We start from the raw sequence: 60,948 nt of genomic DNA on the forward strand, positions 1-60,948 counted from the left end.
GTTTCCTCATGGAATTAAACATGAAAAGTGTAAGTACAAATAGAAGCAGTCTATTCTAAATTTTGTTTCTTTTGTGGGGGAAAGGGGTACCAGGGATTGAACTGAGGGACACTCTAACACTGAGCCACATCCCCAGCCCTATTTTGTATTTTATTTAGAGACAGGGTCTCACTGAGTTGCTTAGCACCTCACTTTTGCTGAGGCTGGCTTTGAACTTGCAATCCTCCTGCCTCAGCCTCCCGAGCTGCTGGGATCACAGCCACTGTGCCTGGCTTGTTTATTTTTTTTTTTTTTATTTTCCTACAATTGATTTTTATTAATTATATAGAATTGTAGGCTTCACTGTGGTATATACATGCTTTTTAGCATGTTTTGGTCAAAGCCTTTGATTACCTCCTCTTACCCTCTCTCCCTCCTTCTCCTAATCCCCTTTCTCTACACTAATAGTCTCCCTTTTACATTTAATGCAGAAAATACAACACTGTCTTCCAAGTCTGGTTTTATTTTGCTTAACATGATGCTCACCAGTTCCGTCCATCTTTGCAAATGCCATAATTTAATATTCCCTTATGGCTGAATGGCTGAATAAAACTCCATTGTGTGTGTGTGTGTGTGTGTGTGTGTGTGTGTGTCACATTTTCTTTCTCCATTCATCTTTTGATGATTGATTCCATAACTTTGTTTTTCTGATTGCACTGCAATAAACATGGGTATGCATGTATCTCCAAAGTATGCTTTCTAATTCTTTGGGGGAAATACCAAAGAGTGGTATAGCTAGATCATATGATAGTTTTATCTCTAGTGTTCTGAGGAAACTCCATGCTGATTTCCATGGTGGTTGTACTAGTTTTCATTCCCACCCATGTGTTCAAGTTCTGTGTGCCTTGCATCCTTACCAGCATGTATTGTTATTTGTATTCTTGGCGACTGTCATTCTGATTAGAGTGAGAGAGAATCTCAGTGCAGTTTGATTTGTATTTATTTCCCTGATGGTTAAAGATGTTGAACATTTTTTTCATATAATTGTTGGTCATTTGTACTTCTTGAGAAGTGCGTTTGGCTCATTTGCCCATTTATTGATTGGGTTGTTTGTTTGCTTGTTTGTTTTTGATGTTGAGTTTTGGGAGTTCTTTATATATTCTGGATATTTATCATCTGTTGGAAGAGTAGCTGGCAAAGATTTTTCTCATTCTGTAGATTCTCGCTTTGTACCATTGTTTCTTTTGTTGTGAAGAGCTTTTCAATTGGATGCCATCCCATTTATTGGGTCACATTATTATTTTCTGAGCAACAGAAGTCCTATTTAGAGAGTCACTGCGTGTGCCTATAGGTTGAAGTGTTTCCTCTGGTTTTCATCTAGCAATTGCAGTTTCTGGTTTAAGAGCCCTTTTTAAATATCAGGCACATTAAACTTCCACCTATGTGTTACAATTGTTGTCTCTCAAATTCTTTGTTTTTTTAAATAGATCTTTATTTTTTTATTTATGTGGTGCTGACATTGAACCCAGTGCCTCACACATGCAAGGCAAGCGCTCTACCGCTGAGCCACAACCCCAGCCTCTTGTCTCTCAATTTTTTACTTAAACTTTTACTTCATTTACGGTGGGGTTTTTTTGACCATGTAAAAATTTTTGATTAACATTTACATTCCTATTTATTTATTTATTTATTTATTTATTTTGGTGTAGATGAACACTACACAATGCCTTTATTTTTATGTGGTGCTGAGGATCGAACCCGGGTCTGGCCCGTGCTAGCAAAGCACCCTACTGCTGAGCCACAATCCCATCCCATAACATTTACATTTAAATTGTCTGCTTGATCTTTAAATGCATCCAATATTTGAATCATAATTAGAAAAACCTTCTCTATACCCAGATTTTCACAGAATTACATACATTTGCTTTTAGTTCTTACATGGTTTCCATTTCCACCTCTAAATCTCAGACCTATTTTTGCATAGAATGTGATCTCTGGACCCATGTCATCCAGGATGGTCTTCTAGTTTTCCTAGCACCAGACACTTCAAAGGTCGTCTTTCCCCCCAGTGATTTGAGACAATACCTTGACCATATACTAAACTTGCAGACCTAGTCAGGAATATTGGCTGACGTTTTGTTCTTCTGCATGGATCTGTTGGCCTAATGCTGCGTCTGTATAGCATGTCTTTATTAGAAATAGTTCGTGGCACGTTTTACAGATGGCATAAAAAATATCAGTTTGGGGGCTCTTGTCCCCCATTGCTCTTGTTTTTCAGAGTTTTCCTAGTTGCAGTAAAAGGAACCAACTTAATTTTTCATATTTGCTTTGGGGCCCCTCATGTCCCCGTGGCTCTCTGCCTGCCATGCAAGGTTTTATTGGCACTGCCTGGAATCTTATGTATGCCTTGGACTTCTCATTGGATAATGGCAAAAGAATGTTCCCATGTGCTTTGTAATCAATGTGATATTTAAAGGGTTTATGTGCTGTCCATCTGAAAACCTCTTAGAGCACAGTGTTTGAAGACTGTACTTAATTTGTATTCACCCTTCTTCTTATTTCTTTGTATCTATAATATCAAAGTCTGTAAGTGGACCATTGTATGCAGTGGCTACCTACCTAGGGGATTGTGCCTGAAGAAAACGTTTGCTCACGAACTAGAATTCTATTGTCCTGAATGTTCTAACTACATGCTAAATGGACTGCAGGAACCACACAGGAAGTATAGCTGCCTCCTGGGGCAACAGGGTCTCTGCCTGAAAACCCAGAGATAGGACCTTAGGGCAGAGCGACAGATCCACCCGTGATCATCATAACACCAACTCACTGGGTGGTGAGCAGCCAGGCACATGCTGGGATTCCTGCATCTCTCATTCAATGGAGAAAAGAAGACAACACTCAGGAATGGTCTGTAGAGAGTGTATGTGGATACAGGACAGCTGGGGTTTGAATGACTGTCTAGTCCATTCAAACTACTATGACAGAATCCCAAGGATTGGGGGCTTATACGTAATAGATATTTATTTCTTGTAATTATGGAGGCTTGATGTCCATAATCAAGGTGCCAGCAGACCTGGTATCTGGTGAGGGACCATTACCTAGATCACTGATGGAAGGAGCTAGCTAACCTTCTGGGGTGTCTTTTAGAAGAGCACTAATCTCTCACCATGCACAAAAGTTAACTCAAAATGGATCAAGAATCTAGGGATTAAACCAGAGACTCTGTGTCTAATAGAAGAAAGAGTAGGCCCTAACCTCCATCACGTGGGGCTAGGCCCCAACTTCCTTAATAAGACGCCTATAGCAAAAGAATTAAAACCAAGAATCAACAAATGGAATGAATTCAAACTAAAAAATTTTTTTCCTCAGCAAAAAAAATAATTTGTGAGATGAATAGGGAGCCTACATCCTGAGAGCAAATTTTTACCCCTCAAACATCAGACAGAGCTCTAATCTCTAGGGTATATAAAGAGCTCAACAAGACAAGCACCAAAAAATCAAATAATCCAATCAATAAATGGGGCCAAGGACCTGAACAGACACTTCTCAGAAGAGGATATACAATCAATAAACAAATATATGAAAAATGCTCATCATCTCTAGCAATCAGAGAAATGCAAATTAAAACTTCTTTAAGATACCATCTCACTCCAGTAAGAGTGTAGCCATTATGAAGACAAACAACAACAAGTTCTGGCAAGGATGCGAGGGGAAAAGGTACACTCATACACTGCTGGTGGGACTGCAAATTGGTGCAGCCAATATGGAAAGCAGTATGGAGATTCCTTGGAAAGCTGGGAATGGAACCACCATTTGACCCAGCTATCCCTCTCCTCGGGCTATACCCAAAATACCTAAAAACAGCCTACTACAGGGGCACAGCCACATCAATGTTTATAGCAGCACAATCCACAATAGCTAGACTGTGGAGCCAACCTAGATGTCCTTCAGTGGATGAATGGATTAAAAAAGTGTGGCGACTTAGAAGAGCACTAATCTCATTTGTGAGCGCATTCCCCTCAAGACCTAATCACTTTCCAAAGACCTTACCTGCTACTGTCATCGTGTGGGAGGTTAGGACTTCAACATGAATCTTGTTGGGTGGGGAAACACAAACACGCAGAATACAACCAGCAAGAAGCCCAGTGCTCTGTAAAGGAGTGTCAGGGGAGTCAACAACTTGAGCCTCCCCAAACCCCACTAGTTCTTCTGCTATATTGCACATTATCATTCAGTGGGTGAGGCCCAAGCCCAGCCCCCTCAGTGTTCAATTCCATGAGGGGGCTAAAAAGGAAGGAGGGATCAGAGCTCAGGGTCCAGCTCCTTGTCTCTCTTCTGAGGACTGTTTTCTGAGATCTGTTCTGAACTGATGTCACTGGGTCCCAGAATAGGGACTTCTTGAAGGGGGTTGGGACTAACGTGAAGGTGGAACAGCAGGGTCTTATCTACCAAGCTCCTATTTTGTGGTTCTCTTTCCTGGCTCTGTGTTGCTAATGAGAGACAAGAAAAATTAGGGAGCGTGGGACCTGAGTCTTGCTTTCTTCATTCAAGCATTTGCCGCCTTAACTCATTGCTAGATTCGTGATTAACAGTTATACTCGGTGCTCTGAATACTTGTGTTCCACATCAAAGAATTCAACCAGCTACAGATCAAAAAAAAATATTCTGGGGGGAAAAAATTGCATCAGTGCTTAACATGTACTTTTAGGGTACGGATCTGGAATGTCCTCCCAAAAGTGCATGTTCTGAAGGCATGATCCTCAATGCAGCAAGGTTCAGAGGTAGAGAGCTTTTAGGCAATAATGAGGGCTCTGACTTCATCAGTGGATTAATCCATTTGCTGGATTCATTCATTAATAGTTAGACTTCTGGGTGATAACTGTAGGCAGGTGGGACATGGCTGGAGGAAGTAGATCTTTGAGGACGTACCCTTGGACTATATCTGTCCTGGGACCCTCCTTTCACCCTCTCTGCTTCCCATCTGGCATGAGCTGAGCAGTTCCCCACCCCGATCATGCCCTTCCTCCATGCCTTATCTCATGCCCAGAGTAATGGAGTCAGCCTACCACGGACTGAACCTCTGAAATTGTGAGCCAAATAAACTTTTCCTTCTCTGAGTTGTTCTTTTCAGGTATTTTGAGCATAGCCCTGAAAAACTGGCTAACACATGTACAGACTTTTTTCCTTGTCATTATTCTCTAAACAATACAGTGTAACAACTCTTTTACCTTGTATTAAATATTATAAGTAATCTAAAGAAGATTTAAATATACAGCGGGGTTTGTGTGGGTTCTGTGCAAATACTATGCCATTTTTATACAAAGGATTTAAGCGTCTGCAGATTTTTGGTTCCTGGTGGGGAACCAACTCTTCAACTCTTCACAGATACCAAGGGACAACTATAGATGTGATTAATACTCCTACATTGATTTATTGAGATCTGTATTATTTACATGTTATTCATTCTGAAGTAAATTTTAAAAATACCTTCTACTGATCATTCCCCATTATCCTCCAATAAAGAATTCTTTTATGTGTGCTTCTAAATTGTGGGTCACAATGAACAAGCTGTCACATGCATTTAGGATTATGTCAAAATGAACCCCACTATTATGTATCACTATAATGCACTAATAAAAACATTTTAAAAAATAAAATATAAAAAATTGTGGGGCACAGAATTTCAGCTCTAGACATACACAGGCTGCATGTCTAGGGCCCTGCTCCTGAGGACAAATCCTATAGTCTATGCTCTGTCTTCAGGGACAGCACTGCTCATGCCCAGAGTAATGGAATCAACCTTCCACGGACTGAACCTCTAAAACTGTGAGCCAAATAAACTTTTCCTTCTCTAAGTTGTTCTTCAACAAAGGGGGCAGGTTAGCCCAGTGAGACCTGTGAAGGGAAAGTGGTTGGGGTCTTCCCCCTCCCTCAGATGTCCTGAGCTCTCTTAAGAGGTCGACCCACAGGCCTGACCCAGGGTGTTTAGGATCCTGCCCTGAAACTTTTCACCTCACATGGGTAAAAGGGCTGTGATTCTTGAATAAAAAAAAAACCCTCATCCTTCCTGCCTCTTTTTTGTTCTACCAAACCTGTTCTAAATCGATGATGTCCAAGTCCCCAGAGAATTCCCATCCCTGAGGTTTCTCCATTCCAATAGGTTTAAAAGGAGGGGAAATTGGAAAAGGAAGTCTGCCGCAGTCTGGCTGGGCACAAAATCACGAGCCACTCAAGCAGGAACAAACTTTATTATTTTTTGAAACTGCCACCAATGTCCAGTAGGCACCCGGGGAGATTTTTTCCACCCACGCGGCCTCCTCCCGGACCCGCAGAGAGAGCTCCTCCCCCGGAACTCCCTCCTACTGTACTTCCCCAACCAATGGGAACTCTCCAGGAGTCCCGTAGCCGGCCTAGGTGAACAGCAGGAGTCCAATATCCATATGAATGCAAATCTTAACATAATCATATCATCTCAATGGCTAGCTGGCGTCACCTTTCGACCAAAAATGCCATGCATCATATACTTGGCTCTTAGCAGAAGTCAAGAGTCTTCTTCTTTATTAGACTTCTTCAGGTGGGCCACTTCTATTATTCTATCCTGGGTTCTATTACCTGATTTGTGTCCACATTTTTCCAAAAAAAAATTGGGAAATATGAACACCACTGAGTGCTGTGACATGTCAGAAAGATGCTTCCTAGGTCCACACAACTAAAACGAGATGGGACTACAAGCTCAGGGCTCACGTGCAGACAAATCCAACCTAAATTTTCCATCACCTGAAATTCACACCTGTCTCACGCAATGAAGCAAAGAATGTGCTCTTCCAGACTAGAGTTCCAGGCCCGCATCATAGATTATGGGACAATCACAAAGGGGTCTTGGGCATCCAGGCAGGGATAAAGGAGACAGATAAACCCAAGGTCCCTTCCCAGCCACCTGAGCCCAGCAGGCCCCACCCCCACCCTGCCCCTCAGGTCACCAGATGCTCAAAATTATTAGTCATTGGAGAAATGCAAATCAAAAGCACAGTGAGTCAGCACTTTGCACCTACTGGGATAGCTACTGTTTTCTTTTCTTTTTGGAATGGGGATTGAACCCAGGGGCACTTTACCGCCACACTACAACCCCAGCCCTTTTTATTTTGCTATTTAGGCCATCCAATTCACTGCCTATTTGGTTAACCCAAAGTCAGCAGATTAATAACATTAACTGCATCTGCAGAGATTGCTCTTGCCATGTCCTATAGCATAATCTTGGGAGTGACGTTGCGTCTGCTTAATTTTTTTTTAATATTTATTTTTTAGTTGTAGTTGGACACAATATCTTTATTTTATTTATTTATTTTTATGTGGTGCTGAGGATCGAACCCAGGGCCTCACATGTGCTAGGCAAGCGCTCCACCATTGAGCCACAACCCCAGCCCCTGGTATTGCTTTTTATCCGAGGCTCCACCACAGTGAGGAGAGGAGATTGAAGTAGGGCGAGGACTGTTGAATGTCCTCGTAGAATTCTGCCTATCACACTGTGGCTTCTATTTGTCCTCCTCCAAATCTACCTTAATGTACTCTTTGGATGTTCATTTTTTTTGTGCCTAAATTTTGGCAATGAAGGGAGGAATAAAAACATATTTGTATTCTTTTTTGAATTCTCATTTCTTCCATACCCCAAAAAGTGTATCATTTGAAGAAAATGTATTTAAAAATACTAGTTTTCCCATTTCCCACTTGGTGCAAGTTATTTCTCCAAGTTATATCTTGCATGTCAGACAAGAGCTCTACCATTGAGCTACTTATTATCCCTTTTAGCAGTTACTGAACACATGAAGAAAAGAAGCACTTAGTTTTATTTTAATATTGGAAAAGAATATAGAAAATAATTCATGAATTTTGACATGTGCATATTAGTTTCCTGTAATTGCTATAGAAAATTACCTCAAATGTGGTGGCTGAAAACAATACAAATTTATTCTCTCGTGGTTCTGGAAGCCAAAAGTCCTAAATAAGTTCCCCTGGCTGCAATCAAGGCATTGGGCAGGGCTGTATTTCCCTGGGGAGGCTCTGGTCAAGGGTTCAATTCTTGCCCCTTCCAACTTCTGGTGGTTGCTGGTTTTACTTGGCTTGTGGCCACATCAGCTCAACTGCCTCCCTCCCTAGTCACTTCGCCTTCTCTTTCTCTGTCCACAGTAAAATCTCCCTCTAACTCCCTCTTAGAAAGACAGCGGTGATCACACTGAGGTCCATTTGCATAACTTTTCTTTCCCAAGAAAGAGGACCTGGCTATTTCTGGAGCTGACCACAATGTGCCTTCCTCTGATCTTACTTGGCAGTGTTGGCAAGGACAGTTGGTTTATCGTACGTCTGTATCAGTGACTGAAGTAGTCGCCACGACAATGTGTCTACTGAGAAAAACTCACAGTCCAGTAAAGGTAGCATTTTTTTTCCCTTGGCCTCAGAAAGCAAACTCTCCCTTCCAACATTTTGGAAGACAGAGAACCTGGGGACACCCGTGAACTTCATGAGCTTTAGCCACTGCCACGCTTCCTTTCACACAAGGTGGCTCCCTTGATCAGAGCAGTGTTGGGTGGACTGCCAAAAGGACGAACAAGTCATCTATGAGTCAGAGGTGGTAACTCATTGGAAGCAGTATGAGCAAGGGAAATAAATCTGTATCCAGATGTCTCTCTCCAGTGAGAACATCTTGCCCGTCCACCCTGGAAGTGATATAATGCAATCCATCTGCCACTGACCTACTGCCATATCAGGCATTTCCTTGACCTACAAATAGTATTTTTCTCCATCCATCTATCCATGCATGCAACCATCCACTCATCCAACCACCCCCACCCATTCATCGATTTGCTCATCCATACATACACCCAACTCACTCATCCATCCCTACATCCATCCACCCATCCATCCGTAAATCCATCCCTCCGTCCATTCATTACGTATAAATTCAGCAAGTGCCTTCCTTGTGAGTTAGAACGCATCCGTGTACAAAATAGACAAAGCTGGCTGCTTTTCAGAGCTTACATCAGAGTTACTAAAACTTTTGCTATAAATGGTAAGATATTAAATATTTTAAGCTGTGCAGGTCATGTGGTTTCTATCACAAATACTAAATCCTGCCATAATTGTACAAAAGCAGCCACTGAAAATCCATAAAAGGATAACTGTGGTTGTGTTCCAAGGGACACTGACATTTGGGATTTGTATCATTTTCATGCATCATGAATATTATGCTTCATTAAGAATACAAAAGGGAAGCTTCCTTTTACCCCCCAAAGAACTGTGTTATCTGCTCATCACAAATGCTTTGATTCCTTCTGTTTGTGCCTTAAGCTTTTATTTTCATTAGTGCTCCAGCACCTTATGAATTCAGGCCTTGCCTCCTCACTCATTTCAGTGGTAATGCTTCTGATAATTTAAGTTCCTTTGTTCCAAAACAATGGTTCTTTATGTGATTCATACATATTGGTATATTCCTACTTAATTTGGAGTCTTAAAAATTAAGGATGCATCTTGAAATATTTACCTATATATAAGTATATCATCTGAGGTGACAGTTTTATTCTTGCATACTGATGAACAGAGATTTGATTTTTGCCAGCAGCTGAAGGAAAGAGCCACATCACTGCTAACATTATCACGACGGAAAATAATGGAGACCCAGTTTTGATCACTTATTTTCCAAATGCCATTCTCTTTGATCAGCAAAATATTCCCGTGACTGTAGAATTAGTAAAGAATACAATACAAAGGCAAAAAAAAAGACAAGCTTAAAATTGCTAAACCCAGAAACATATTCATTCTTCATTGATATTGACAATCTCATCTGATCCCTTGGTACCTTCCACGGAAATAATTTCAAGGGGATTTTTGTTATTTTTCTACCCTGTGTCCTCTGCCGTCTTATTGGTGAAAAAGAGATATTCGGATGTCTAGTGCTGATGAAAATCAAAAGAGTTAGCTGTGCTGGTTAAGAATGTATGGACCTGCTACAGGTCCCAGAGTTACGTTAATAAGCAAACGTAGCAGAATCAAGGACATCAGAATGCCCAGAGTTTATTACTGTCCACAGGCTGAGCAACATTTTCCAGTGACTGATGTTTTTCTGCCCCCTACTGGCTCCAACTAGAATCCCTTGTTTAGGACAAGCCAGGACAATGGCTTCAGGGTAGAATTTTGATGAGAGTTTTCCCCTTAAATACAAAACCAATAAAAATAAAATAAATGAAAGAATGAAAAGCTTGATGTGTACTCTTAGTAAAACAGTCAAGGAGCAGAAAGTATTCTGGCCCTTTAGATCATTTGAAAGTCATCAAAAACTGCAATGTTTTGCCCAGAACCTTAAATTCATGGTTAAAAGTAGAGTTGGATAATGACTACTCTGAGGAATGACGTCCTCCGTGCCAGTTTCTGAACAGAGCCACATCTGCAAGCCCTCACAGAGAAACCCTTTGCTAAGGCGGAAAAAAAAAATGCGCCCTTTGCTAACACGGAAAAAATGTAAATATGCCACACATCCAAACATAAGCCTGACGATGTCTTCATCTTTCAAACGCTTTTTATTTGATTTTTGTACGTGTAAGCACCAGGATTTTCCCTGCTGACATCAGGGAGCTTTTGTTAGTTCATAAACTGGTAAAACAAACACAAACACACACACACACATGACACAGAACAGCTTCAGGACCACCTACCCCAGACTCACTCAGTACTGACTCAGGGCTCAGAGTTATCTGTGGCCTGGGACTTCGAGTTCCTTTATCCAGACCCTTCTCTCTGTGGTTGATCTGCTACCCCGAGTGCATTCCTTCTTAGGGTATCTGCAGCTGTGGACAGATGTGCTGATGACCACGCCTGCTAATCAGGCTCCACACAGCATGCCTCCCTCTGCACGGTCCAGCCTCCCCAAAGGAGGGATGAGGATGGTAACTTGCAGAATGAGTTGGACAAACAGCTGATGAAACTGACCAGGTCTGGGACTCGGGCTCTGAGGTTTTCTATTTTATGTGCACATTTCTACTTCTTGTCCCTAAGAAGATACTCGGCCCTTTCCAGATGAGGTGGCGCACACCTGTAATCCCAGCTTCCCAGGAGGCTGAGGCAGAAGGATGGCCAATCTGAGGCCAGCCTGGGCAACTGAATGCGACTCTCTGTCTCAAAAGAGTAAATTTTTTTAAAGGGATGGCAAGGTAGCTCAGTGGTAGTTGACTGAGTTCAGTGGTAGAGTGTTCCTGAGTTCAGTCCCTAGTACTGAAAAAATAAAATAAAAATACCCAGACCTTCACTGTTCAATCTCCTCACGCTATTAGTAAAAGATAGGAGGGTTCATTATCTGGGTCTTTTTCAACCAAGGGCCAGTCAGTGGCTTTTAGGGACTGGAGGGGGCTGGGGGCGGACAGCTACTTCTTTCTGCTTTACCTAAATCAAGGTAGTTTTAAAAGTCAGCAGAGTCTTTAAATTTAACATCAGTTAAAATTTTTTTCTACTATTCGTTTTGTGCATTTTAATGAAAATACAGTGAACACGAACCCTTAATCCATAACCCATGAAGGTTTTTCCTTCATCACGTAAGGTTTAAAGAGCGGCTTGCTGTCAGCCCTGCTCCACACGCCTGTTCACGTTCCCCACACCACACGACAGCTGGACTTCAGAACCCCTCTACTGATTTTATATGTACACACGCCCACCTGGAGAGGGCCCTGTGTCCAGCTCAGGGAGGGTACACAGGTGATGCCAGCCCACCCTGCTCTCCCGGGTCCCACCCCCCCCCCCCAGGACAGGTTTGGCTGTAACTTAATCAGGCAGAGTCTAGGTTCAGTCAACGCCAGGCAACATAGATCCAAAAGCACTGGAGGGGAAAAAAAAAAATCAGGATGTGCCTTTTAAGCAGACACCTGTCCATCTATCTGTCTGCCTGCCAGTCTGTCTTCTGTCTGTGTCTGTGCACCTGTCTCACAAGCTGTTGGTCTTGCCGTCCATCTGTCCACTTCTCTGCACTCATTTCTGTCTTTATATCTGCCTGTCTGTCCACCTTTCCATCTGTTTGTCTATCTCTCCGTCGTTCCGCTGTCTGTTTTCATATAATCCATTTGTTAGTCTTCTGTCAAGATATGTGTCCAACTGTCTCTCTCTCTCTCTGTTCTATGTTTGTAGGGCTCTGTTTAGCGATGTTGGAGTGTGTTTTAGTTAGCTTTTTCGTTGTTATGACCAACAAGAACAACTTTACGAGGAAAAGTTTATTTGAAGCTCACCATTTCAGAAGCCTCAGTCCTTAGACAGCCAATTCCATTATTCTGGGTCCAAGATGAGGCAGGACTATCACGGCCTAAAGGCCCAGAAGAAGAAAGCAGCTCATCTCATGGTGGACAGGAAAGCAGCAAGGGTTGGGGGGAGCTGAAGGGAAGATACACTCTTCCAGGCACACTCCCAGTGATCCACCTCCTCCAGACACACCCCACCTTCCTAGAGATACCAGGCAGCCAGTCCATTCAAACTAGGATGGACCAACTAGGTTACAGCTCTCAGAATCTAATCATTTTATCTCTGAATATTTCTGTATGAACAGGAGCTTTGTGGGGGGGGGGGACACCTCATATCCAAATCCTAACCTATGGGACACTACTCAGTGGCTTGTGTGCTGTCTGCAGAGATGGGGTGTAGCAGGAGAAGGAGCCAGGTTGGGAAGGCCCCCACACTGCCTGAGCAGCCTGGGTGATACCCAGTTGGTCTGCCTGGGTAGTCCCATGTCAACATTATCAGTCATGCATTCTTTCATGTGCAAAGGGCCCTGGCTGGAACCGTGACTGATTTGACCACCCTCATCTTTCAGTCTCCTTCCAAGTGTCTCCAAGGGATGCTAGGGGAGGTGGCCAGAGCCTAGTCTCTGATCTTTGGACTTTTTCCAGGAGCTCTGGATGATTCTGACCCTGACTGAGGTCCCTGGGCCCCATCCCCTCCACTCTGCAGTCCCTCCAACAGAATTGACCCCCTTTGCCCTGAAGCAGCATCTTGGGGCTGGGAGATATAGCCCCTGTGGCACCAGCTTTCCCGACCTTGGGGTGACCCAGAGATGCTGTTCCCCCAGGCACCTCACATGTTCAGCAGGAGTCCCTAGAATTTGCTCCCCAGGGTCTAAAAGCCTCACATATCAGAGGCCTAGCTTCTCTGGAGTCGTGACCTTTCTCTTTCACTCTCCCAGGGCACCAGGCTGCACCTCCACCGCAGCCACAACTTCACTCCACCCCCTGAAACATCCCACTCCACTCACCCCCAGCCAGACCCAGCTGGAAGGCAGATGGGGTTGGGGGGGCAGGATATGGTCTCAAGGTGGTGGTGACAGAAACCCAGGGGCAGGGCTTAGGGCTTGGCTCAACAATTACAGAACTTGACTCTGCCAAAAGCCATTGGAAGGACCAAGATTACAAGGGCTGTGGTTTTCATGGTCTGGGTGTGTGTGTGTCTAGGTGTAGGCAAGAAGCGTAGTTGGGAGAGGGGGAGCCACAGTTGTGAGTGAGGAATCCAGAGGCAGATGCATTGACCCTGAACTCAGCTCCGCCCCCAGATACCTCATCTGGACCACCCCCAACTCCAGCTGCTGTGCTGCTGGTCCCCAATGCCTACCCTCCCACTCCTTGTTGCTTGTCCGGCTGGACATCTTAATGAGGTCTTTAACATCTCCTGATCAATCAGTCCCATCCACACCTTTGACTTCCCAGCCCCCAGCCTCAGACCTGATCTCTTCTCTGAAATCCATACACACCACTGTCTTGGCATGTGAACTGTATCAGCAACTTCTTTTTCTTTCCCCATTTCATAAAATAAGGTATAATTTACTTATATTCATCCCTTATTGTACGCAGTCCTGCGAGTTCTAACCCAACGCACATACATCCACGTAACTAACCATCCTTCCAATCAAGATGCAGTAACTGTTATCCACTCCTGAATTCCCTCTTGCCTCCTGTGGTCCACCAGTCCTCTACCCCATACCCTTGGATGAGTTCTCCTTTGCCTACGGCACTGCCGTTTCCAGAATGTTCTATGAAGGTCACATTATTGGATTCCCCCAGCAGGAAGCCCATTGGGTCTGGCTTCTCCCATTCAGCTTGATGCCTTTGAGAGCTTTCTTATTGTACCCATTCCTTCTCATCGCTCAGTGGGATTCCATCATGGGACCACCATTTGGTTACCCATGAAGGTGTTAAGGACCTGCTAGTGTAAACTATCCTGACTTGGTATACTGATTCTTTTGAGCTGAAAACATTGGAGACACTATAGTTGCAGAGAGAGTCATCCTTTCCCTACATGCACGGGCTGTAAGGATCCCTTTATTAAAGAGGGCTGCTTACCTCACACTAGAATGAGAGAAGAATCATTTTCACTAGAGACTGGGAATTGGGGCTGCAGTGGATCTTAATACATAAATTTGCTGCTATAACCCTTATCCTCCATAGCTTCATACCTCCATATATCTTAGTCACTCCCCTGAAATCTGCTTCCTCTAGATCTGAAATCTCTTTGTTCTGTCATTGTTCATTGTCTACAAAGTGTGAAAGTATCTTGTTCCAACAGTGTCTTTCCCTCTCTTGTGAGGGTCTCTGTACATGTAAAATTAATAAAATTGGATGCTTGGGCTGGAGATGTGGCTCAGTGGTAGAGCCCCTGCCTAGCATGTGCAGGATTATGGGTTCCATCCCCAGCACCACAAAAAAAAAATGAAACAAAAATAAAATAACTCGGATGCTTTTCTCTGTGTTCAACAGTCGTGTGCTCATTTGATTCTTAGACTCATCCAGTAACCCCACTTTAGACCAGTGATGGCTCACTATGAGCATCCCCTGCGACGTCCATTCACCAGGTGAGAGGCATTGGCATTGCTTCTTGGTCTTGGTGATTACAGATAAAGCTGCTCTAAACACCCACTTACAAGTTTTTGTGCGAACATAAAAGTTGTCATTTCGCATAAGTTTTGCACCTGGTTACGGAATGGCTGGATCGCCTGCAAAGTGTGTGTGATTTTACTAATAAACTGCAGACTGAGGGTGTAGCTCAGTGGTAGAGCATGTGCTTAGCATGAGCAAGTCCCTGGGTTCAATATCCAGTATCAAAAAAAAATAAAAAATAATAAAAACACTGCCAACCTGGTTTTCAAGGTAGCTGGGTCATTTTTTTTTTTTTTTTTTTTTTTTTTTTTTGGCATCTTAAGTTACCCAGAGGCACACTGCCTGGGGTGCTTGCCTCCAGATCATCTAATCTATAGGGTTAGAGTTTATACTTAGGTGGCCTCTCTGTGTGCCAGGCTCTGTTACTAAAAGTTTCTCTGATTCTTTCTCATTTAATCCTCACATGCTGCTATGTGATTTCCTCCCCTCCCATTTCACAGAGGAGAAAACTGAGGCTCATAGAAATGAGCTCACCGGGCAAGGGCACAAAGTTGGGGAGAGGAGGAGCCAGAGTCACTCCTGGATCCAGAGACCTCAGGCACCGTCTCTGGGTGGCTTCCAGGCTGGCATGAAGACTCCCTCTCCTGAGCCCTCTCTCCCCACCCCACCCCATCTACACTGCCCTTGTTCTCCACCATCTTCTGGGCAGCACATGGAAGAGGAGTCCTCTGAATACCATTGAACAAAACCCTGGCAGCACTTTCCCTGCCTCGGAACAAGTGCTGGAGTGAGTTTGGGGGGTGGGGGGGCCACTTGGACTTTCTCACAGCTACATGAAGCCATCTCTACCTGGTGGGACAGAGACAAAGGGGCCACTCTGCCTCTGAAGTTCAATGGAGGGTTCCAGAAATGACCTCAGCCTAGTCCAGTCCCTGTACTCTGAAATGGCCTCAGAGTCCAGGGATAAAACTCAGGGAAGTTTCTTTCCTGCCCTCATGGATGAAAGCAATCCGTGGCAGCCATGGTGACTACAGTTCTGTCCCTCTCTGAGCAGGAGGTATATCTGCACCTTGTCAGGACACAATTGAACCGAGGGATGCTTTATCAATGGTCTACCTACCCAGTCCTTTTTTATTTTTTTTTTATATTTTGAGACAGGGTCTTACTTAAGTTTCCCAAATGGCCTCAGTCTTGCTGTCCTCTTGACTCAACCTTTAGCGTTGCTGGGATTACAGGTGTGCCCCACTGTACCCTGTAGGGACCCCTTGGAAGAGCAGCAAGGGTCAGGGTAGATGGGCCCTGCCGGCCAGTGAAGAAACACAGCTATTCATATATCACAAATGTGTTTATTCATATTGGAATAACTGCATTTCAATAGAATGCATTTCCTTTGAAGCCCTATGTATTTTCTTCTATGTTCTATCTTTTCAAAATGTTATCCTGAAAGAAGATCACACACGGCACAGGGCATTTAAAAAAAAAAAAAAAAAAACCCGGTAGTGGATTCCCTGATCATCCAAGGCAGCTAGGGGCTGCTGGCTTCACAAAAGAGGCTTGTTGGACCTCTGTGGGTTTTACCTGTTTTTGTTCCAAGTCACCAGTGGACACTGCCCTCCCCAACCCTGCAGCAGAGCCCAGGTTCCTCCCAAGGACAAGAAACAGCGCAGACCTTTTACCTCCTCTGGTTCTTTTCTATCTGGTTGGAGCAGACAAGGATTTATTGAGCACCTACTGGGCACCAGGTGTTTGCTCTTCTGAGTATTGGGACACAGCCATGAAAAAAAAAAAAATGTCATCTTGAGGATGACATTCAGGAGAGGACGATGCTGCAAGCAGAGGCCTAGGAAATGAAGGCTGGGCCCTGCCTGGTGTCCATGACCTCTGTGCACAGTCCATCGGGCTCTTTGTGATCTGCCCCACCTGGGCCCAGTCAAGCCACCTCCTTTTACTCTCTCCCACCTCAGGGCCTTTGCTTGTGCTGATCCCTCTTCCTGGGCAGCATCTCCCCCTGCACCTGGCATATACCCAGCTTAGCACTCAGACCTCCGAGGAAGCATGCTTCCCAGAAAAGCCCACCGGTCCCTCCAGCCATCCAGGCCTCCCTCTGCCTGCCCCCACAGCACCCTGGATGTGTCCCATTCTAACCTGGGGATCTCACTGTTACTTACTGTTATAGCTCTGTGGTGCCAAGCCGGGACCCTGTCACTGGGAGAAGCACCCATCCCCGGTTAGTTTTCTTGGAAGAATCTCCTGGGTGGACAGGAGCCATCTTGTTCAGAAATGGCATAGCACCTCCCCCCATTCTCAGGGTGGCCTCCGCCAAGAACTGACTGGTGAAGGGTACAAATCCAAGCCCCCTTGCCTTAATGCGGGATAGCCCCTCCGTGCTCGTCTCACTGGATTCCAGGTAGACACACATCACTCTCCACCCTTCCTACCCATGCTGTCTCCCTCCCTGCTTCCCTGGAATATGCTCCCTTGGCCAGTCCTGTGCACCAGAATCCCCACTTGTAGGGGACTCAGAGCAAGTCCCTGTCATCTGGCCTCTGGCCTGCCGACTGAAAGCCCCTGAGAGCAGAAGCCAAGCTGGTCTGGCTTCTCACTATGCCCCCAACGCCCAGCCACCTTCCACACAAAGTGGCAGCTCATCACATATCAAGGGATGGATGGAGCTCTCATTTCCCCAAACAGGCCCAGATGGGAGCACTTATAACATGACTTCAGGAGGGGAAGGAATCCAGGATTCAGGCCTTCCAGGTCTCAGCCCAACCTTGGGTGAAGAGGGCCCCCTTCTGTACTTTCTTGGCAGCGCAGAGAAAGAAAGTAGGTGGGGGACCCAGAGCCTTCCTAGGAACCAAGTCCCCTCCAGCCTAGGGCCCTCCACCCTCCTCTGCTCCGAGTTCCCAGTTTCTGTAGCCTTTGACCTCAGGCGGGGCTGGTATCTCCTTCGTGTGGCTGATGACCAGATGCTGTCCAGACTGGGTCAGGGAAAGGGGATCTGCAGGTTGATGAGGATTGCAGGACCCTGGAACCCTGTTGGGAGGTGGAAACCCACAGGCACTGCACTCCATCCCCCAAGTACACCAGGAGCACATAATGTCCCCCATTTAGCCCGGAGACCCCAGGGCCAAGGCAGGGTTGGGATCTTATTTTCAGTGTGACAGGAAGCGAGAGAAGGTTTCAGGCAGGGGTGTTACAAGGCTTAATTTGGATTTTGAGACTTCTCTGGTGCTGGAGTGGCGGTGGACTAGAGGAAGATGGGGGGGAGTGTCCTTGGAGGTCCCCACATGGCCAGGAAGCAAATAGGCAGATCTGGTCCCTTGGTGGCAAGGCGACACCCATGAGTGCTTCCCCCCCCCGCCCAACTAAGTTGTAGGGGCCTCCGCTGCAGACAAACAGGGTGGGTCCAGTCCAGAGTCGGGACCTGGCCCCTCCCTCTGCTGGCTTAGACTCTAGCTCTAGCCCTGTCCCTGGTAGGCAGAGGCCCCTCTGCCTACCATATTTATATGAGTAAATATGCCACTGGGACAGCTGGGTCACTTGACCCAACAAGAGAGCCACAGGACAGGTGGGGCTTGAGGTCTGGCTCAGAGCCCAGCACAGACAACGACCCTCTTGGTAACCTTGGGCCAGGTTCTAATGCCCCACAACCAATTGCCTCCAAAACGCAGTAACAGTATCTCCGGGACCTGCCTGGCAGGAGTAAGTCCAGGATCAACAGAAGTGCTTTTAGGATTCAGGGCTCGAGCCAGCAGGTGCTCAATTAACCTCATCCCCTCACCCCCCAACCGCAGCCCGGTTCTGCCTGTCGGAAAGCAGGGTGTGAGGTAGGTTCATTTCATCTCTAGGGAGGCAGGACAGCGAGGGAAGAGGGCTGGCTCCGGCCCCATGCAGGGCTGGGATAGGCCTGGGCACTATCTTCCTGGCTGTGACCTTGAGCTGGCCCTACCCACTGTCACCAAATCTGTGAGCAATTGTTACAAATAGGCTTTTTATTGATAGGGACATTGACAGGGCTATGGGGAAAGGAATCCCTCTGGGTATCCCAGCAAGCCAGTGGCTTGGAATCTGACCCAGGGGTCCCCTGGGGTTTCAGCACAGCCAGGAGACAGGGGACAAGAGGCTGTGAGTTCAGATGGCACAAATTTAAATAATATGTGGTACTAACAGGGGCCAGATTTTTATGCTCCTGGGGACCCGTGCCTAACGGTCAGTACTGTGGGAATACCTTTGGGATGAGAGGACAGAACAAGGCCACAATGCTCTGACTCCGATCAGCTTAGATTGTGCAATTTGGGGTCCCAGAGGAGCTTCAGAGCCAAGGGAAGGGATCCCTCACCAGACCAAGCCACAAGCTCTAAGGTCTCATCTGAGGGAAGTTCCTCCAAGAAGCCTCTATGACCAGAACTGCCCCAGCCCCACAAAAACCCCACCCCGTGGACCCTAGAACATGTCCTCATGACCTAGGAATGACCAGGGGCCTTTTATTGGGTCACCTGGGATCAATATCTAAATCTTACAGAATGAGGATCCCCTGAGGTCCCTCACTGAGGCAGAGGAGTAGAGAACTGACAGGTGGAAATAGATTGGACAAAGGAAAGGATTCTCCTATAGAATACGGAGATTCTAGAGTTCCAGCCCCTTGGCGCACAGGAGTCTGGTTTCCCGAAAATGTGCCATGCATGTCCCCTGCTGGCAACACTTGTCTGCAAGGGTCAGTCCTCCACCCCCAGCCCCACCCCCTCCTCTTTGCATCATCTGAGCAGGTGTACCATGGCACCCCCAGTCCCACTTGAGACCCCAAGACCCTCCTCTCCTTTCTTTCCGTGGGAACAGTGTTGCCCATATCAGGGGCAGCTGCCCCCTTCTGAGGGAGCCCTGGGAGGGTCTGCTGGGCACAGCACATGTCTGCAGAAGGAAGGAAGATGGGCAGGGAGGTGTGATGTCCGTGGGAGAGAGTTCAGGGAGGCCGCGTTCTGTCCCTTCACCCTGGTGCTGCTATGTCCCAAATCCAGCCCTGAAAATAGGCTCTGGGAGCCCCCGTGGCCCCTCCTCGGGCATTGAGGAGGCAGCAAACGCCCAGCACTCAGCGCAGCCAGGCAGGGGACAGTCAGACACACATCTCGACACAGTGGCACTCAAAGAGATCAAAATGCATTTAATGTGATCTAGTCTCGTTGCCTACATCTTTAGATACCGCTATGTATTGAAAATAACATGAAAATTCTCCGGTTTCACCATTTAAAATAGATTTGACATTCTATTGACCTCACGCAGGGCAGACACCCCGTACAGGGGCCTCCTGACGGTGGCTCCTTCCCGCCCGCCGCCCCAGAACCCTTGGTTGGGCGGGGACCGGGGCGGCACAGCACCAGCAGGGTTTCGGGGGGTGGCTGCCTGTGTTCTGAGCAGCAACCACACAGGCTGCACAAGGATTCACCACCCCACTGACACAAACACACACCTCCAGGACCCGCACACACTCACACGCCTCCAGGACCCACACACTCACACACACATGTATGGACATGTGTTCGCATGGACACACACACCCACAGCCTCCAACACATAATCCAGACACAGATGCTCTCCTGCAATGCCCCACGGTGGCACACACGCCCGTCCACAGACTGTATCAGAGAATCGGGAACCATCATGTTGGATTGTACCAACAATCTGAGGTCAGGGTCCAATCTGACCAGTGGGCTCCCAGCCTCAACATGATACCAGCATGCACACCAACCGGTGGGTAGACACACGCACACACTAACAGATCCATGTTGTCACTCCAGAGACACATGTGGAGACAGTCATGCACATGCGCACACATGCCCACATGTGCACTGCACACACACACACACACACACACCTCCTTTCCCCACACACTCCCCGGGAGGCCAGTCTCCCGGACCCCACACACGTACAAGGCTCCCCACATCCTGCCTCCCGCATCCAGTGCACTAAAGAGGGGACTATTTTGGTCTTTAGCACAAGCAATAAATAAATAAATAAATAAATAAATAAATACAGGGACCGGGAAGAGGGCAGAAGCATTTGAAAAACATGGATCTGCCTTGCCTTTGGTGAGAGATGAAAGACAGCACTGGGCTGCTCTCCCGCAGGGGCTGGAGGCTGACCATTCAGGCCCAGTGTGGTGGACCTGGGAGGACGGGCCTAAGAGGCAGATGACCACACCTCAGGGATGGCTGGAGAACAGACCCTGGGGGGACGCAGAGACCTTGGGTTCCGGTCTGGAGGCGGGGAGTAGGAGCCCCCGTTCCTGGCCCAGAAGGACAAAGCAGGGCACAGACTCTAGGCAGGCACCCAGTGCCCAGGGGCCACCCTTGTCCCTCTCATCTCTCAGCCTGGCAATCTGAGCAGGAGTGGTGAGAACCAAGCACTCTCATGCCAACTCCACCCTCAAGACCCCCCCAAAGCCAAGGCTTAGAAAAGCCAGGCTTTGGAGACAGGGGCCAAGCCCAGGAGTCCAGAAAGAGCTGAGGTTGCTCCAGCAGATCCTGAGAGGGAAAAAAATATATTAAAAAAACAGTCTGGGGCTGAAGCTTCCAGGCCAGAAGTTAGGGTAAGGTCAGAGGCTCGGGGGGAGTGCCTGGAGTCAGGCTTACCTCCAGGTGGTGGAGGGGTGGGGCGCTGGGTGTCTCTGCCTCCTGCCCCAGGCACCTTGCAGAGAAGTGGTAGCCAGTGTTCCAACCCTCGGTGGCTCGAAAGTGGAGAGAAGAGGCAGGAGCCCCTACCACAGGGCCTTGGCCTTCCCCCGGCCTCCTACCCCCCCACCCACTGCACACCACCCTTGCCACTCTCTGCCTCAGTTTCCCCACTTGGGCCAGAGAGTTCCCGGTGCTTTCTGGCTCCCAGCTGGTCTTGTGGGGCACAGGGGGTTGGAGCAATCTGGGCAGTCAGGGCAGGGGAGACACCCGCTTTCTAATGATCGCCTCCCTGAGGGGCGAGGCCCGGGGAGGACAGCCTTCCTCCGCCGTCCTGGGGAAGCTCAAGAAGGAGGACGCTTCTTCCTGCCAGCGGTAGGAACCAGACAGGGCTGGCAGCACCAATGCCAGTGACCAGGGGCCTCAAGCCTCTTCCTGATGAAGGATAAGGACGCATGGTGGCAGGCCTATGTCAGGGCACGGGAGCTGGGGTGTCCCTGAGCACCCCCGACCCCAGGCACCAAGCCAGTTAGACCCCCTTCATTGCTCTGTCCTCGGGGAGGATGAAGAGGGTGGAGGCTCTGAAGCCAGAGAAGGATTTCTTTGTTTCACGGCCAATGTCTCAACCTGGCTTTAGCCATCTCAGCGGATAAGAGGAGGATGACCACTCCTATCCTTTCCTAAACTCGCATGAAGCAGCCTACCACAGCCTGGTGGTGGGGTGGGGGGACCCTTCCTGGGTTCCCCTGTCCAGCCCCAGGTCGAGGGGAGGAAAGGGCAGGCAGGATTGTAGCCATGGGCCTGGTGGGCACAGCCTCTGCCACCACCTTCCCAGGGCGGACAAGAGGGGCTGGCGGGGGACTTCAGAAGGGGAGACAGGGACCGCAGAGGAGGACAGGCAAGTCCAATAAAAACAGAAACAACTCGAGTGGGACAACCCGAAGTCTCTAAGGCACGACTCACACTGTGGGCCCCGGGGGGGGGGGGGGGGGGGATGGGGACAGATCTGCTTCCTTCTCAGGGTGGGGAATGTGGCTTCCCAACAAGAAGCCCGTCCACTCTGGCGTTTCCCAATTGCCCCTCCCCTGTGCCAGGGGTGGACGCTCCCCCCCCCAACCGCCAGCAGAAATGAATAGGTGGGGGCTGTGAACCCTCAAGGGCCCGTCCTGTACCCAGCCCTGAAACGCACCTCCGAGGTACAAAGTCAAGCTCAGAAAGATCAAACCGGCTTCCTGCCAGCCTCCCCCCCCACCCCACACCAGTGACATTTGAAAGCTTTTATTGTGATGATTAACATGGTTCTTCTATCACAAACATGACCTGAATTCACCCCTAAGCACTATAGACTGAGCCTGGAGTACTGTGCTTGCTTGGGCCTCCCCCCACCACCACCACCAAACACAGGGAGAGGCCAGTCCAACCTTGGGGAACCTTCTAGAGCTTCCATCCAACCACCTGCATCCTGGCAGGCCAATGGGATTCCAATTGTCCTCTTCCCCTCCCCACAAATTTAAAAAAAAAAAAAAAAAAGAATTTTGTTTCAATTGCATGTTGATGGTTTTTGTTTTTGTTTTGTAAACAGTCTTACTCAAGCTAAGATCGAGAAAGCCAAAATCCGGTGTTTCTCCCCAAGTTAAAAACCAGCAAGGTGCACTGCAGCCTGCCGGCCTTTGACCACAGAGGCGGGGCCCACTGCTGAGCCACTTCTAGGCAGGCTACCCAGCTCCATCTTCAGGCAGAGGACCTGGCTCTTATGGCTGGGCCCTCCCCACCCCCCACCACAGGAGACCACCTCCCTGCCCTGTCTGTGCCTGGTCAGCCTCTGAGGCTGGGGGCTGCCCAATCTGGCCGCCCACTCTCCCGCCAACCTTCCAAGACTATTGCGAAGAAACATAAAACAACTAAAACACTACTGAGTCTGCAACCCCGGGGCACCTGGCCCATTCTGCTCAAAACCCAGAGCCCTCCAAGGACGCCAGGCCTCTCCCTGGCGGGGTGGGTGCTGCACCTAGGCCCAAAGTGGCTCAGATCTCTGACTCCCTTCTGTACGGCCGCTGTTCAAGGGCACCACCACCACCAGGCTGGAGCCTGTCAAAGTCATGCCGGGGCTGGGGGCTGAGGCCATCTCGACTGCGGCCATCCTGGTCTCCGTCCGCCTCGTCCTCCTCGTCCCGGCTCAGGAAGGCCAGCTCATTCTCATAGCAGAAGGAGTTGGCGCTGGGCAAGAGGAACTTGTTCTCCACCAGCTCCTTGGCACTACAGCGGGGTGTGGAGGGCACCTCGTAGGTCTTGTGGAAGTGGGAGTAGTCAATCTTATACTGATTCTTCTCCTCAAAGAGCACTGGCTCAAAGCGGTGGCCCCACAGGATCTCGTTGGCCAGGTAGGAGCTGCGGGCCTGCGTGGTCATGGCCGTGGCCTCCACCATGCCCTCCAGAATGACCACGATCTCAAAGTCGTCGGTCTCCAAGTCCTGCCGGCTGATGCCGAACAGCGGGCTGGCCTCGTCGATCTCGTGCAGGATGGTGATGGGTGACACCAGGAAGATACGGTCCAGGCCCTTGTCGAAGCCCACATCGATGTCAATCTGATCCAGCGGGATGTACTCACCCTCCTCTGTGACCCTGGGCTTAATGAGCTGCGCGCGCACGTGGGCCTCCACGATGTGACTCTTGCGCAGGTTGCCCACCCGCCACATGAGGCAGAGCTTGCCGTCGCGCAGGGCCACCACGGCATTGTGGCTGAACAGCAGCGTCTGCGCCCGCTTCTTGGGACGCGCCATCTTGGCCATGATGGCGCCGATCATGAAGGAGTCGATGATGCAGCCCACGATGGACTGGGCCACCACCATGAAGACGGCCACGGGGCACTCCTCAGTCACACAGCGCAGCCCATAGCCGATGGTGGTCTGCGTCTCGATGGAGAAGAGGAAGGCCGCCATGAAGCCGTGCACCTGCAGCACGCACGGGGTGCGCCCACGGCCCTCGGCCGGCTCCAGGTCGCCGTGGGCCACGGCGATGACCCAGAAGATGACGCCAAAGAGCAGCCAGGAAGCCAGGAAGGCCAGCGAGAAGATGAGCAGCATGTAGCGCCAGCGGATGTCCACGCAGGTGGTGAACATGTCCGCCAGGTAGCGCTGCGACTTCTCGTCCATGTTGGCGAACTCAATGTTGCACTGGCCGTTCTTCTTGACAAAGCGGTTGCGGCACCGGCGCCGCGTGTGGACCTTGCCGTTGCCGAAGCCGTTGGCGCCCGACATGGTGACCAGGTGCAGACCGTCCTCCTCCGACGACACGATGCTGTAGGGGTTGGCCCGGCTGGCCGCGGTCATCCCGGGGTTGGGGGGGCCCTGACCCGCCCCGCGGCTGCCTCCAGGTGGGAGGGCTCCTGCAACGAAAAGGACAGTTGGGTGTGTGGCTGGCCCTGTCCCCTCCACTGTCCCCACCAGGGCTTCCCCACTTCCCCTCCAACTGAGCCCCCTCTGCCCTCCTATCCTAAGCCCACTCCCTTGGCCTCCCTTGACCTCCCCCCAAACTCTTGGACTCATCTCAACTCCTCTGACCCCGACACTGAGAGACCTGCTTTCAAAATATGTTTAAGATCCAAAGCTTCCTCCCACCTTCACGGCCTCAGTCCCCATCATCACCCTCCTGGACCGTGCAGGGGCTGCCTCCTGGTCGCTGCCCAAATCCCTCAAACCCTGTGGTGGCCGTGGGGAGTCTGAGGATGCTGTTGAACGCTCTGCATCCCTTGACCCCGCCGACCTCACTCGGAACCCGCCTCTTCACCTGCCTGGCTGGGTGCCCACCCACCAGACGTCCCCCTGCTACACGCCCCCCTCATCTCCAGAGGCCTCCGCACACCCCAGGAGGACTGGATGCCCCCATCCCAGCTGTCACTCCACAGAATGGACCCTCTGATGGGACAACAAAGGCAATAATAGCAAAATGTTGCAGATGGGGTTGTGCTGACCCAGTGTCCCCACCAAAGACCGCCTGCTCCCTGACAGCAAGGCCCCTTTCTACTTTGTTTACTGCTCTCTCACCCCAGGGCCTAGCAGTAAACTTCAGACACCTTAAGCACTCCTCTGACACCTGTGTACCTTGCCTATGGTGCCCACTCAGGCCCCCACAGGCCACACCTGGGATCTCCTCATGGGCAGCACTGAGGGGTAGCCATCCAGACAGGGATAACTTAGGGTTATCCGGGACCTCAGCCCAGGAGCCTCTCCATGCCCTGCTTTCCGAAATGAGGACCACGGGGCCCTTACCCTGCGCTGTGGGAGTGCTTACAAGTGTCACCTGCTCCTTTCACCACCCTTGGCCCACTCGGAAGGGGACCCTAGCTCTGAGCCACCTGCCACACGCCATCATGCATACAATAGAGGCCCTCCCAGAGCGGGCCCTGCGGCACCTCATGGTACCTGGACAGCAGAACAACCTGCTCTCAGGCCCGGGATGCACAGGCTGGGCCACCCTTGCCCCTCGCCCCACAGTGCCACACAGGCCAATTGGTGTCATTCTAGGAGTCAAAGCATTGCCTAGTCCTATGGCCGCTGATGTCATCTGGAGTACAGTCGTCTGTCTTGCTAGGCTGAGCTGGACAAAGGAGCCTGCTGGGACCTGCTGGGCCTACTATGGAGGCCCTGTGTACCCCAATCCTCACCTGGTCATGCCACAAGGTCAGAGCCAGACAGAGCCTCTAATACCTGCCTCCACAGAACCAGAAAGGCACTGAGGTGTCCAGAAGGCCCCAGATGGCTGAGCACCCACTATGGACACCAGGCCCAAGGTGGTAATGCCAGGATTCAGCCCATCTGTGCCACGCAGCTCCCGACCAAGACCACAGGAGCCAGGTACAGCCTCCAACCTCAGGTAAGGAGGAAGGCCACACTACTAGCTACATCAGAAAGCACCCTCAGGGTCTGTGCTGGACCGGAGCTGCTGAGCCCTGTGACCTGTTGGGTATAAGATGCTCAGAGCTATAGAGGCTTGAAAAACCTCAGCAAGAGCTGAACAGCTTGGTACCTTGAGACCAGACACAGCTAATGCCCTCAGATCATCTTCTGACAACCTACGGAGGTAACTACCATTGTCACATCTACTCCCTGAATGGAGGTTCAGAGAGGTTAAGTGATTGCCCTCAAGCCACCAAGCCAGCAAGCAGCAGAGCTGAGATTCAAACCCCTCGCGTCTAATGCAAAGTGCTCCACCACGGAACAAGGCTCTGCGGGAGAACACCTGTCCTCCTCTGCCCTTCCCCCACGGCTGCTCCAGCTGACCCCCTCACCCTGGGTCTGAGGAGCTGAGGCCTGAGGCCATACTGGTAGATGCTCCTTCTGCCTGGGCCAGGAGGAGGGGAGTTGGCAGGGGTGGGGAGCCCCGGGACTGTTCTGGAGAGATGATTCAGCCCCAGATTCCCGGACCCTCCAGGGGGAGGTGGCCAGGGTCGGGGCACTCAGACGCCGGCGGGGGGCCGCCAGATCACAGGGGGCAGGTTTGAGTGGCCTGGAGGCCTGGAGGGATGTCCATCGAGTCATGGCTGCTCCAGCTAGTGCTCTGAGCAGATGGAGGCCTGCAGGAAACAGAATCGCAGAGAATCAAAGGCCAGGCAGACACAGCCTGGCCCCTGCTCCCAGTGGCCAGCGGCTTTGCCTCTGGCCAGCTACCGGGCAGGCAAGGGTGCTACAAATGGCTCCTGGCATTTCTGCCAGGGCTGGGCACCTGAGACCCACCTAGACAGTGTCATACAGGCCTGGGAACTCCCACTTCAGTTGATGTTCCTCCTAAAAAAACCACACAGAGAAAAATCCGCAAGGTCAAGTTCACAACGGCTTCCCCATTTCTCAGAGCCAGAAACTGACTTGGAACAAAGTCTCTTGTCCAAAAAGAAACACCCCAAAACCAAGTAGAGAAAGAGTTGGAACCCCCAGAGTGTCAGCCCTTAGCTTCTTGGGATCTTGTTTTACTCTGTGTGTGTGTGTGTGTGTGTCTGTCTGTGTGTCTGTGTGTGCGTGCGCGCACTTGCACACGCCTGTGTATCAGAGACAGACTCCTAGAGATGTGGAGAGTCCCCTGGCTGAGTATTTAGTGAACACAGAACCACAAGAAAGACCCAGAAGAGGCTCAGGAGTAGGAACCTGGTACCGCACACTTGCCAAATGCCCAATGGAACACTCCCCACACAAACACAGGCGTGGCGGCAAGGTTACAAAACTCTGCAGTCTTTAAGGACTCAATTTAAGAAATGTAGGACAGAACCCTCAGCCCGAGGTAGGCAGGCCTGTCTGACTCTCGTTGAATGGGGTGCATATGGTAAAAACAAATAAGCAAAGAAAGCCAGAGAATTTGTTTTTGTTTTTTTTTTTTTCTGGAAGAGACCTCAGCAAGCAACGAGGCTCGCTCCGTATGTCATACGTAGGAAAACAAAGGCCAAAGGAGAAAAAAGAGGTTACAGAGGAATGCTTGAGCCAGGAGGAGGTGCTCCAGACACAGCAGACGAGTTCCAGGCCTCAATGATGGGGGCCACGGGGAGAGGCGCTGGGGTTGCTACCTGAGCCAGACAAGGCGATTCAAACCAGACAGGCGGCGTTCGAAGCAAATTCAGCAGGCAGAGGACAGGGGGCACAGACCATGCGAGAGGTGGTGAAGCTGTCCCAGGACCGGCAGCCATGCAACCTGCTTCCTGCCAGCTAGGCTCCTGTAGATGCAGCCTCTCAGGACCCAGGCTGGAGCTTTTAGAGAGGACACCAGACAGCAGCTGCTACCCGACCCAAGGGTGGGGCCTCAGAGTCACCGGGAGGTGTCTCCGGATGGAGTAGGACACCCCATGCCCAGTCCCTGAGGCTCTGGGCACCTCAGGTTTCGGTAACATCCGGGAGAAACCAGGACAAGGCCCGGGCCCACATTCCCAGGTGACAGAGAAGCACAGACTGGAGGGGGATGGTAGAAGGACCCACGTGGCCCACGCAAAGACATGGGGTCCCAGAAAGAGAACACCAGCAGAATTCCTCCTTCAGAGAACCCTAGTTGGGGAGGGACCCCTTCAGAGTTAGGAGTAAATGGTCAAAATTTATCAAATATTCACCGTTCATCTGCTAGACAGTCTTCTAAAAGTTAAGATTAATTCAATTATGTCATGTGCGTGTATGACTACGTCACAATGACTCCCACTATTCTGTATAATTATCATGTACCAATAAAAAAACTTTAAAAAAATAAAAGTTCTAATAACCTCACTCATTTCATCCCTCTAATAACACTATGGCTATTAGCCCCCCAATTTCCCGGGATGAAACTAAAGTTCCGAGAGATCGAGTCACTCACTGAGGGTCACACAGCCTTTAAGGAGTGGTACTTCCAATCTGGGGAACACAGGTGAGACCAACACCCAAGGTCGTAAGTCCTGATGATGGCGACGCTGCAGTCCAGTCTCAAGTCACCCAATCCCCTGCAAAATCTGTTTGACGATTAAGACAGACAAGCTGCCCGAACCTACACCGTAAAGTGGAGATTTTTACACATCCTCACCAGCACGGACCCGTGGCCATTTGCCCTCTCTTTGAAAGTCCAGGGACAAAGTACTCACAACCTCATGAGGAAGCCCCCAAGTCCATGCAGGGAAGGCCAGTGGTGGCTTGCTGTACACCTCTCCCGATAGCTAGCACCCACGGTCATCACCAATCAATCACAGAACTTTGGTCCACCAAGTGCTGGGCTGCCGCAAAATCTTTCTAATCCAGTCACCATCCATCAGGCTTAGCATGAGAAGCTCTGAGAGGACTTCCTTGGTCAGTTCCACAGGACCTGAGAGGCTGGGGGCTGCAGAGTTCTCTCTGGTGCCAGGTCTTGCTCAAAGAATGGAATAGCAAGGGTTCCACATCCCTGTGGGGGCATGGCCAGAGCTAGGAGCCAGGGGCCAGAGAAGAGGCTGGGGGCTGGCGGGTAAGAGCAGCGCATGGGTGTGGAGGGGGATGGAGAATTGGGAGGGACCTGCCATTTTTTTTTCCTCCCAATCTAAAGAAAGGGATCTCTCTTATGCCCAATCACCTTTCCAGACAGACTCCTCTACAGATACTCCAGCAGCCTCTGCCCTTGGTGCTGGCCCGTGGCCTGCAGACATCTGGGATCTATGCAGTGGAGGCTCTCTGCACCAAGCCCACGCAGGGCCTGAGGAGAGAATCAGCCATGATAGGACAGTGTGTGCCAGTGCTGCGGACCGGGGGGTCAGTACCAGAGTCACCACTTCAAGGTCGACCTACCCATTCCAACAGCCAACACCGGTGTCTTTTTGCTCAAAAGCTTTCTCCGGCCACTTTCTCTGGCCTGTGCACAGCCAGTGGGGGCCAGGAGCAGATGGCTCAAGACCCCCTGCTCCCTGCCCCTTGGATGGATCACTCTGAGGGTGTGTTCCAGGGTGCCTCCCCTGGAGTCCCCAGCCGGACTGAATTCCAACTTCCCAAGCGGTAACCATGACAACAACACACCCTTTCGTGGTCCCTTCTCTTCCTGAATTCACCTCCCCATGACTTACACTGGAACTTCCCTCTCCTGGGTTCCTGCTCACGGGGCCTCAGGTGGCAAAGACTCTTCCCCTCTTGGCTGTCCACACCGAGGCCAGTCTGCTTCTCTAAGACTTGCTCTTGCCCCGCCTCTTCCTCTCCCCTCCTCTATTAAGCCTTTCTTAGGGTTCTCTAGCCCTGTTAGGGCCCAAAGCTACTTTCTACCTTGTGTGAGGGTTCATCTTGCCCAGACCCCATCTCTGACACCACCCCAGAGGCCCAGAGGGGTGGCGCCAGGGCCTGCCCGGCACAGAGGAGGCACCCAAGAAATGGTCCCTGCCCAGAGGAAAGACTGAAGGTATAAAGCAGAGAATAGAGGGAGGGATGAGGAGGTGACAGAGCCATGAATGAGAGACAGACATATGCACAGGTGGGTGGTCAAGCAGATGGACGGATAAATCGGGCTGACAGATGGGTAGGTGGACGGATAGGGTGACCAGATACACGTATGGGTTAGGTGGGTGGAGAAGTGGGTGGATGGATAGTCAAGCAGAGGAATGGGTGGGGGAAAATGAGTAAGAAAATGATAGGATGGGCGGGTGTATGGATGGATTAGTGAGTGGACGGATAAATGGGCAGGTCAGTGAATGGATGAATAGATGATGGATGGATGTGTGGACGGATAGCAAGGTGGGTGCATCAGTCGAACTACTGGATGGATAAAGGGTGAATGAGAGGTCAGAGAGGTGGGTGGACGGGCAGAAGAAGAGACAGAGAAGTGGGTGAGGGGACCACCAATCAGCCTTTGGTGGACGGATGATGAGCCGGACAGGTTTGCCTCAGTAACCCTCATCTTACCTCTTGAACTCTATTTTCTAAGTAATGGTGCTAAGCGGACAAGTGACACTCTTCAGGGCTGGATGAGCAGCAGCTGCCATTTCCCAGGCACCAGCTGGAGAGGATCCGGTCACTAGAAGACCCTAAAGTGAACAAGGAAAACCCAAGTTACTGCTCGGGCCAATGCTCTCCCCAAAGGGAGAGTCAGAACTTTTCACACAAACCTACACTACACTTCACTTCACTCAAGACCCCCAGGAGAGGTGGAGGAGCCCCCCCAGCCTGGGCCTCTGATGCCCCCACACTTTCACAGCCTTCAGGCACTGTCCACAACCCCCTGCACAAAGAGCCAGACAAGGGCAGAACGAGATGGTTCTTCAGAGAAAAGTAACAGCTGCCAATATCAGCACCCCCTGCAGGCGAGACACGGGCATAGATATTTTACACACGGAATCCTCACGACCCCACAAGGTTGGCACTGTCTCTGTTCCCATTCTAGAGAGGCAGGTAATGGGGCGATTCTCCTAGTATTCCAAAGGTCCCCAGCCTGTGCTCCTGGCCATCACCTGCTGAGCCTTCCCCATGCCATCCTGGGGCCAGCTGTGGACAGCTGGAAGGGTGGGCATGTGAATGGATGAATTAAGGGGGAGGGGCTGGATTGACAGAGGAATGGATGGATGAGGTGGTGCTCAGGTGACATCAGAGCGTGAATAGCTATACGAACGGACGGACACTTTCCAGGGACTTCCGTTGGGCATGCACACCTACCACGTGGTGTCAGCAATCCCCTAGAATCAACGTGGCCCTTGGTCAAAGAGGCCCCTTGCCTTCCCCGCCCCCCGCTCCAACATGCTGTGAGGATCAAGGGTAGATGGTGGGAAGGGACCCTGTGACTTTGAAGAGGTCAGCTTCCTTGAGCTACTTCCAATCTTTCCCTCCTCCCAGGCACTGGGTCCATATGCCCTGCCCCATCCAAGGGTACAGTCATGTCTTGTTTGTCACACTGTCCCACACTGGCTTTTCTGGCTAGGGATTAAGGGAACGGTTGGTGAGTCACCTCCATATCATATAAGCCTCTAGGCAGGTGTGACGGTGGTAGGTTTTAGAGGTGCCCAGGCATGCGTTCAAATCCCAGTTCTGCCCCTCACACGCTGCGTGACTCCAAGTGAGTCATTTCACCCCCCTGAAGCCTCCCACAGCCCTGGGCTTCCTGATTCCCCACACCCCCACCCCCCATTACTCCCTTAGCAGCTGCAACGGACCAGGGTTGGTTGCTCGGCCCTTTCACCCTCAAAACTGATGAGACTCATGGAGGCTGTACCACACACCAACGTCACACAGCCGGGAACCCATGGTGGGGACTTGGGCCAGGGCTGAGATCTCACGCCCTTCCAGGGAGTAAGCCCACACTGCACCCGGCCTGGGCTGTGTGCTCGGCCACTGACACCAGTTATTCAAACCCTCACGGGAGGATCATTCTGCCCACTGAACACATGAGGAAAAAAAGGCCCAAAGAGGCAAGTCACTTGCCCCTGGTCACTGAGAGCCTAGGATAGGCCAAATAACGAACAGCAAATGAAGAGGACCTACCTCTCACCCCTGCCCTTCCTCCCGAACCTTCTTTGGCTCCCTATTGCCCTGTGGCAACAGCCCACCTCCACAGAGTTCCAGCTCTCAAGACCTCATTCCTGACTCCCTCTGTTTCCTGGAAGGAGCTTCCTCCAGACTTAAAACTCCAGCCCTAACCTCCTCATCTTGTGAGTTCCACAGAGGAGCCCTGAGGCTCAGAGCAGAGCCAGCAAAGTAGTGTCCTAAAAACCCCGGTCTCTAGACACCTTGTCCAGGATTTTCTTTGTCCACCCTGCAGTGTGCAGTGGCCACACAACCCACACAGTGAGCGAACCTTCCCAAGTTCACCAAATTCTTTCCTGGGTCATGATCACCACCCCGGATGAGGGAGGCTAGACCTGGGGGTGGGGGGCAGTGCTTCCACTGGACAGAGGGCCAGACAGGCTGGCCTGGCCTGCGGTTTCCAGCAAGCGAGGGCAGGGCGGGACTGATCCCGAACCTCCCTCTGTGCCAAACCTGGCAGCGGAGACCAAAGCTGAAACCACCCAGGGGACAGGGCAAGGCACTTCCCCTTCCTGAGGCTCAGCTTCCTCCTCCCAAAATGGGGATGAGGCCGCCGCCTGCCTGGTTTCCCAGAGGATGTGCCCACGAAATTGAATGTGGTGTCGGGAGGCCCAAGGCCAGGGACAGGACCTGACATCAGCAGGGCTCAGGAGGCAGCCACCATCATCATCAACAAGTCACCCTGGAGAGGCATGACACCCCCAGATTACGGGGGCACCTCCCTGAGCCTCCAGCTCACCAGCCAAAACAAAAAAAAATGGGAAGACCCCATTCACCTCAGGAGGCTCTCATCAGGGATCCACCAAGACATGTCCCTGGTGTCTGGCACACAGCAAACACACAATAAGTGCAGGTTCCTAAGAAGTGGGGAATGCTGGGATGTGACAGCTGAGAGAAGAAACAGAGGGCCCAACCTGACAGACAGCTGACATGTGCCTGACCCTCCCCCAGAGGACCCCGTCCCAAGGTTTCATGGGGGCAGGAACCAGGCTGCCAACCTCCTCAGTGCCCAGAACATACCCAGCTCACAGACGGGGCTCAGTAAGTGCTGGTTGCAGAAAATGCAAGGGATCTTTGCAATCTATAGTCCGGAGACAGGGGCTGGATCCGCTGACCTCTTGGACAGCCTTGCACCAAGGGGCCAGGAGAGATGGACACCCACCCCATGAGCCCTGAGGTGAGGCCAGGGCAAGAGGTTCTGGCCCCATCAAAGTGGATGACAGTCACATCACCAGACACCAGAGAATGTTTCTGGTTGTATTTTTATCTTGAGAACATCCTTTGCAGAGGGTGGGGGCAGGGGAGATAGGGTGTCCTTGGCCCCAGGCCCCTGGGAGCAACAGAGGACAGAGGTCCCTCTGTGCCCTCTCTGGGATGATTACTGCGGTCATCTTTCCTGGGCTTTTGTTGAATCCTAGGAGCGGGGGGCACCTAAAGGCGTTTGGGGGGTTTCGTGGGGCTCCATCTTGTTGGGTGATCTGGGACATGTCTCTGTCCCTCTCTGGCCTGTCTCTGACTGTCTAACCCTTCCCGAAGGCCTGCTCAATGCCAAGTTCAGCTCTGGGCACTGGGGACTTGAAGAGGAACCAGCAGGCACCCGCCTTCGCGGGACTCCCTGCCTAGCAGGGCAGACAGCAAGGAAATTAGCGGTCACGGCGCAGCTGGTCAGAGCCACGTCAGAGCCCTCGGGAGCCCAGGGGAGGTGTCTAGCCCAGTGGGGAGACGTCAGGAAGGCTTCCTGGAGGAAGGTCAGTGACCCCAGGAGCAGTGAGCAGGAACAGAGAGAGCCCAGACTGAGCCCCACCGCAGCTCAGGGGAGGAGCCAAGAGCCACTCAGGTCACCCTGGGTCTCGGAAGGGCCCTCAGAGTCCCTCAGATCTGGGAGCAGATTCTGGCTCAGCTCCTCACACGCTGCGTCTGGGGAAGGCTCTCTCCACCTCTGAGCTTCCCTGCTCTTGTCTGCAAATCGGGGGGCCATCGCAACACCCCAGCACCCTAAGGGATTGGGGCCTGGAAGGGGTACATCACTGTCATCCTAACAGGGAAGCGGAACACTCCTGAATGCCTACTGTGTGCAGGCACGGGGCCCAAGGTGTCACACTGACAGCAAAAAGAAACCAAGGTCCCCCAAAGCACTGGGTATCCTATTAGCAAGCTTGAACTTGATCCCAAGGGGCTCGAGAGCCATAAGAGAGTTCTGCAAAAGAAGGTCCTGGATCCAAGTCCTATCTCTGCTCCTTTCTGCGTGGCCTTGGGTAAATCCCATTACCTCTCTGGACCCCAATTTTCTCACCCGTAAAAAATCAGACTAAATCAAGTTAATACTATCTCACGAGGTTGCAATGAGTCAGTATATTGTGATTCCCCTGCGGAAACTTCCTGTCTCCCAGCCTACCCCTGTTGTCATCTGAGACCCTGCCTCACTCCAGAGATCGGGGCCTCAGTTGGACCCCTACTTCCGGCAGGAAGGAGTGAGCAGATAGTCATGATGGGAAGGAACCCCAAAGGGATCTGTGACCCAGGTGGGCAAAGATCTCAGAGCTTCTGTTTTTCACACAGCTGTCATCTTTCCAATGTCCACTTAATTCAAGTTCTCAGATATTTTCTGCACGTGCACCGAAGAGCAGGGGACTCGAGATCAAAGAGACAAGCGGCAACCTGGATCCAGAAAGACTGCTGAAGAAAAGACTGGAAATTTTGCCAAAATAAAAATGTTTATGGTGTGGCTTACCAAAAACCCATCATAAATAAAATAAAAGGCAAATGATAAATCTTTTGTGATAAAAAAAAAAAAGGATTCATGTACCCATATGCAAAGAGTTCTTATGAATCAACAAGAAAAGGACAGTGGGGATGAGCAGAGAGCTAGAGAAGGACTCTTCTTTGACGTGACACTCAACATCTCAGGAACATCCACACCTCAGGGCCTCAGGACAAGCCAGCCCCCTCGCCCTGAAATGCGTTTCTCTGCCTTTCAGAACTCAAGGTACGCTTTAGAAACCTCAAAGGATGCTCCTCCCATGAAGCCTGTCAAGGTTTCTCTGTTGTTCCTCCTTTAGTACCTTCCTGGGCCCCTGGAACTGAATCCCTGGCTTCAGCTCATTTTCTCAGAGAGAGTTCAAGAGGGATGGCACCAGCATGTTTGACGGCAGGAAATTAGCTGCGTAGAGGAGCCATGTCCCAGGTCACCAATCTATGAGCCACCGAGCAAGGCCTACCATCTGTCCCTGGCCCCTCTGTGCTGCAGCCCCCACTCACCAAGATCCCCTGGGGCCCACCTGGCTCTCAGCAGGGTAGGCCCCAGTTTGGGGGCTGAGTTTATTCCCCAATGAGCTGTTCCAACCTAAAACCTGCAGGATCAGGGCTCCAGCCTCCAAAATCCAACCCACTCTGCTGACAGAACACAGAGATGGTCGCTTTCTTAGCTTCTCTTTTTTTCCCTCCCTCCCTTCCTCCCCATTTTAAAATCTGGCCTTATTTCCGGAGTAGAATATCCCCTGGGAAGGCCTGACAGACGACCGGGAGCCCTGGGGTCCATCTGGCATGGACAGGAGGCTGAGTTTTGAGATGAGGTGGCCAGGAAGAAAGGGTGACTCCCAGAGGGCCCATCACCACGCCCCCTTTTACCGCAGGGAACTGAGAGTACAGCCCAGGCCTGGGCCCAGGCATGCCCCACCTCTCCACCTGCTGCAGCGGGTCCCACTCGGCCTTCACATGGGGGAGTCCCTGCTCTGGGCAGATTCTAATGCTGGGGCCAACACCTGGGGTGGCGCAAGACTGGCAAAATGTACTGAGAAGACAGAACCAGGGTGACTTCAGGGACCAGTGGGACCACTCCAGAGGCTTCTGAGGAGGAAGTGTTGGACTGGACACCTTAATGAGAAAAAAAAATGTGAGAACCGAGTATTGGTGGAAATGGGAACAGCCGATAAAGCCCCTGAGGCTGGGCTGGGACTCCAGGTGCCAGACGGGTGACCAGGGACTGGAGCTGAGCATACCAGGGAGAGGGGAGGGCGGGCAGAGAAGGCTCCACAGAGGACACACAGACAACTTGGGCAGATCTGGCCTGTGCACCCTCCCCTTGCACAGGACAGATCCCCTACGGGAAGATCTTTCTTCTCCATTTGCCCTCAAACTCCTACACATCCTTCAACGCCCACTTTCAATTCCCCATTACCTATCCCTCTGAGTTCCCCCCCACACACCTGGGTCTGGAGTTCCCAGAGGGACCCTTCAGCACAGGGTCAGGTTCCTGGAAGAGGCAGAGAAGGGAATTAGGACCGAGGAGTCTGCTTCTGAGCCCCTCAAAGTGCCCTGAGGCCTACATGGAAAGACAGCAGGTAGAGCTGCAGCCAGTCCCAAGACACCTCCCCCTCTAGGGACCCTCTCTGACACTGCCACCCTCTGGTCTCAGTTTTCCTGACGGCCAATTGAGATACCCCTCAGAATGCTGTTGACCTTGTCACAGGGAGAAGCCTGAGACCTGGAGGTGGGGCGGTCACACACACACACACACACACACACACACACACACACACCCCTTATTAACCGGTCCCAGCAGGGCCACCTCAGCAGGAGGGCACAGAGCTGTCATCCTCAGGGCACCAGCTGAGCTTGTCCCTCAGGACAGGAAATGTCAGCTTTCTGCCAGGCCAGCCAAGGGGGGCTCCGAGCCAAGCCCAGAAGTGAGGCGAAGGGGGGTTCCTCCTGTCCCTGTGACCCTGCCGGAACTCTCCCGAGGCCTGGCTTGGGCATCTCTAATGGCCACATGAGTAGTTCTGGTGATGCAGCTGATCCCTGGCCCTTGTTCTCCCACCATGGCCAGGAAACTAAAGCCCAGGTCACAGGATACTCTCTTGCTCCCCAGACCCACAGGAAGCCTGCCCAAGGAGACAAGGACCCAATGAAGGGCAAGGGCAGGCTCTATGGTCCTTGTAACAACCCAGCATGATCCAGAAGGGCTCTGGATGGAACCCAGGTGTTGGGTAAACATCACAGGAGGCCATCGTTTTGGGACTCAGCTCCTGCACTGACCTTCCGAGACCAGACTAAAAACCAAAATGGAGTCACTCCTGCCAAAGCTCAATGTCCGCAATCTGAAACCAAGCTTTTTATCTGAGCTTCCAAGAAACCAGGAATATGAGAGATTCTTCCCACTTTTTTTTCCCCAGTCAGCCCAGTTTTAATCTGCATGACGATGAAGCTCTCGGCCTTAATCCTTTCACACACACACACACACACACACACACACACACAAAATATATATATATATATATATATATATATATATATATATATATATATGATGTTAACTAACCAGTTATTTTTTCATTGTTCTGTCTCCTCTGCCCACCCCGCCTTCCCTCTACAAGGCAAGTCGCTTCCCAATCTGTTTTTGTTTGGGCTCTGCTTTCTGCAGCCTTTCTCTGCCTGTAACATCAACCTCCTCTGCTGGGTTCAATTGGAACACTTTTATTCTGTTTTACGGAATAAAGTGTTGCCTAATTCTAGAATCAAAAAATAAAGCCATCAAAGATATTTAAACTAAATTTTGTCATTTTGACCCTTTGACGGGATCTGGCGTCTAACAAAGGGACTCCAATGACATTGCTGATGATAGAAAACTGAGACCCCCTTGAGGAGCACAGAAAAGGTGCTACTGGCCCCTTACAAGGTCCCCTGTCTTCCTCATGGAGCTCCAAAGGTTCCAAGTCGGGTCTGGGAACTCGATGAGGAACCAATGGCGATTTTGGCAATTTCGTCTCCCCCAGCCTCTCTGCAAACTGCAGGCTGTACGGTTCCCGGCGACGCCTGGCCTCCGCCTAGGCACGGCCATGACACAGACCGCGCTGCAGACGCTGTGGCTGCACCTGCTCCCCCCCCCCCCCCCCCCCCCCCCCCCGCCTCCAGTGCAGCTGCAACCAGGTCTGGATGGTTGTAGGCGCTCATCAGGCGGCTGCATGCTAATTACTACATCGCACATTTAGAGATACTGTCTTGATAAGCAACACAACATTTCTGGTTTCCTTTGTAGTCCTAGGTGGGTTCTCTCATGCGTGCAGAAAATGTCATCCCGAAGCCAGGCATGGTGGTACACGCCTGTTAATCCCCGAAACTCTGAAAGCTGAGACAGGAGGATCCCAAGTCCAATCTAGGTAATTTAGTGAGACCCTGTCTCAAAATAAAATGAGAGGGCCAGGTACCATTGCGTACGCCCTGCCCCTCAGTGCTCCTAACAGAGAGACAGTCAGACATGCCAGGAGAAAATAAATGATAATGTAGAAGGTTGCAGGAAGTGCAGTTTGGCCACCCAGGAAGGTGAGATTCGAGGTTGACTGCAAGACAGTCAGGTCTTAAAACAGGAAGCAGGGCTTCAAGGAGAGGTACAGCAAGTGCAAAGGCCCTGAGGCCAGAATAAGGAGCCAAGTCAGGGAAGGGAAGTGAGATAGGACAGAGTTTGAGGGTGGGAAGGGCAGCTCAGAGGTCTGGGCAGGGCCAACCCAGAACTTGACCCTCCCACCCTCAAGTTTCCTCTTGTTGTCCCACCTCCCATCTCCCAGGTCAAACCCACAGTCACGGGGGCTGGAGGCCCAAGCCAGGAGCATGAAACTGAGGAAGTTTCCAGAAGGCAAGACGGGGGTGTCCACAGCATTGGCCTCCCAGGTATCACCTCATCTTGGTCCTGGGTGAGGTACAGCTCTCAATAGCTCCACCTCACAATGAGGAGACTGAGGCACCCCAGAGCCAGAGTGCGGTGAACAGGTTCCTTAAGGCCATTCTGACCCCAGTGCCGCCTGGCACCAACCTCTTAATGCCACTCATGCTTTTCCAACCCCAACAAACTGGTTCTGCATGCCTTCTGTGTGTGAGGAACACCTCACACCATGACACACACCATTTCCTTCATGCTATTGTTTCTTCTTACAGAGGTATAAAACTGGGGCTCAGAGAGGGCAAGTTTCCTGCCCAAGGCCACAAAGCCCTAGCACAAAGTTCATGGCGGGTAGAAGTGAGAATTCAGGACTTTGCAGAGACCCACGATGTTGGCTCTAGTGTCTCCAATAGAACGCACAGCCACACACCTGGGTTAGAATCACCTTCCTGCCAGGAAGCTTTCTCTGATTATGTGGCCCCCAATGCTTGGGTGGCAGCAAACTAGTGCCTGAGAAGGCCGGTGATGGCAGAGCCTAGAGCTAGCGGGGCAGGGACCTAACATCTACCTCCTGTTGGGCCCTGCTGCTCTGTGACCTTGAGCTGGTGCCTCTCACCAAAGCTGGCCCTAGGAGGACGAGGTCAGTTTCGGGGAGCTAGGGCACAACCAGCAGGTCTCCGCTCCAAGAGCAGCAGGGCAGACATGGAGGGTCCCAGGGAAAGCTTTCCCTGCCCCACTCAGGAAGAAAGGAGTTTTTATTTTGTACCTGCTGTATGCACCTCTCAACGACTCGGGGACCACCCTACTCCTTCAAAAGAAAGAGATTCAGAGAGAGACCCCAACAGCCCAGGACAGAATGACCAGCCAGTGCCTGGGAGCTGGGCATCCTGGGGAGGTCACTGAGGTGTGTGACTGGACGCTGCCAGCTGGGCTCTTCAGGGCGTAAAGACGAATATGAAGGCCCCCAGACCCCCGCGCTGGCTCCACCCCCTCTGGCTCCACCCCTCTGGCTCCACTTTCTGGATCCACCCCCTCTGGCACCACCCCTCTGGCTCCACCCCTCTGGCTCCACCCCTCTGGCTCCACCCCTCTGGCTCCACCCCTGGCGCTGGCTCCACCCCCGTGCTGGGTCCACCCCCCACGCAGCTCCACCCCCACGCGGCTCCACCCCCCACACGGCTCCACCCCTGCGCTGGCTCCACCCCCGCGCTGGCTCCACCCCCCGCAGCAGGGCAGGTGTCAAGCTGGGGGGGCGAGTTCTGTCTACAGCTGGTCCCAGCCTCGGCCAGCTCTATCTTGTCCTCCTCCTTTTCTTTCTTCCCCCGATGGTGGGACTGGGAACTGAGCCCAGGGGTGCTCTACCACTGAGCTCCATCTCCAGCCCTTTTTACTTTTTATTTTGAGACAGTCTCGCGAAGCTGGCAGGCTGCTCTCCAACGGACCAACCTCTTGCCTAGCCTCCCAGGTCTCTGCAGGCTCCCACCACCACGCCCAGCCTCCGCCTCCGCCCTCCAGGCCCGGGCTGCCATCGTTGATCCTTGCCTCAGTTTCCACATCTATAAAGTGGGCCTCGTCTGTGCCCCTCCCTGGGGCAGCTGTGAAGGGTTCATGGCATCAGTCTCTGCTCGGCGCCCAGAACAGGGCCCAGCACACGGCAGGCGGCCTGCAGGTGATGAGAGCACTGCATGGAACCCTTGCTGGTGGCGTGTCCCTGAGTGTGCCCGGCACGCAGCCTGGGGAGGGACTCGTGCTTTCCTAGCCTTTCCCCAGAGACAGACCTTGAGTCAAGGATTTGGGAACAAGATGTCTATTTTGGGAGGTGACCCCAGAAAGCACCCTAAGGGGATATGAGACAGGAAAGACGGGCAGCCAGCACTGGTGAGTGATGACCACTTGGACAGCCAGACATCAGTGCCCTGGGCACTCCTAGGTTATCCCCCTGGTGGGAAAGGAAGCCCCTGGAGGACACCCCAGGGGTGCTGTGAGTGGCAGGGCTGTGAGGTGGCCTGGTGTCAGGCACCCTAGCTGCCAAGGGCTGAGAGCAGCACATTCACTCCTATGGCCACTCGTGCAGGCTACTGGATCGGCCAGAGAAGGCGCTGGGCAGAGCCTGGTGCTGAAGGAAGCCCCTGGTCTGAGAAGGGAGCAGTCAGCCAGCAGCTCCCGCCTCACACACAGGTACGGTGTTGAGTGTGCAACCCACCTACGTGTGCACTCCTGTGCATGCGCAGGGGCCTGCGTCCTTCCCCGGACCCTGGATCTGTGCGTGTCCACATGCAGCTGCCCACCTGGAGGCGTCCCCCTGAATCTGCTCTCACACACGTGTACACACAGGCAAGCACGCACACGCATCCATGTCCATGGCTACGCACATGTGCACACCCCATGGTCCCTCACCCAACCCTGGCAATGGCCACAGGGCGGCAGAGCCACTTTGGTCACCTTGGCAACAGGGCAGGAAGAGGCTAGTCTGGGACAGCCTTGGTTCAAAAGCAGGGAAGAAAAAAAAAAACCCAAACACTGAACACAAAGAGACTAGGTGAAATAAAGGAGCTGGGAGTGGGCACGGCTAAGTCCCCTGCTTTGCCCGCAGCTCCTGATCCCCCCCTGGCCTGTTTGTCCTTGCCCCAGCAGAGGGCTGCCAGAGCAGGGGTGCTGGTCCAAGGATCCACATCAAGCTGACTTGGCTGAACTCCAGGAATGGGTCCCTTCAGAGTCCTGGGGAGCCCACTCAAGGCACAGTCAGCAGGAGAGAAATACCCTGGAGGTGCCCACTCCCAAAAATACAGAGCCCCAGAAACAGGCACCCCAGACACCAGGCACTCTGCAAACCTGGGGATGCTGGGCCGCACCCATACAAAAGTTGCCCTCTCTGGACAATTAATGCACTAATTGCACACACTGCCCGTGGCCAGTGCATTAGCCCAGATCATGTGATGATTAATTCACGAGCTCCCTTCTCTTGCTCATCCCCGCGGCCAGCTCATCGGCCTCAGGTACCTTTGCTGGGCAGGGAGGGGAGGGAGGGAGGGAGGGCAGGGAGGAAGGGCCCGACCCACAGACGTTTTCCTATCCATGCTCGAAAACATTGCATGCTATTTATATTTCATCAGACAAGAGTGCTCGGGGATGAAACTGCCGGTGATCCGCTCCCTGCAGGCAGCGGGAGCCTACAACCCCCACTCGGGCGGTGGCGAGGATGTGGACTCTCGCTCTCCAGCCTGAATAGCTAAGGTTTCCTGTATTCTCTGAGATGGCCCTTACTCCAGAGCCCATGACAGGAACTTTGGTCACAGCTACCTGGACTGCCCTGCAGTGCCCTGAGAAAGCCCTACAGGGCAGATTCAGCTATTATCCTATCTGACACATGAGGGAACTGACATTCAGAGAGGTCAAGTGATTCACCCAAGGCCACACAGCCTGGAAGAGGCAGAGTTGGGCAGGCAAAGGCTGACAGGCATATCCAGAGCCTGTGCCTTTAATGCCACAGCATTTGGCGTCCCCGATTTAGTCTCAAGAGTAGCCTCACCGGTTAGGCACATTATGATGCCTGTTTCACGCGGACGAGGAAACTGAGGCCCAGAGAGCTAGAGACTTGCCTGGGGTCACACAGCCAAGAATGGAAATCAGACATGGCCTTGACGGACAATGTGCTCCTGTCCAGGTTCTCGGTGAGACCCCTGGACGGACCCCTGGCCAGAGCCTCCCAAACACCTGGGCCCAGGGAGCAGCTCTGGAGGAAGTGAGAATGGTCCGGGGCAGAAGATGCAGCCAAACAGGGTCCCCTCACCTGCTGGGGACATCTGTCTCAATGCCCATCCCACCTCCAGACACCACATGGAGGCCCAGCCTGGCCAGCTCTGTGACTGCAGGACATGACACGTGGAATGGGCCCTTGAATCGGCCCTTGAATCCCAGCACCAACCTCTCCCTGTCACCCTCAGAGAAGCCCCGCACCCCGGCCAGGACAGGCCTATCCTGTCAACACTGGCAGGGGACCCCTGTCTACCCCCCAGGGTATCCCACAACCACTGCTTCCTCTGAGCTATAAGAAGGCCAGCCTCTGCCCAGCAAGGCTCTGCCCGGGCCTCAGTGTCCCCATCAGTGGGCACCAATGGCCCCTCCAAGGGCTGAGGTGGGCATCGGGGACCAGGCCCCAGCACGAGGCCATCACCAAGTCACACCCAGCAGATGTAGCTATGGCCATCCCACATGCTGTCTGCAGACTGGGCACCTGGCAGGGCACCTGGCAGGGCACCTGGTAGGCCCAGCAGCGCGATGGCCCCCTGACTCCCTGTCTATGTACCAGCAGGTACCCTGCCACCCCCTCCGGGCCTCAGTTTTCCCGCCTGTCACCTGGAGACTTCTCACAGGACTCCAGGACGACAAGACTCCAGATTTGTACAGCCCTCAGCTCCATCGTCATCGAGGCCTTCACCCCTACATTCTGACTCCAAGCCAAGACAGCTGGCACTTCTGAGTGTCCCCTGTCCCCTGCCCACGCTCTGAGGGCCCAGTGTGGCCACGGTGCCAGACCTCACCGGGACCCAGGAACAGCAGGACTGTGGCCCAGCTGAGAAATCAGGGGACAGCCCAGGCAGGCTACAGAGGCCCCAGGGCCCAGAGACGGCCTGGATCACACAGCAAGCCGGGCCAGACCACACTCTGAAAATGGCCCTGCCCACCAAGCACAGAGGCTCCTCCCTGGTCTCACCTAAACCCCAAACACACACCCTCCCCCTCGCCCCAGGCCAGTGCACAACCTTCCCCGGAGATCAGCAGCAGCTCGGTCACTGAAAGCCCTTGGGCAGACAGCTTCACCTCCGTCTTCCCACCTGTAACATGGGTCAACACAACATGATTCTCCTGTGGATCACCGAGCTCATGAAGACCGTAGAGTCAGGACTAGCATCAAGAAGTATTCCTATCATTAACTCTGCGGTCATCATTTCCGTGCCAGAAACCAGGGGTCGAACAGGAAGTAGCCCATCCACCCCCGTATTGACCACACCAGGTAGTTACGGTTGTGTCCACGCTTGGTAGAGCCTCGGGGGTCCTTCAATGCTGAATTCCCAGAAGTTCCCACCTCCGGGTCTTTCCCCAGCTGTTCTCCTCCCCAGGATGCGCAGCACCAGGGTTGCTCTGTCACAGCTGACCACACAGCAGTCACTGTCCTCCCTCTCCCCACCCCCTTAGCCTCAGTCTGAGCCTCCAGTCCTCTCTGAAATCACTGCGTCCCCCCAGGGCGGGGTGGGCACAGAGCAAGGGGCTCCATGTCCATTTGCACAACAAAAATCGATCGTGGGAGCTTACACTTAGGGAGCATCTGCCGGGCGTCAAACGCCGACCCCCAGGTACTATAGTTGGATTCTCGTTGAAACCTCGTAGGAGACCTGGGAGTCAGATGGTCTAACTCTACAGATGAGGCACAGGGAGGGGACCTGCAAACACTGGAGACTCAAGTGGACCACTGCTCAGACCCCAGCACCCCGTCTGTTCCAGCACATCCTCTGTGGCCTCTCCCAGCTCAGTGGGTGGGAAAGGAAAAACCTAGCACTAGTGCCCTACAGAGGGACGGTGCCCACCGTCGCACCCTCATAAATCTGAGCTTGGAGAAGCCACATTCTGAGGAGCACAAGCACAGCTAAGTGGCCCGGGGAGGATGTTCCCAGCCTCGGACCATGGGCCAGGCGTATGCCCCAATGCTCAGGGTGGGGGCTAGGTGGCAGGGGATTACGGGTATGACAGCTGATCTACGAGATCCAATTGTGCACTCTGGGTCTAATACGGGCCTTGGGAGCCAGGTATGGAGGCACACGCCTGTAATCCCAGCCACTGAGAGGCTGAGGCAGGAGGATCGCAAGCTCGAGGTCAGCCTGAGAAACTTATCAAGACCCGGTCTCAAAATAAAATAAAAAGGGCTGGGGAGGCAGCTTGGTGATTGAGCCTCTGCCTAGCCTGTGGGAGCCCCTGGGTCCAATCCCTAATACCGGAACAGAAAGCAGGGAGCTGGACCTTAGGGGGTCTAAGTGCAACAAGACCACGTGCTGGAGAGAGTGGGTGCTCAAGGACATGGTGGAGGGGCCCTCAAGGGGCTGCAGAAGCCGAGGAACAGGGGGGTAGCAGGGCCAGCCGGGGGGGGGCACATCCAGCCACGGGTACAGATCATTTGGGAGGGTCCCGAAGCTGGGCTTCTGAGGGCTGGATCCTTTGATTATAGCTCAGGGAAGCATCAGGAGCACCCCCTCCCCAAATCCCTCGGGGTCCTCATCCACACAGTGGAGAACAAGAACCCTAACACTTTCCAAGGCTATTATGTGACATCGAGGTTCCAACACCAGTTAAACTTTCAAGCTACGTGAGCCTCTGACCCATGTGCTTCTACAAGCCCCAGCAGCCAAGGTGGGCGGGCAGGGGGTACAACAGAGGCAGCCTCGCCAGGGACGTCACAGGAGACACGTGTGGGTTTGAGATTTCAACTCTGCAGTGGGAGGAGTGACCCCTCCCGGGGCAGCGGGCTGCACAGGAGGGGACAGAAGTTCCTAAGGTTCAGAACACAGAGCGCAAGGGAGCGATAGGTCCGTGGGACCTGGGGCCCCAGGTTGTCCACAAATGCCCTCCCTACCTGTGACTGTCCACGCACAGGTGTCTACGCAGCACGCCACTCGCTGTGCCTGCAAAGTTCAGGCAGGTGGACGCTGCCCAGGTCCTCCCCATGGTCCCAGAGCCCACACAACTAAGGCCGCACTTCAGTGCTGCTCACACCGTCAGCCTTTCCAGCTATCTTCACAACCCACATCTGCCCACGCTGCCCCAGTGCTGTAGCGACCAACATCTATACCATCTGCAGCCAAACCTGGTCTACACGATCCACCCTGGGCCCCATCTCCTGAACCCACTTGCCTGGGCTTCACTGGCTGAGAAAGCCTCCTTCACTCGCAAGAAGGGTCGGGGCCCACGAAACCCCCACTATACACAGCAGAAGAACCCCAGACTGAGGGGAGCAGCTGGCTTGGAGCCCCTCCAAATATAGCCTTCGGGCACAGCCCCAGTGGGGGCTCCTGCCAGCCCTCAATGCTGACAGGCTGATTAGGGGGTGGGGGATCCGCTGCGACTGTGCCCCCCGCCTCGAGCAGCTGCAGCTTGGGGGTGCAAAACAAAGGGAGAGGGCTCCTGTTGGGGGCATCTGTCCATCTATCATCTGTCTGCTTGGTGACCCTTTCGAGCAACTAGACTGGTCCTTCCCTGGTGGGTCCCAGCCAACAGACTGTGACCCCAAGTAAACACACACGGATCGCCAACTCCGTGCCAGACCTGGGGGAACCCCCAGACACACGATAACACTGGGACTTGGATGGGCAGCTTACACCTGGGGGCGCTGGAGCTGAGAAGCGCTGGTGGCATGACCCAGAGAAGTCACAGCAACTCAGGAAGAGAGCTGCCCTGGACTCCTCCACAAGCCCCACTCCCAGCCCCGGGCACAAGTCAGCCTGGGTCACGGTAACCACAACCCTAGTAGGGAGACTACAGTCCCTGTGCTGTTTCTCAGGTGAGGAGTGCCCAGACCCACAGCCACAGTAATGCCACAGCTGGGAGCCGCCCAGCCAACCCCAACCATGGGCCCCAAGTTCAGCCCTCCCCACCCACTAACCAGAGCAGGCCAGGCCTGGACGGTGACTGTAAGCATCCCACTGAGGTCGCTCAGCACGCAGCAGCCCCAACTTCCAGGGAAGGGTGGAGGTTCAGAGGTCAGAGCCAGTGCTGACCTCCAGGGGAGGGGTCACTATGGCAAGTAAAATCTGGGCTAGAGATGATCCCAGGGTGCAGAGCCCAGGGCTGGCCAAGGGGTGCAGGGGAAGGAGTGTGGATAAGAAGAGGCCTGAGCCCTGGGGAAGGAGTGGGAAGAAGGGGATGGAGGGTCAGGGAGCCAGGCTTCCAGGAGGCTTTCACAGAGCCACGGGGTGAACAGTAAGGCAGGCCCAGGTGACACCCCAGAGCACCAAGACCCTGTTGTGAATATTTTCAGAGACATCGAAGTGGCGAAGGTCAAGAAAAGAAGTTGGGGTGAGCAAAGGAACCCCAGAGAGGAGTTCTGTGGGCAGAGGGAGCCCAGAGACGAGGCAGAGGCCAGAGGAAGGTCAAGAGCACAGGCTCTCGAGCCGGGAGACAGCTTTCAAAGACCGATCCTCAAAAGTGAATCACAGCTACCACCTGCCCCTTCAATGCCACTCCTGGGTATACAGCAAGACAATCGAGACAGGTGTTCAAGCAAAGCCATGCACGCAACTGTGCACCGCAGCCTCGGTCCCAACCGCCAAAAGGTGGAAATAACCCTGGTGTCCATCAAGTGACACGCGGACAAAAATTCTGTGGGGTCTGTCCACACAGTGGTGTGCTGTCCAGCATTCGGACACACACTGCAACACGGGTGAACCTTGAAACCAGGACGCTACATGAAAGAAGCCAGGCACCAAGAGCCACATGCTCCATGAAATGTCCTGATTGGGAAAATCCCGATACAGAAAGCAGCCTGGTGATTGCAGGGAGGGAATGAAGAGGAACTGCAGATGGCTACGGGGTTTACTATTGGGGTTAGGAAATGTCTTGGGGGACTAGACAGAAGCGGTCAATGCACAACATCTTGAGTGCCCTCCCTGCTCCTGAAATGTTCACTTCCAAATGGTTCATTTGACCTTTTTTTTTTCTTTCTTTCTTTCTTTCTTTTTGGTAACAGAGATGGAACCCACAGAAGCCTTACCACGCATCTAGATCCCCAGACCTTTTTAGCTTTTATTCTGAGACGGGCTCTTGCTAAATTGCCGAGGGTCTCCATACGTTGCTGAGGCTGACCTTGAACTTGGGATCCTTCGGCCTCTGCTTCCTATATCGCTAGGGTGACAGGCGTGCGCCACCATGCCCAGCCTAATAGGGTTCCTTTTATATGATATGAACTTCAACTCCCGACCAAAAAAAAAAACAGGAGATGAAGAGACACACACAGGTTGAACGAAATCACAGCCCGACAAATCCAAACCCAACAGCCCTCAGCAGAGACATGGCTACCCCTAGACCAGGCCACGGGGGAGGTATGCTCACTGCTGTAAGAACAAGAGAATGCAAGAAATACTGTTCCCGTGGCCCCTCTTCCTTCGGACCCCCTCCCACTCCCTCCCTGATTGCCTGCAGGTCTCTGCTCAGATGGAGTCTATATGGTCCTTGCCCTTGGAACATAAGCTCCCTGGGGCAGAACTCTGTTTTGTCCCCTAGAGTGTCCTGAGGCCAGTGGGAGCCATGCCAGCTCCCCCCCGCCGGCCCTGTGGGCTCTCAGTGGTCACCTCTGCACGGAATCATTCCTGATCAGCATCTAGGGAAGGGTCCAGCGGTAAGAGGGAGCCTGGACACAGCGATGGCCTTGGGTATGTGAGAGGTGCCAGGCCCCCGAGAGACAGCGGGGTAACAAGCCGTCTTCAGGGAGGGGAAAGGCGGGTCCCAGAAGGTGAGCCATCCTGGTGCGGCCAGTAGAAAGTCTCTTCTTTGATTTTCCCAGTGAGAGGAACAGTCGCACTGTCCGGAGGGTCTGGGACCTTAAAGAGACAGGAAGGTGGTTCCCCCAGAAGGGAGCTCAAGTTCTGGAATAGGAGGGAAGGGCAGGGTCCAGGATGACACCCCAAGCTCAGAAGCAGGCCTCCTGGCAGTGAGCAGAGGGGTCTGTGACACAGAGGGCCACCCTAGCTGCCAGGACTGTGACCGTGCTCAGGGCTTGGTATTTTTTTAATTTGTGCTCCCTTGCAAGTATCTAGGGGCTCCCAAGGGGCAGATGGCTGAAGACCTCTGGGCCTAAGTCCCCAGGGACGGCTCTGAAAAGCCCTCTGAGGGTTCCCGGGGCTGTACACGCCTCTTCTGGAGGGCACAGGTGTGACAGTAACCCCCAGAAGGCAAGCACCCAGAGTCCCTTCCCCTGGAAGCCTTCTCTGCTCAATACCCAGCCCTCTGCAGAGACTTCTACTCAACCCAGGGATCGGTGGGGACAGCTGCTTACCCACAGGATTAGGGATCCCCAAGTCAAACCGTGGATGAATTCATAAGCAACCAACAACTCAACTGTCCCCCCAAGTGACAAAGCGGCCCCATCACATCCTGGAGCATCCTGTAATACTTACTTATAGACAGATTTCTGGAAAGACAGACAGGCCCACACTTCACCTCCACAGAACCCGGAAGCCCAGCTCTGGTGAGCAGAGGGTTCTCGGAGACATGAAATAGAAGGAAAGGCCAGGCCTGTCACTATCTAAGAAATTTATGGGGGCAACACACTCCCCAAGAGTTTTTGTAAGGACTTTGGCCTCCACCTTCTCCCTACATGAGTCCAAAGGGCTCAAACAATGGCCTGTCTTCTAGCCTGGCATTTGGCAAGAGAGCAGTCAACAGGACCAGCCTGCACTTAGTGGCTGAGGTCACAAGGGGGATGGAAGGCCACAGGTCACCCAGGGTGGACATTAGCTCTGTCAATCCCTCCCCTTCTCCGGGCCTCGGTTTGTTCTTCATGGGAAGGATTCAGAGAGCCCTCTGCCATCTACAATTCCAAAATAGTCCTAAGCCCTGGAACATATCCCATACAATAAGAGCCTGTTTAGGCCTGTTTCTCAGAGTAGGGAAATAAGAGGCTGCTCAGGTCACCCAGCAAGTGGGTGACCCCCCCACTTCAATCCATGCCAGCCTGGCCCACGCCCAGTGTGGTCACTCTAAGCCAGAGACACTCTCTGGGACAAGACATCTCCTAGGATCCTAGGGCCAGGGGTCTCCCTCCTACTAAGGGAGAACCCAGCATGGCCCTGGGCCTCTTCCTGTGGGGCTTCCGGATCTGAGCTGAAATCGGATTTGGCCACCTGCCTCCCTGAGCAGCTCCCATCTCTCAAGTCTCTTTTCCTCGTCCAACCAGGACATTTTTGAGAATTAAATGAGATAATGTTCGGGAAAGGACTGAGCACAGCGCCTGGCACAAGCAGATGTGGGGTAAACAGTCATTTTCATTATTATATTTGGGTGCCAAATCTCAGGGAGACGTCGCGCCACTTCCTGAGAAGTAAAGGGCGCCCAGTGACACCGCGGCATACTGAATCCACCATCAGGCATGTGCTGTGCTGGAGCCCCCAAAAATATCCTGATGGTGGCCAGGAGCCCAGGGAGAGGCAGGCGGCAGGCCAGCGCATCACAGTGAGCCATCAAAAAAAAAACACAGGCCACCTCTAGGGGGACATGCCTGGCTGGTGGCCCAGGGAGGGGATCTGAAGGAGTAAAACCCAACCTCACCTCCCATGACTGCAGCTAATGGAGAAACTCAAAAGTCCCTGGACCCCTTAGACTCTAGGCACAGGCAGGGATGCTGGAAAATAAGCATGAGGTCACCCAGCAAGTGGGTGACCCCCACTTAGATCCATGCCAGCCTGGCCCACGCCCAGGTCCTCTGTGAAGTGGGGCAGCAGCTCCCTGTCCCTGAAGTCAGCCACGAAGACCCCAGTAGGATAAGAAGTCTCCCCCCACCGCCATGAGGCAGGGACATCCCACCTGACTCCCTATAGTGGGGGGGTGGGATATGGAGGTCTGAAAATACCCCCCACCCTGCCTGCCAGAGAAGAAACCTCAAGAAGACACATTAACATGGAAAGATGTCCCACCTCTGAACCAAGAGAAATACACTCCCCTGTTAGACCTCCCTGTCTGCAAACTGGGAGGTGGGCCGTGGCAGAGGCATACACACAAACCCCAAACCAGCACGACCCCATTGGAGGGCACAGTGGTAACAGCTCACAAAGTCACAAAGGCACAGCCCCTTCAACCTGGCAAGACCGCTTTTCCAGAACTTTCTGTTGGGACTGCCCAGGCACCAGGACCTAAGTGTCACATTATTGCAGCAGCAGTATGTTAACAATAGCCTCCCCGCCAGGCTGGATAGAGACCTAGAAGTGAGTACATCACAAGTGAGGCAGGTTAACCAAACGGAAATTCAGCCTCTTCCGGAAATACCAGTCCGATTTTTAAAGCCATTTTACTGATTGCTGTAATCATAAAAGGCGTTGTCTCCCACACCCTCCCCTTGTCCCAGGGCTGCCTGAGAACTGATTGCTCCTAGCAGCCCCACAGGGAAAGGGCCATTACTATCTCCATGACACAGAGCAGCTGGGTCATCTGCCCAAGGACATACAGATGGTAAGTGGCACCGACCAACAAACAGAACCCCAATGGTATGTGTCTCCAAGGTAGATTGCCCGAAAAGAACATTTTTCTTTTCTTTTTTTTTTTTTTAAGACTTTGTTTTCCCCAGTGCTAGGGATGAAACCCAGGACCTTGCACAAGCTAGGCAAGTGCTCTACCGCTGATCTACGCCCCCAGCCCTTTTTATTTTTATTTTTTATTATTTTTTTTACGATCATGTACATTGTTTATTTTTGTTTCCGATATTTAAATAATGTCATGCTTTTTGTGAATTGCTTTCTTTTGATTTTTCTTTTTTTTAATTTTTTTTTTATTAGCTGCTCATGACAATACAATGATCTTTGTTTTTAGACAGTGTCTCGCTAAGTTGCCCAGGCTGGCCTCCAAACTTGGAATCCTCCTGCCTCAGTCTCCCAAGCAGTTGGGATTACAGGAGCGGGCCACCCACACCTGGCTACTGTATTTTTCTTTGAAGAAGAAAATATCAAGATACAGGGTGGTATTTCCAGGTAAGACCATGTGTTGTAGGTCGACAAAAGATATGTCCACCTGGAAACTGTGAATGTGACCTTATGTAGGTAAAGGATTTTTTTTGCAAATGTAAATAACTTAAAGGTCCAGAGATGAACTCCCCAGAATTAGGGTGGTTCTTAAATCCAACCCAAGCACCTTTCTAAGAGAAGGAAAGATAGTCTAAGGAGAAAGCCACGAAGCTACAAACCAAGGGTCATTGCGGACGGCCAGCAGACACTAAAAGCCAGGAGAGACCCAGAACAACTGTCTCTCAGAGGTGACAGAAGGAACCAACACTGTCCACACCAGGATCCTAAACTTCGGGCCACCAAAACTGGAAGGCACATTTGCACCAGTTTTTGAGCATCCTTCATCCCCAAATCCAAAATCTCAAATGCTCAAACCTCCAACATTTTTGAACCCTGACATGACACTGCAGGTGGAAAATTCCATACCATGAAACTTTGTTAAATAATAATAAAATTAGTGAAGATATTATGTAAACCTACTTTCGGGTCATGCGTCTAAGACGTATATGAAACACATAGATACATGCTTAGATTTGGGTCCCATCCCCAAGACATCTCATTATGTATATGAATATATTACAATTTTTTTTAAAAAAAAAAACTGAAATACTTCTCATCCCAGCATTTCAGATAAGAGATGTTCAACTTGTTCTCTTTTTTTAAAATTTTTAGTTGTAGTTGGACACAATACCTTTATTTATTTATTTTTATGTGGTGCTGAGGATCAAACCCAGGGCCTCACATGTGCTAGGCGAGCGCTTTACCGCTGAGCCACAACCCCAGCCCTCAACTTGTTCTGTTTTGAGCCCCCCAGGGTGGCATCATGGCTGACATAGCCACAGGAAAACTGACACAGGGTCCAGAGTGCTCCTGCAGTCACTGCCTGGACCTGGCTGACTGTCCCTCCAGACTCCTGCCCCTCGATCTTTCCACCCTCTCCCAGACACAACATCAGGCGTATGAATTTGTTCAACCCATTTTTCTCTCGTGTTCCCATTTCACAGGTGACACACTAAAGCACAGCCTCAAGCCACAGCTCCCAGGACTCCCGCACCCCACCACTGCCCTGTCCTCCCAATTTCCTCCCTGTCTACCCTAGCTCCACTTGGGGTGTCCTCACCTAGCTACTACAGCTGGCTCTGAGGCCACCAGGAGGCAACAGGGTCGGGATAAGCCCAGAGCCTGGTCATCGGGTCCTGGTGCTACAGGGCCAGGGCATCTGCTGTGGGGTCAGAGCCAAGACCCCTAAATGGACGAAGCTCTGCTCATCAGACCCAGGCCAGCTCATGCCCAGCAGAGGAAAGGAAGAGGGCACGCATCAGGGTGTCAGTCCTCTGTCACTGCATCCCCAGAGGGGGGCTTGGGTCACGCTAAGACTGCGGCACAGGTTCCTGGGGACGCTCCCTGAGATGATCCTCAAATCTCCCATGGCCCACGGAGGGACCTGGCTGCTCTGTCTGGCAGGTGCTCTTGACAGCTTGAGACCCAGCAGGGTAAAGGGATGGCGTGGCTGAGCCTCCGGCCACACAGCAGAGAGGCGCAGGGAGGAGAGGAAGCCGCCCTGCCCTGCGCTGTCCTGCCCTGCCCACAGAGCCAACGCACTCAGGCGGGAGGCTGGTGCCCATTTCACAAATGGAGAAACTGAAGCTTGAAGAGGAAGAACACTAGGGGGGGTCATTATCACCTCCCCCCAGAATCAGGGCATCGGATTCTTCCTAAGTAGGAGCCCAATTCTTCTCAAATCATTCCTTCGGGGATGACAGGGTGGCCGAACAGGAGAGAGGCACAGTGATGCGGGTCTCCCAGAAGATCGGGGAGTGACCCTCCTCAGGACAAAGGATCTTCATCTGAAGACCGTGAAGAAGCCAGCGATTCCCCCTCTGAGAGGTCAAGGGCACCAGAGAAGCAAAGAGTCTATCTGGAGAAGTAGTGGGTGCTCCCCCTTGGGAATCCAAGTGGGGGGCTCACTCTGCCCTAAGAGGAAGCTGGACTCACCCCATAAATTCCACAGCCTCAAAGGAATGGGACCTGCCCTGGGGGCCTGGGGGCTTGACTGCAGCAAAGAATGGCTACTGGGCAAAATTAGAAAGTGAACTCCCAGACGCCCCTCCAAACCCAGAATTCTAGGAATGGAGCCAGGGGACCTTCGAAATTGCTAGTGGGATCTGAGAAAGGAGGTATCTAGGCAAAGAGTCAGCACCTCTCCTGGTGCTAAGATGCTCCAATTCTGCAGTTCAGGTTGCCTGTTTCTTCAAAGCTGCTAAAACTCTACAAAAGAATCCATGATGCGTGAACCTCAGTGGCTCGGCGCGCATTCAAAGACTCCACAACTAGGATTCTGTGATCCGGAGACTCGGTGACTCAGCCCGAGTCTTTGCAACCCATATGCAAAGAAGATGGGATGAGAGCCGTGGGTCCATCAGGCATTGGGACACCACACAGTCAGGGGACACAGTGGCATGGATGGGAAGGAAGGAAAGAAGGGAGGAGGGAAATCAGCATGCTTATATGCCTCCTTCGCATACTAACATTTGCACAACCACTGAGAAAATCCAGAACGTTCTCTAATGATGGTCCCCTCAAGAACACGAAGCTTTTTTTGGGGGGGGGGAGGGAGTGAGAAACAGCATTTGAGAAGGAGGGGTTCACTTTCCACCCTGCCAATGGCTAGATACTTAACCAGGAGCATGCAACCCTCTTGCAATTACAAATTGTAATAAGTGACAAAGGAATATGGGCACTCTTCCTGAGTTGGTTTACTTGTCCATTGGAACCTCCCTCACCCACCGAGATACCAGCCCCACGAGAGCTGGGGGGGGGGGGGGCGTCTTGTGCACTGCCACATCGTGACTCCTGGCCAAGGACGAAGCACAGAGCAGGATCTCAAGAGCTATTTGTTGTAAACACGAATGATGCTAAGATGTGACCTCCTCGGGCCCCACAGCACAGACATGTGATAAGGCAAGATCCCTAGGATTCTCTGGGAAGGGAAGGGAGAGGCCGGAAAGAACAGAGATGGGCCCGAGGATGGCCTGGAAGAGGGGTGTGTTCCCTGAGTTTGCCGCACCCCAGCCCTACCTAGGCCCTATTTCCATATGGCTGAAGCCAGGACCTCTCGGAAGCCCCACCAATGAGCATTCGTCACCTGCCTCAGGACTCCAGCACCCCCTGAAGCCCCAGGTGTCCACCCTGTCTCTGCCCTCCATGTGACCCATCAGGTCCCCCCACCCTGCTCCTTGGGCGATGCCAAGCCCCCCCCCCCAAGCCCTCTACAGCTCCATACAAGCCTGAGTGGGAGTCTGGCCTTGGCCTGGAACCAGGAGCCCAGAGGCAGAGGGTCGGGGCAGGGGGTGGCGCTGCTGCTGTCACCCAAAACGCCAGCTGCTGGCAGCGATTTATTTTTGCTTTAAGTGCTGGAGAATGGCAGGGCTGCAGCCGCCGGCTCAGGGGGGCCCAAGCTGCAGCTGGAAGGAGGAGGAGGTGGGGTGAGGGGCCCGCCCCGGACCTACAGCTCCTTCTCAACCAACCTCCCTTGCCCCAGTCTTTCAGCCTCCGTGACTCCCCGTCACACACAGCCCAGCCAGCACCTCCCTATCTCCATGTGCTCCCCCACTTCAAGTCCCCAAACAGCTGCAAGGAGGCCGAGCAGGGTCAAGTTCCTACCTTGCTTCTCACAAGCTGTGCAACCTTGGGCTGCGGCTCTCCCTCTCTGGCCTCAGGGTGCTCCATTTCACAAGGGAGGTGTCATGTCACACATACACTCCCCAGGATACCCATTCAGGGGTGGGAACTCGGAGAGCTGCAAATGGCTCCGGTTCTCCCATTTCCTGGTCCGTCTTCTGTGTCCAGGTGAACTCCAGGAGCTGGTGACCTGTCCCTGCACACCTGGCTGAGCTAAGTGGCTCACCACTAAGTGGCTCATGTTGGAAACACAAGCCCTGTCTTTTCAGAGGCCACCAAATATGAACTAACCAGTGTGCATCTGGGTCTCTTGACAACTAGGAAGCTGCTAACGTTGATCAGTGCCAATTTTAAAAAATTAATAGACATCTATAATATACATATACGTGTGTGTGTGTGTGCATATAAACCTGGGTGGTGTGTCCAAAAAGAGGCTGAAAAATAAAAGTCAAGTGCACTGACACAAAACACACACAGCCAGAAGTGTGAAAATGCTAAACTGGGCCAGGAATGGAGACCTCCCACCCAACCCCACCTCCTGAGGCCTCCATACATTTTTATGATTTGTACGGAAGGAAGCTAAAGTTCAAAAAAAAAAAAATCCACTGAAGGTTGAGAGGTCCGTCTCCCTGGGCCTCAGTGCACTTAGATCTGCAATGGGAACAGCTTCTGCCCCTTCTTGCAGGGTTGGGGCAGGGACATCGTGAGCTGGAAGCAGGCCAGGTGCCGGGGACGTGACGAAGCTCAGAACTTGCAGACAGTGAGGGCACCGATACAAAGAATTCAGTCCAGAAGAGAAGCTTGACATAAACCCAACTCCTTCTCCCCGTAGCCGAACAGACGGTAGGCCAAAGGCCCGGAGGAAAGGCCTGAATCTCAGCTCTGCCCTGGACAAGTCTACAATTCTGGAGCAGTGATGTCATCCTTCTGAGGTTCAGTCTTCTCCTCTGCAGAATGGGCAGCAATTCTAGCTACCACGGCTACTGAGCATTGGCTGGGTGTTAGGCATGAGGCGTGTCTGAAGCTGCCCATTCCACCCGATGTGTTTACTGAGCACCTACTATACACGGGAGGGCAGGGGCCCGGGCCAGGGTCTGCAAGGTCCTCGCACCCTCATTTCTGCCGACACCACCACCCCTGGCCCTCGGAGGTACATACACCAAAGCTCACATTTCTACTTCCCCATCCCAGGTAATCCCAGGGGCCTTCCTGTGGCTGGGGCATCAGATCCACTGCACGGTCAAGAAACCAAGGCCAAGAGAAGCGAGGCCCAGAGAAGTGCATCTCCCTCACCCCACCTCCTCCCTGGCACTGCTTCCCTTGAGTCTCCCTCCCACATAGTGAGAGCCATTCATTCAACAGCCATGTATGAAGCACTTCTGTGTATGCTGGACACACTGCACGGGGGACCACGGGGCACTTCACCCCCAGAGCACGTGCCTCCACAATTCGTGCCAGTCCAGCAAAGCCAGAGTCACTGAAGCATCTTTGGACATTTACTGAGCACCTACTACATGCCAGGCCTTCATTAGGTCCTGACGATGAAGCTCTCTGGGGGCTGGAATGGCAGGCCCCCAGGGCCTGTGTGGGACCTTTCTCAGGGGGCCAGGTAGCTAAAGCCAGCCTGGTACATACATACTCCTGGGTGGGGTGTCTGCTGAGCAAGGAAGAGTAAGGTCAGTGCCTAGGAAAGTTCCAGGACTCTGGGTCAGAGGCTCACAGCTTATGGCCTCTCCAGAGCCTCCTCAGCCTCCAATCCCATCTGTAGAATGAGGCTAATGCCACCCTCTGCACTGGCAAGCCATTAGGAAATTAAATCAACTAGCAGAGCGCTGGGCCCTCAGCCAGTGTGCCCAGTAAGGGCTCTGGTCCTGCCTGAGGCCCGGCTCCTCCAGAAAACCCACCTGCCCCCACCCAGTCCCCCCACCCCCAACCCCATGGCTCCTCTTGAAGCCTCCGGCAGCCCTGCCCGCGGCCCAGTTTTCAGGCGGCTAGCTTTCATCTGCAGCCTTCCCCTCCGCAGGCTCCCTACCACACTGCCAATCCCCCACAGCAGCCTCTGTGGGGCCGAGCCCACGCCCACCACACCTTCCGCACGGCCGGCCCAGCCTCCACCCCTCCTGCTGCCCACGAGCTGCACCCCTTCCCAGCCTCTCCCTGGTGCCAGCCGTGGCAGGGCTCCAGCAGCAGGCCCCAGGGGACAGGCAGGTGTGCCCATGTGTCACTCACAGGAAAGCCCTGGCCAAGTCTCAGCCACAGGCACCAGGTGCACCTGTCAAAGGGAGGGCCCAGCCCAGAGTTCCTGGGCACATGGGGGCTGAGGGGGACCGCTGGGCGAGCATAGAGGTGCCGCAGCAGCCCCTGCCTGCAGGCCTAGCAAGTAACCATAAGGGTTACTAGGAGTGACAACAAAGTCACTTTCGCCCCCCTACCTTGTGCCAAGGCCTCCAGGTACCATGCATGGTGTTGCCAACTGTGGCCCAGGGCACCAGAGGCCTGGCCAGAGAAGAGGACATTGCACACAGGCCGGCTGGCCCAGTGCTGTATGCAGCGCTGCAGGGTGCTGCTGCCCCCGATACTGGGGTTACTATTATCACTGCTGTTGTTATTATTTCACTGTCTTCAGGACCACCTAGTGTCACCCAGTCCTTCTTGGAGCAGACTTGGGGAAAGGGATATGGTAGCCCCCGGGCAGGAAGGCTGGCAGGGCAGCCCCAGGCCAGGAGAGAGCTACCTAAAGGTTTATTTCAACCCAACCTGCTGCAAGGCTTTTTGGGCAACAGCCTCTCCAGCACAGCTCAGCCCCCTGAACCTCCCTCCACCAGGTATACGCCTGGAGGGACCCCTGCCTCAGTCACCAGGTGGCCCTGTGGAGATCTGACATGGCATTTGGGCACAGCCAGCATCCAGAGATAGCCCGACAAACTCAGGCCTTCCCCAAGAGAAGACTCATTTCTCTTCAGAGCTGAGGAAGGAGCTCAACTATGCTCTCACCAGGGAGGGGAACAAGGAGGTGATCTGAAACTTGGATTGCACTTCTTCTAGGCCTGGGCCAACTCTCAACATTTAGAGAGCGCCTACTGTATGTGCACAGCAGTGCCCTAGAGGAGAAGAGAGCCCTTCCTTGTGGTCCAGCACACTGGAGCCCAACCTCCTTGTGGGCAAGGATGCTCAAGCTCCTCCCCCTTCACACCATGCACTCTCTCAAGAGGCCTGGCCCCACCTGATGCCAGCCCTTCCAGGGTACCCCCCCCCCCCCTGCCCGGCAGCCAACCTGAGGTCCCCTAGCTGGTGGGAGGGGCCACCAGAAAACTGCGATATAGACTATAATGAGAAGTGTCTTTGGAGGTCCCTGGCAGACAAGGAGGGGGCTCTTCTGAGAATACAAGAGGGAGCACTCGTCCAAAAGACCCCAAGTCTCTGGTGCTGAGCTCTCTCCTGCCACATGGCGGCGGTCCAGGGTGGAGCTTCGGGTGAGAAGGGGGCTGTCAACGTGCAACCTAGCGCAAAGTGAGGCTGGGGTCCGGTCCTGGGTGGGGGGGTCAGCACCCAGGGGCTGGCCTTTGCTGGCACCTCAGCGAGGGAGCCAAGGGTAGGCCGGAGGCTAACGCCTTCTGGGTTCGCACCTTCGAGGAGGCGGCTGCCGATTTCAGCGGCGTGTGGGCGCCTTGGCGCTCCCGGGAGACAGAGCCTAGGAACCCCGGTTCGGAGACGCGGATGTAGGGGAGCAGGAGGTCCCCCAGCGCTTTATAGCAAGGCTCAGACCTGGGCACAGGGGAGTGAAGAAGAAACTAGAAATGGCCCCAGACAGCACCACATTCCAGGATGGGTACGCCCCCTGGGAAACGGGTAGGGGAAGGCTCCAAGTCTCCACAAGTCCGGGCTGCAGGGAGGTAGAACCTCCCAGAAGGGGAGGCCACCACCAAAGAAACACTTTCCTGTGACCCCATTCGTAACACAGGTTTTTAAGACACTCACATGACAAGTGCACAGAGGCACAGACACTGCCAAGGCCTCCAATCGCATTGGAAGCCCCCCCTCCCAAGGCGCTTCCCACCCCAGTTGTCACTTGCCTTGAGCCGCTGAATCCCCTTCCAGCTTTTCCCCCACCCCAGGGCACTTAGAGCAAGCATGCACACCCAGGAGGGACCCTCTGCCCTGAAGCCCTGCGGGCTTCTCCAAAAGCAGAACGAACCTCTGGCTGAGAACCATTTCCAGAATGTTTTTACTCCATCAGAGCACAAGAGACGGAAAGAGAAACGACTTCAAGGACCCCGCTGGTATCCAGCTGGGAACATCCCAGAGGCCAGCTCCTAAATCCCACGCGCCCTCTCAGTGGCCCCACCTTGATGGTGGGGTCTCTAGGAAGGTCACGCCTGGAGAGACCAAAGCCGCGCGCCAAAGTAGCTCCCTTCTGAGCCCCCCCTCATGCAAACCGGCCAGAGGGGGGCCGAGGCTCCTCAAAGTTTTCCGGAGCGCCCCCCGGGACGAAGGTTAGCCCGGAGCAAAGTTCCCTGGTGGCAGTAGCCCGGAGACATGGCAGAGGAAGAAAAGCTCGCAGTCAGCATTTCCTCCGATGGTTCACCAAGGGAGGAAAAAAAAAAAGATGAAAAACGAGAGCGAGGAAGAACCCTCCTGCCCCACCTTCCCTGTTGCTGCACCGCCTCGTGCGCACACCGGGCCGGGAAGGCGGCCTGCGGGGAGCTGGGGGCCGGGTTCCTGGGGGGGGGGGGGGGGTCCGTGCGCCCGCGGCCACACACTTACCTCAGTCAGTAGCCCGGGCGCGGCGCGCTCCGCGTCCTCCGAGCTCCGGGCGGCCGTTCCTGGCCCCGGCTGCCGCTGCGCTGGCTGCATCGCCGCCGCCGCCGCCGCCGCCTCCTCCTCAGGGCAGCCCCCGGGGGTGCTCCATGCCGAGGGGAGCGGCCGTCCCTGACGCGGATCGCCGGGGTCTAGCCACGGGTCGGGGGCGCGCGCCTGGACGGCGCCCCCGGCCGCGGGGCGCTCTCTCGGGCCAGCGCAGCTGGCGTCGGTCCCTCAGTCCCGCTGTGAGCGCGGCCGGTCCACCCCCTCCCCCGCCGGCTGTTATCTGATCTCGGGCAGGGCCCGGCGCGCTCCCCTACGCCCCGGGAGTCCTGCACCTCCCGCGGGCTTCAGCCGCGCCAGGCCCCCCTCCCCCGGCTACCGTTCCCAGGGAGGCGGCCGCAGCGGCGGCAGCGGCGGCGTGGCCCGGGGAAGACGGGGAGCGAGGAATGGAGGCGAGGAGGCGGCGGGAAGCAGAAGCTCGGCGCGCACCCAGCTCCGCGCCCCGCTGCCACCGTTGCCCAGCTCGGCAACTCGTCTAACTCTCCGCCGAGAGCA

At 53.0% G+C, this 60,948-nt stretch overlaps 1 protein-coding gene across 1 annotated transcript; it reads right to left on the bottom strand.

Annotated features, from left to right (window-relative positions):
- Window positions 1–22,797: 22,797 nt before the first annotated feature.
- On the bottom strand, window positions 22,798–60,409 carry Kcnj12 (potassium inwardly rectifying channel subfamily J member 12). Its single transcript, XM_027921471.2, has 3 exons — window positions 60,355–60,409; window positions 30,892–31,013; window positions 22,798–24,920 (listed from the first exon to the last, which is right to left on the bottom strand). Exon 3 carries the CDS (start codon window positions 24,862–24,864, stop codon window positions 23,560–23,562), a length of 1,305 nt encoding a protein of 434 aa, XP_027777272.1. The 5' UTR covers window positions 24,865–24,920; window positions 30,892–31,013; window positions 60,355–60,409; the 3' UTR covers window positions 22,798–23,559.
- Between the last annotated feature and the right edge of the window lie 539 nt (window positions 60,410–60,948).

This window comes from Marmota flaviventris, chromosome 17, assembly GCF_047511675.1.
Source record: "Marmota flaviventris isolate mMarFla1 chromosome 17, mMarFla1.hap1, whole genome shotgun sequence".
NCBI lineage: Eukaryota > Metazoa > Chordata > Mammalia > Rodentia > Sciuridae > Marmota > Marmota flaviventris.

Coding starts and splice junctions, on each gene's coding strand:
- Kcnj12 (XM_027921471.2), bottom strand. CDS start 24,864: ATGACCGCGGCCAGCCGGGCCAACCCCTACAGCATCGTGTCGTCGGAG.